At 40.3% G+C, this 72089-nt stretch overlaps 1 long non-coding RNA gene across 3 annotated transcripts; it reads left to right on the forward strand.

The window, feature by feature from the left end:
* Positions 1-3776: 3776 nt before the first annotated feature.
* LOC104691976 lies at positions 3777-28319 on the forward strand. 3 transcript variants are annotated; one of them, XR_005603951.1, is made up of 5 exons: positions 3777-4484; positions 9109-20120; positions 25606-25766; positions 26041-26219; positions 27347-28319. It is a non-coding gene; the product is annotated as an uncharacterized LOC104691976 (long non-coding RNA). The 3 variants fall into 3 exon arrangements; XR_005603949.1 differs by lacking the exon at positions 25606-25766; XR_005603950.1 differs by lacking the exon at positions 25606-25766 and having other exon boundaries at positions 10580-20120.
* Positions 28320-72089: the final 43770 nt, after the last annotated feature.

Here is a 72089-nt window from a genome sequence, read left to right on the forward strand (position 1 = left end):
TACCTGGTTATTTTCTGGTCTGTGGTTCTCAGAGTATTTTCAAAAATGCACATCCCAATATTTAGAAGGCTGTAAGTGTGATAAAATAAGCACTGTGAGCTTTGTCCCATTATCTGATGCACACGAGGCAGTATTGGCTAAGTCCACACATTAATTGCATAAAGTCACGTTTGAATTCGTACTTTTAGACAAAGGAAGCAGAAACAGTGCTGCCTTTTCTTGGATCATTTCTAGTAGTGAAGTTTCTCCTGCTGTGAAAGAGAAAGTTTTATCATTTTGCTCACAAAAGATCTCTGCAGCATTTTTGAATTATCTGTTTAATTTATTCTGCTATTCTTAGTTTCCTCACACTGCAGCCTGTTTATATTCCCTATATGCAATTTTCTCTCTGTTTTCGTGGTAAGGAAGCCCACCTCTCACTTTTTTGTGGCATGAAACATGACTGGTTTTAGTCAAAGTCTCAGTCCTTTGCTAGTTTAAATCAGTGTTGTTTTATTAACATAATTGGAAACAGCAATTCATGTGGGCTGACAAGGTAGCTCCATGTTTTAATGATTTTATTTCATTGAAAGACAGCAGGTCATGAGAGATTTTTTCCAGGTTCTGTAAAACTATCTTATTACCAAATCATTGCTCCCATACTCTTAACTGAATAGGGGAAAAAAGTGTTTTCTTCACAGTTTGTTTTGACTTTTGAGTTATGAGAACTGAGAGTTCAAATGCTGCCCAGAATTTCCCCAGAAATAAATCTGTCTGCTCATTGGCTGTGATCAAACCCACCCTTCTGCTTGGTGCCGGCTGGACTCATCTGGCATTAGAAAGAAGAGCTGAATAAACACCATTCTGTGAGAGCAGATCCTTCCAGTCAGTGTTGACACATGTTTTCAGGGTGGACTTCAGCAGAATGTCCTGCCTCTGCTGTATCCTTCCAAATGTAGCATTGCCTAATTACCTTTAAATTTAGTTTTTTAATGAAAGACGTGTTGTTGCTGAGGGCTTTTTTTTCTAGTGAGAAAATTGCTGCTTGTAGGGGAAAATTCCAGCACATTTTAATAATCTGATGTGAATAAACCGGATAAAGTAATACAGTTTCAGTACATATCTTAAGTTTGTATAGTGAGAGAGAAATGTTTCTTGCTAAAGGATGTAACTCTTCTACACATCTTCCCTCTGTGCTTGCATGTAGCACTAATCATAATCAGCTTTAGTGCTGTAATTCCACATTATTTTATGGGTTGCATAGGCCATGCACTGGGCTGTAAGTATTTTGGCGTTTTACATGCTGGATGCATAATCCTTTGCATCTTTTCTTCTGTGTTCGTCTCTGAAAGGGAGGTGAGCTACCCTGAAAGCCACCTTGTAACTACCCACTTGAGGGATACCAAGGCCAAAAAAAAAAGGGAAATCACAAGAGGTGCCAGACTCCTGTGTGAGGGGTTGCAGATAGAGCAGCTGAATGTATGTGGTGCGTCTCTCTCTGCTGAGCACAAACACCTGCATAAATCTGTCGTGTCCTGCTTCAGCTGAAGCCAAGGGCAGTTCTTTTGCTGTTGCACAAGCACAGCTGTTGAAAATTTTAAAATAAAAAAAACACAAGGCATGTGATAAATGTAGATAGATAGTAGGTGAACATAGCCTAGGTGGCTTAAAATTTTCTTGTACTGGGGGTGGTGGCTCCACCACTTCCCCAGAAAGCCTGTTCCAATGCCTCACAACACTTTCAGGGAAGAAATTTTCCCAAATATCCAACCTGAGCCTCCCCTGGCCCAGCCTGAGGCCGTTCCCTCTTCTCCTGTCCCTGTTCCCTGGGAGCAGAGCCCGACACCCCCTGGCTCTCCCCTCCAGTCAGGGAGTTGTGCAGAGCCACAGGGTCCCCCCTGAGCCTCCTTTGCTCCAGGCTGAGCCCCTTTCCCAGCTCCCTCAGCTGCTCCTGGTGCTCCAGACCCTTCCCCAGCTCCATTCCCTTCTCTGGACTCACTCCAGACCCTCAATTTCTTGCTGTGAGGGGCCCAGAAGTGGGCACAGAACTCGAGGTGTGGCCTCAGCAGTGCCCAGCACAGGGACAGTCACTGCCCTGGTCCTGCTGCCACACCACAGCTGGGACAGCCCAGGGGCCATTGGCCTTCTTGGCCACCTGGGCACCCCGGGCTCATGTCCAGCTGCCATCACCAGCACCCTCAGGGTCTTTTCCAGCTTTCCAGCCACTTTTCCCCAGCCTGGAGTTGCAGGGGACTGAAGGGACCCAAGGGCAGGACCCAGCACTTCACACTGTTGAACCTCACCCCACTGTCCTGGGCTTTCCCAGATCCTTCTTTTGGGCATTGTGGAGGTGTGTCACATTTGCCAACTTCCAGTCGCCTGGGACCTTTGTGGTTTGCCAGGACTGCTGGTGAAGGGATGGAAGTGGCTCAGTGAGGCCTTCCACCAGCTCCTTCAGTATCCTGGGGTGGATCCCATCTGGCCCCACAGACTTGTGGGTGTCACAAGTTAAACCCAAGTCACACAGCACATTACTGACCCCTTCTCCTTGGATTATGGGGGTTTCGTCCTTTATTCCATTTCATGAGGGTGGGTACCCCACCTCAGCCTCTTCCTGCTTCTGTGTCACTGTGTTTCCCCCTGAATCTATTCAAGAGTCTCCTTATCACTCCTTTGGATGCTGAGGTATTTGTAAAAATATTTTTGTTGTCTGCTACAGCAGTAGCCAGATTAATTTCTGGCTTAGGCCTTGGCCCCTCTGCATCATAAGGCAGAGCACAGAGTGTGCTATGGGTTAAATACACTGCAGGCCTCTTCCTCACTTCTGCTTGTTTACTAATTTAAGTGCTGCCTAAGACTAGTTTACTGATGCTTCTTTAACAAAGAATCTTCCTGGTTTATTCACCATGGGCACAATCCTGAGGACTTCGTAATTACTGCCCTGGTTTAATCTGGCCCGCCAAAAGAAGTGGATACAAAAGCTTGGGCAAAACAGGGCAGAAACTGTGCTCTCATTGAGAAGCCTGGCTGTTTCTATTATCTTGATCACACACATATATGTATATGATCATATTTATAAATATTAATTTTTGTTATAGCCTTTCTATGGTATGAAAAAAAGTGTATGTATAAAGAAGGCAAATCAGCCTCCTTATATGAATGCTTTGCCTTTTTTTCCTCCTAAACTAAGAGAGCCGTGTAGAAGGGATTGTATTAAAGCAGAGTTCTAAGATGTAACAACAACCATTCATTGTGCCTTGGGCTTCAAGAAGAAGAAAAGCTTCTGCAAAAGTGAAGTAGAGCTGGCTTTGCTGTGGTTTTTTTCTGCTAATCCAGATTAGCACAAAAAACCCCCACTGTTTTGCCATCAGCAAGTCCTTAACAGTGTCACAGTGGTTTGATTAGGACTTTGCTATATGGGGTGATAACCTGTTTGCTTCAGACATGAGAAATGTTGTCAGGGCTTCCATATCTGAGACAGAGTAAAACAAATGTAGAATTACTGCTTCTCTGCTTGTTTCTGTGCACGTTTTGCATAGTGGTTGTATGCTGGGGTCCCTCCCCTGCCGTGTAGCCCTGGGAGAGGGGCCCTGAGGGCACAGACACGGGGTTTCCCTGTCCCTGCTCAGCCTCGTTCCCACTGGTTGGTTTGTGTTCCCTGCGCGGGCAGAAGGACCCTCGGTCCCGTGACTGGAACAGTTCCTGGGCAGAGCTCCGGCCATGTGGCTGGAGAAATAAACATCTCTGAAACAGCTATCAAGAATCTGTCTGTCCGTATATGTTTCCTTTCCACGGGACGCCGGGTTTGATATATGCGTGTTACAGTAATCCCCACTGCAACAGTTGTATGCATTTGAGGGAGCATTTCAGAATTTCATTTCAGATTTCATTTCTCCCAACATGCAGATGTGATCGTAACTCATTGCCTGTTTAATTAATAGAGCTCCTGCCAAAGTCGCATGGCAAATTGTGGTTACTTCCTGGGCTCTTAACTCTTGGTGAAACATGACCACTTGCTTTGTTTTGTTTGTATCTCGAAACTGGATGTTCAGGCCATAGCAGTGAGACAGACCACAGGGTATCATTTTAAATAAAGTTAATGAGTGGATTCTGATAAGCCTCGTGGACCTGCTTTAAAGACCACTGACACCCTGCTTGTTTGAAGGTCATTTTGACCTCCCTAGAAAACTTGCTGTGCCAAAGCCAAGTGTGTTTGTTCTCCGGCAGGAAGCACATGGGGCAAAAGGAGTCAGTGCATTGCAGCACCTGACATTTGCTAACAGGACACTCGCTGTCACCTGTATTTTCTGTCCAGACGTAGAACTTGGGACAATTTGGAAGTGAGCACAAACTGTTTTATTCTTTTTTTTTCTGCTTCTTCGCATGGATTTGCCTCCAGGGCACCATTCAGTCTGGAACCTTCCAGGGTGGAGCTCCTGTCTCAGGAAGGTCAAAGTGCTGGTGACCACAAGAAGACCATCATCTCCCCCAGATTCTGTCTCAAGGTTAAACATTTTTATGTGTGTTTGTGTATGTGTGCATATGAATGTTTGTGTGTGTATATTTGTATATGAATGAAACATAAAACTGATTTTTTTTTCTTCTTGAGGAACAAATCTGTAGCTTTGTCCTTGAGGAAAGACACTGAAAATTTTATTACCGAATAAACTCCAGTGGGTGATGCTTTCACACCATTTTAGAAGATTAGAGCAAAAGAAGTTCTGTGTTTTAGAAAAGGTTCTTTTATTTTAACACAGGAAGAAGTCTTGGCAGCTAGCAGTACAGATCTGAGGCTTTTTAAGGAGGTGCTTAACAGCCAAGGAAATTTTAACTGCCAAGAAACTTATTAATGTGATTTTGCCCCGAAATAATTGGTTTCATTATTGCAAATACAAGATTTTAAGTGAATGGAGTGCTTTGTCCCTAGAAAAACCTCCTCTCAGGCATCCAGAGAGTAACAATTCGTGTCTCCACATGATGGCACTGGATGTCAGGGGACTACAGAGTTCAGCCCTGCGAGGAAAAAATGACTTTCATTAGCCAGCAGTAGGGAGATAATCTGCCTACCTAATGTGACACCTAAAAGCTAGGCATGGTTTAAAAACCTGAGCTCTCCTGGTCAGTCATGAATCTGAACAGAACAGCTCAGTAATGGTAATGAAAAAGTTCATTTAGCTCAACATTACCAGTGCAGTAATTTCTGTCTAGAAGGTTTTGGTGTGTTCCAAAAATTGTTTCCCACTGGAAGAGTTGCCCTTGAGACAATACCTCAGAGGTAACTCAGGTGTCTGTTTCCTGTGGCTTGGTCGACTCTTTATAAAAAGCACTCTTGCAGTTTGATGGGAATATAATAAAATATTATTGAATGTTTCTCTGAAATTAATAGGAAATGTTCAAAAAGTTAAGTTTTGGACAAAATAGACATGAAAATACAGAAAGTATTTGGGCAGATAATCTGGCTATGGAGCCATCATAAGTGAAATTGGCTTCTTAGTCAGTTTTGCTTTATAGCGAAACAAACTAAAAAACTAATAAAAAATCAAAATAATCATTACCCAGAGGTGATGCACCTTCCCATCTGCAGGAAGTCTCTCAATCTCTTATCCTTCCCCCTGTTTCTGAAGATATTTCTTTAATTGAAACATTTCTTTCTTTTCAAGGTGTCAGAAATGTCTTTGCTTCTTTTTTATTTTTTCTTCTTGGATTTTTTAATCTTGGGTGGATTTTTTAGCATGTAGTTCCAAAGAAAGGAAAACTCACTGGCTCAACAGTGGAAGACAGGTATTTTTAAGTTGAAGAAATTAATTAAAACCAGCTGTTTTTAACAGTCCTCTGTGTTTCACTTTTAAACCACTCCTTGGAGATCCTTAAATAGCTTAAATGCATATAAAAATTAGGGAAGCATAGTTAATTCCAGCAGTATTTAGCCAATTGTTTCAGGCTTGTGGAGAAACTGCTGGAAATAATGTTTTTTTGATGAAAGGCCTTCAATAAAAGCTGTGGCAGATAAAATTCATGCCCATGACTTCCACTAGCCTGGTGGAAGTTTATCAGTATTGGTATGAATTCTCTCTCTTCCAACTGTGACTCCAAACGATGTCGGTGTCAGCCTTGCTGTATTGATAGTTCTTCTTCTTTTGTAAATTAATTAATTTGCAGAACTCTTGCTCTTATACAGTAGAGAACTCCTTTTCTTGGATTTTCAGCTAGATGGAAAATACCAACTTTCAGTTTTGTTTTGTTTTTTTTTTTTTTTTTTAACATGCATAGGAAAAGGCAAGCCTGTTCAGTATCTCAATGTTGTGGCTCTTTGCAAAGGCATTTATATAATAGTGTGCATTTGGCCTGAATATTTCACTTGATTGGATATAGGTGGTGATGTTTATTCAGAGCTCAGCCATCAGCCTTGGCTAGTTACTCCTCTGCTAATGAAAAAGCAAATATCAGGTTTCTTTCTGTTCCTATTAACCCCATGCCTCTTCCCGTTCAGGAGTGGATACAAAACCACCACTTCCTCCAGAGTGGGCCGGAACCCTTGGGAAACAACACAAAACAAAACAAAACCAAAAAAAAAAGAGCATTTCAGGCACTCTCTGTGCCATTTACTCCCATCCTGTCACTGCTGTGGAAATACAAGTTATGGTTCACAAACAGCCACAATGCAGCCATTGAAACAAGAGGAAACACCTGGGGCCCAGCACAGCCGGCAAGGAAACGTGTACCTCATGTCCACTTCAGTGAATGCTGAGAGACTGCCTGGCCTCAGAGTGAGGAAACCCTGTTTCTACCACCATCCTTACAGGAAAAATGCCAGTGATCACCCATTTGGGAATGAATTTCCCCAGAGAGAGCACCCTATGCCCATCAATCCAGCATGTTCACAGTGCAAATTTTTGATCTCTCCTTCATTGACTGCTGTAAGCAGTTATAAAATTAGAAAAATCTACTATCCTGCATCCTAAATTTTATGTTGTCTTACTGTTAACACATTACTATAAAACAATGTGAATTTCAACCAATTTTGTACGTAAAAGCTGAGAAAATCAGACTAAGTAGTTTATTAACCAGAGGTACCTAGGATAGACTATGGGAACTAGAGAGGATGGTTCTCCTCTAATGCTAAAGTTGTGCTTGCGCTTCCTTATTAAGTTAGAGCCGTGTAGAGCCATGTTTACACCCAGTCATCCTTATGTTTTCCCAGGGTTGCATGGACATTCTGAGGAAGTAGCAAGTAATGAAAAGTCAGTGTAGCATCTGACAAGACTTAGCAGTGCACAGCTTTTTCTGGTTGCTTGCTTAACATCTTTTTCCCCACAGAAATGAGTAAGGATTTAATTGGTTAATTTTGTTATTCACATAAATATCTGAACTATCTTTTGTTGCTGGGCCTACCCATGACCAACCAGGGCTTAAGAGACTTAGAATTTCCTCTGTGGTGTCTAGAGATGGATAGCCATGTGAAGGGACATCTAATTAATCTAATTTAAGTGTTCCAAGTCATTATCTGGAGTACTTGTACTCATCTCATGGTCAGATGCATACTTTCCGGTCTTTCCATTCACTTTTTAGACAATTCTCAGCTTGAAACAGAAGTTTTCCATTTGACCCTGTGTGCGTGGCAGGGGTCTTTATTGTAAAATTAAATCAAGTTTCAGTTACTCGTGTCCTCAAGTTTGCTCACTTTGTATGAGAAAAGTTGTTCTCTCTTCACAAATATCTTTGTGCTCTATCTCTCCTATTTTACTTTGTAAAGTGTATTTCAGACTTTTGTGTCTTCACTGTTTCTCTTCTTTATATGGACTGGAGAAAAAAGTAGCAGCATGCTCAAGTCATTCCTAGGGCTAATGTCCAGATTTATTCTTTACCAAACACTGTGACGGCAAAAGGCCACTGTACTTCCACTTGTCTTTAGTAAGGGCATAAGCTGAAAAGAGAAAATCACTTTAGATTTTTTTCTGGGTTCTTCTTCCAGATCTTTCAGATAAGTTTAAGAGACTGAAGGACTCTGGTAGAGTCTGTCCATTGAGAAGATAAAGCTTACCACCAACTATATCTCATTCTGTTGTGCTACTTCTGCTCTTTTTCCTCCAGGGAGAAGATTCCTTCCCTTGGAGGTAATCGCCTTTGTCAGTTCTCCACAACAGACTTATGCTTGGCCATATTCTTCTGTAGCACCGGGGCTTTAAAGTCCTTTTGTGTCAAAAGGCCATTTCGTGTTGTGGTTTCTCTTAAGCCTTTGCCTGCTCAGTTCCTCTTTTCTTGAGTCCTAATCTCTGTTTTGTCAAAATCATAGAATCATAGAGTTAAAGGATCATGGAATGGTTTGGGTTGGGAGGGACCTTAAAGCCCATCCAGTGCCACCTCCTGCCATGGGCAGGGGCACCTTCCACTATCCCGGGTTGCTCCAAGCTCCAGTGTCCAACCTGGCCTTGGACACTGCCAGGGATGCAGTGACAGCTGCAGTTTCTCTGGGCACCTTGTGCCAGGGCATCACCATCCTCACAGGGAACAATTCCTTCCCATATCTCCTCTAACCCTGCCCTCTGGCAGTGGGAAGCCATTCCCTCGTGAGCTGTTACTACATCCTCTTACAAAAAGTCCCTCTCCAGCTCTCCTGGAGCCCCTCTAGGCCCTGGAAGGGGCTCTGAGGTCTCCCTGGAGCCTTCTCCTCTCCAGGTGAACACCCCCATCTCTTCCAGCCTGGCTCCAGCCCTCAGAGCACCTTTGTGTCCTCCTCTGGAAGTGCTCCAGCAGCTCCTCTTCTTCCTTGCTCTGACAACCCAAGACCTGGATGCAGTTGAGTTCCATCATGCTCTCCATCACATCTTCAAGCCCATATCTTGTTTGCTGCTGTTTCCAGCTGTATTTGTGATCACATGTGAGCCTCTGATAGTATTTTAGCTTATTCAATATGCTGAGGTGGAAAATCAGTTTTATCAGGTACCTGATGAAGGTTGACATATGTCCTGCAGGATCTGCATCCTCTGCAACCTCTTTGTCCCATGCTGCCCAGTCCTTACTGGGTTTTTTTTGCCCTAATTCTCAAGGTCCTAAGGCATTTTCTTTAAGGATGATACATTTTCAAAATTGTAATTTTTTTCTTTTATAATTTTTACTGTTGTTCATAAGGACACTGGGAAGACAGAGAACCTATCCACAGATGTCTGGTGGATATTTTAGAAGGAAAAAACCACAGCCTTTTTCATCACAGCGTTACAACTCCACCTTAAAGTCAATCAGCTAGTCACAGATTTTGTGATTTGTGGTTAAGTTGTACACAGTTCTTGTTCAAACATTTCTGTGAAGTTTATTTGTACTATGAGGGGCATTTGATGTGGAGTTCAAAGCATTTCCAAACAAACCTGTGTCAGAAGAAGGGGTGTAAGGCAGTCCCACAACTGGTGGGGACTGTTTTTCTTGGTGGCTGAGGACAGAAATGACAGTGATTTATGACACTGCTCTTCTGAAAACCAGTTGGGCCCCAGGACTGCCAAATTAGAATAATGTGCACAGAGAAGCTCTCAAAACAATGCTGTGTGTTTTCCCTCTGTGTGAGTCAGAGCGCCACTTGAGAGCCTCCAGCTACTCAAAAACTCGCCTGCTTTTCTCTCTCAGCGAGTTAAGGTGGTGCTGCCAGCTCCAGAAATTCAATTATGGGTGTTTGATGTTTTACTTAAAACCCAGTTCCTACTGGCTTGTGACCACGTGAGAACTTCAGCTTCCACTTAGAGAAAAATGAAGATTCTGGCCATCAAAAGGCAGGATTTAAGGGCAAGTGGGACCTAAATGCACACAACCAGCTCACAAAATGAAGGAGGACGAGAAGGAGAAACATTCTTTGTTGGATGTCAGACAAACATCTACCAGAGTAATTCTGCTGTAATTGGTTTTGCCCTGGGAAAATCTCATGTTGGCTTCAAGTAATGCACTGAAAAAAACATTGATTTCAAGTTTTGTTTGCAATGACAGGAATAGGCTGTGAATGGGACATGATTTTCATCCCTATTTTTATATTTTAAAGAAGACGTCATTTTTGGTATTTTTAGTCATTTAATGTGAAACTTTTTCAAGAATTTCCAGAGAAATGCCTTTCATTGGAAAATGCAGTATGTGCAGGATCGAAATCCTCTGCAGAGGACCACATTTTTCTGAAATGAAAGTAAACCCAGAGAATTTTTTACACAATTAAGAGCTTATTATAAATATCTGTCAAAAGAGAGTGTCTTTTCTTTCTTGGTGAAGAAGCTATCTATGCTTAACATTTTCGTAAGATGTTGTACAGAAAAATGACGTAGCTCAAGTCTACCAGCACAGCAGGGTCTTCTGAACTGGAACTGGAAAAAATCAAAGACAGTGTGATAATATGCCCCCTCAATTGTCACAAAGAATCAGGTGGACCCTGAAGACACTAAATTTAAGGTGAAATATTCATGTGAGCATTTAGAATTCTCTGAAACGGACGACACTTAGGCAAGAAGCATAGGGGGAAATAGCTGATTTTGCAGCTCTTCCTAATATTATTGCAGAAGTGTCAAAGCAAGGCTGTGTCTTGTGGTGTAAGGGCATTGCCTTGCTAAAGACCAACACCTTTGCATTCCAGGCAGTCTCAGTGCCTCACAGATGTGGATGCAGCGCTGACGAGCACAGGACTGATCAATTGTTTATAGGTTGGCTGCTCTCTATTAACTTGAAGAAAGTAACTCAAGTGCAGCTCTTTGGCCCAGGTCTGCTAGATGCACAGGTAAGAGGATGCTGAGATTTCTCTGCTGACAGCAGGTGCAATTGCAAGTGGCAAAAGCCTGCAGAAGGTGACAGCTTCTGACAGGACCTGTGCCAGGCGGGGCTTCTGAGGCAGCAGGAGAAGTGGGACAGCAGGGTGAGACTGAGAGGGCTCTGCATCCAGATTTTCAGAATGTCTGGGCATGGAGAGAAAGTGGGTAGCAAGGTTAATAGGTGTGTTGTTTTGAATGAGTAATTGCCAAACCCTTGGAGGGCTGAAAGCAGAGCAGGTAGACTGAGGAGAGGGGAAGCGCTGCCCCTTCATGTGCTGAGAGCCCAGGACAAGAGGCTGTGACACACCACCAGGCACTGTTAGGCTGCGGGTTTTTATTGCTCACCCCTTCAAAAGGAAGTATTTAAAATAATGTCTGTCAGTAGGAAAAAGCTGAACTGGATTTGTTAAATAAACTCTCTGACCAGCACTAACAGCAGTATTGGCTTGCTGTGTATTGCTCTGCAGAATATATCCCAGTGAACATTTTATTTTACATAAAGAACCTGAGGTCTCTATTTGAAGTCAAATGAGGATTTTGAACAATATCTCTTTTGTCTCACAGTTGGCTGGCAATAAAGGAGTTGAATTAATGAACCAGTATTAGCTCCCACCAGAGCAGAGTTACCTAGGTAGGCAACAGGGAAAAGATCTCTCATACCACTGAAAAGCCTGAGAAACAAAATGAGGAGTCTCCAATTCTGATAAGCCATCTTCTCTGTTCAATTTCAAAATTATTTTATAATAAAAATACAATTTTATATTTTAGTTCTACATGCAATTTGTGTGAAATGTGGTTTCATAATGTGGAAGGCCTTAAGGGCTGCAAAGATCTAACGCCATCAGAAAGATTTATTGATAAATGCTTGTGCTCATGAGAGCAATGACACTCTCATTGGTAGTATTTTCAGTGTTCAGTGCTGCAACTTGCAGTTAGAAATCACCCTGTGCCTGTCTTCAACAAGGCTGAACATCAAGATACTGGAAGCAGGTTTTGAAAACCAGTGGTTGAGATTAATCAGGACAATTTACGAGTATTGAAAACATATTTTCATCTTTATAATGTTTAACAAGATCTCCCAGAACAAGGCTTATTGTTCCTCTCTTTTTTCCCTCTTTTTAAATTTTGACAGATCAGATGTATCGAATGAGTGATAGAATCACAGGATAGCTCAGATTGGGAGATCCTTTTGTGGGAAAGCAGCATCAAGGAGATTATCCAGCACCTTGTGCAATCTCATCTGGAAAATCTCCAGAGATGGAGAGTCCACCATGTCTGCTGGGAGCTTGTTCCAGTGTTTGATTGTTCTCACCAGAAAAAATGCATGTCTTATTTCAAAATGAAATGGTTACCATTTCTTATTAAAATAATTTAAGAAGGATAGAGAACATGAGGAAGAGTTTTAGATATTCCTTTCCTTTTCCTTAAGTGGTTAAAGTAACCATTTAAATCTTTAGCTTTATCACATTAAATTTAAAAACACCACAATCCCACTTTCCAACCTGCAAGTAGGTGATAGATAAACAACCCCCCAAAACTCTGGCTCTGGAGTTTCCCCCTTGTTTTGTCTTACGGTCTCACAGTGAGAAGATGAGATAGGCAACTGCTGGTGGTGTCAGGGGGTGTACAAATAGTCTAGAGAAGTGTGGGTATGGATGGCTGAGACTCTTGCAGTTTGCCATAATAATTCTGCTCCTTTACCAGATATTTGTTGGGTTTATGACATTTTTACAATCTGAATACCTTAATATGCATCTTCAAGTATGCACATAACCTCTGAGCTGGTGTTTTCTTGTGGCTTCTTCCCAGGTGTTTTGATATGCAGAAGATTTCTGCCCCTTCCTTTCTTTTCTTGCTCTCATGTCCACTTAAACAAAACCATGTTTTTGCAATTCTCTGTCTCTCAAACCTTCTCTGCCTTCAACCTTCTCTCCTGCAGCTTCTCCCTATCCCCACCCACAGTCGTTTTTCCCCTCTCTCCATGCTCACAGCCTGACTGTGACTGCTGAAATCACTGCGTCCGTCTGCTCCCTTTTACCCTGGGTCTGCTCCCATCCTGCTGCAGGTCTGGGACCCACAGCTCTGTCACACCCATGGGTCCTCCCCTCTGTTCTAACCTCTTTGTTTCTAAGAAGAGGTGACTGCACAGTCATTTTCCTCCCCAGCTCTGCACCAAGGCTTAGGATGCACTTTCAGTCTGCAGCCTAAACCAATTTAATAATCAGCTGCTCCTCCTCTGTCTTCAGTTTCCCCCCTCTGTGCCCATCTCTCGAGGTGCTAACTGCTCTGATGATAACGTCTTTGTTTTGCTTCATTTTTGATTCCTCAGGTGGATTTTTCACTCCTGATTTATGCTGCAGTTGCACAGCAGCTGTGTCTGATGCAAAGGGAGTGGTGGAAGCCTTTGGGGCTGGAAGGTTGGAGTGGGGGTGAGTTTACCCCTTTTTGTCACACATTGACTTTGTTGGACTGCGAAAAGCCACTCTCAAAGCACAAAGAGGGAAGATAAATGGCTAGCTGCAGATTTTTCTGGGAGAAAAGGTCCTCAGTTCCTTGGTGGCTGTAGTGGTAGTACCAAGATATGGACAACCTGAAGGACATTGGAAGAGGGAGTGGAAAGGGAGTGGAACATCTCACTGCTGCCTGTCCAAAAGCATTCTACAGTAGCTTAGGTTCTGTTTATTGGTTTGGTGGGTTTTCATTAAGGCTTCAAAGCAAAGGAGAAAGGCAGAAAAAATAGTATAATTTGAGATCATTGCTGATTTTTGAAATACCAGCCTGAACAACGTGAGGGCTGTATAACCAACTGCTTTTCCTAATAGGAATGTAGATGGGCTTTATTGACCTATTAGCAGTAATAATATGATTCAAGTTAATAGTTATGCATTTTTAGTGTATTTCTGTTAGTAAATAAAATATATTTTGACATGGAAAAATGTCAAAGTGAAGTAAGACTCGAGACTCCTCATATCAAAATGTACACAGTGAAGATTTGCTGCTTTGGAAATATCTTTTTCGATGTACCGTACTTTTCCCTTGTTTGTCACAGTTCAAGAGTTTGCTCCCTTTAGTACAGAAACCTTCAGATTAATTTTAATTAATGTGTTGTGGGCCTTTCAGAGAAAACCCATTACATTTTAAAATAGAACTAAGTCAGTTGCCCCAGTCATGGAAAATGTGAGTTTATTGTGAATGTAAATTAACTGCAGTGGTAAATATCTCTGTCTGTGTGTGTTTCCTTATGGGGGCTCACATGCTTTCAGCTTTAATTAACGACACTAATTTTACTTTTGGAGAATTATAAATGCCATGAGACAGGAGATTAAGTGGTAACATTAAGATATGCTGGGTACTATTCTATTTGGAAAAGAGAATGGCATAACTGATCTTTTGTCACGTGAAATCTTCATGCTCACACTTAAAATGTTTGCAGCCTTTCTTCAGGTAATATTCTTTACACTGAATAACTGTTTTTATGACCATTTTCCTAAACTACCTTGTATTATATTCAGTTATTTCTTGCTCCAAATGCAGTGTATGACATTTGATCAGTGACAACAGCTAACTGGGGGGGGGGAAAGTCCCAGTTTGGCTGTGTCAGTGTGAGCTGCTGCATTGCTGGGTGTGTAAAACATTCATCATGGAGTTTCCATGCATTTTACTGAGAAAGCACTGCCACCTTTGGCATTTCTGGGCTAGCCAGCAGGATGACTTTCATTCCTTTAAGGCCCTAATTTAACCAAAACAGTGGATAAGAATCACTTGGGCGTTACTCGCTTCCTCGTCTGGGATTCTGCAGCACATTGTACAGAAATTTTGGCTGTATGGGTTTATTTAAGAGAGCTACCTCTTCCTTTCATGACACACTCTCAGAGGATGACATCATTGTGAGAAGGGGCACTCTTTTGTAAGGGAAGCAGGATTCTTGAAAGGGAAAAACACACTCATCATTACAAATGGCTCCAACGGTCAGCGATTGTAGTGCTGCAACAGTCAACCTTTCTGCTGAGACAATCCTGTCTCCCTTCTCAGCAGAGGCTCTCAGCTCTGCAAAGGCACTGAAAATCAGGGCAAAGTCAAACTGCAGGAAAGCCAGCAGCCTGCTCATTAAGCTTTCACATGTCTCTTTATCCTCATTATTCCAAAGGCCTTAATGTTACTCTGAGATGACTTTTAAGGCAACCTAACTAATATGGGTTAGGTAGTGGTTATAATTTCTTGCTAAAATCTGCTCAGTGATGTTATTCTGGGATTATTTTAATGAGAGTTGGACATAAAATATGTCTTGGCTGACATTATGCCTCACACCAAATCACAATTCCCATATAATGCCTTTTGGAAGGCATCCTACTTCAGTCTTTAGCATTGTAGCAATGAAATTGTACCTTGCTTGTTTAATTACCATTAAGCCTATGATTAAAGATAGATCTATCTGTACACTCTTATTCTGCTGCATCCATGAAAAGTGTAAGTTTAAATCAGTGTTTTTCTGGAGCTGCCAGCCACCAGATACCTAGTAATCTCTTAGTTGCATAGGCCCCCCAAATTTTACCCAGCTGCCTAAATAAACCAGCTAAAGGAGGAGAAGTAGAATCTTTTACAAACCTTTAAATTTTTGGCAGCAGAATTGCTGGCATGTTATGCTAGGTTTCACATCTAGGCTGCATTAAGACAAAATTGGGAAACAGAGAAAAACATGGAGAAAGTAAATTTGAAATCTTGGCTTTGATGATGAGTTATATAAATGATGTTAGGGATGGTTTTGGTATCACCGCAGCGCACACTAAAGAATACAAATGAAGGAAAAATAAGTCAGTATTGGTGCAAGATAATTTGCAAACACTACTTCTACATCCAATGCCACTTCTGGGTTAAGATGATTTAAATCTGCTTGTATCATACTGATCGTTTAGATCCCTCCAGAGAAGATGTTGTCACCCCACAAGTTACCTTTTTCTCTCTTCCATCTGCAGACAGACACAACAGCCCTCCCTACCCCAACATTTGCTGTTTTCACCTTGTTCTTAGCCAGTTTTTAGCAGTCTTCTTAGGTTGGGATCATATAAACGCACGTCAGCGTTGACCATCAGATTATGAATTATATTTACACTGAGTGCAAAACAAAATCTCTCGTGTCTGTCTCTGGCCAAGCCAGGATTCCAGGCTCTCTGCTTTGTGCACAGGCTGAGGCAAAGTTACAGCAGTGGATGCAAAAGTGAGATAACCACTTTTGTTAGGACAGAAGAGAAGGGAAGCTACAGCCTCCAAAGTTAATCATGTTTATGATGTGACTTTTCCTTCAGATTTCTGAACATTTGAACCTCCCCAGTATGTTATCCAGATAGCTCTACAAATGAGAAGTTAGGAGTCCTATTGCTTGTTTACTACCCTCAGATAATGTCTAAATTACATTTTGAATGGTTTATGTTAAGGGAGATATTCATGTACCTTCACACACCTGCCAAAAGAAACATTCCCAAAACAGGAAAAGCAGTGGTTACCCTGAAAACACAGTGCAGTTGACTCAGAGGCCACACAGAACCTGGAAAGTGGTTTTATTTTTCAAAATGTGTTCTGTTGTGGAGGTGAGGCGAGTGCCAGTGGTACTGCGTGGCCTGGGAGGAAGAGAAGGGATGGGAATATCCGTGTTCCCTGGGAGATATCTGTGGCCAGGACGTACGCAGCACCTACCAGAACCTGCTCATGCTTCCAGCCCAACACATGTCCCAGGGGAAGGATGCCTCCAGATGCTGGAGGGAATTGAAGCCATCTGCAAGGAAAGAGAAAGATGCAGCGTGGTAAGCCACTGAAACAGTGACCTCTGGCCTAAAAGCAGCCATCCCACCCCTCTTTTCCCAGGGCAGAAGAGGAAAGCTGTGCTGGGATGGGAATGCTGGCAAATCGGCTCTGTGCCTCGCATTATCTCTACCAGCCTGACACAGAAAATCCAGCCTTGGCATGGGCTCTGAGTGCGGGGGGAGCTCAGTAAAAACATCAGTGAGAGGACCCTCAGCAGGAAAAGACAGGTTTGCATGGTCCTTTGCCTGCTTGAGTGAGTGGGGTGGCAGAGGACCTGCAAGTAAGGCAGAATGCTGCATGTTCTGCTTGTGGGCAGCAGAAATTCAGGGCTCCCACCTGCAGCACCCAAATGTAAGTAGCAGATTCTGTGGGCAGACAAAAATAGCAGCACACTAACAAGCTGGCAGGAGCATCTCTTGAGTCGCAGTGAGTGCCTCAGTATTGCTGTTACAGCTTTTGATCAAAATTGGTTGTTTCTTTTTTTTTCCTTTCCTGAAAGGCTGCCTTTATATGCACTATTTGAAATGGATGTGAAGTTTGGAACTGAAGAACTTCTAAATATTAAATATAATTATCTTCAAGACTCCATTTTCAAAACAGGTAAGACAGCTTTATAGCAAAGCAAGTCAAGGCTATGGAAAATATTTCAATGACATTGGCTCAAGAAAAAGCTTTCTTTGAAGGGCACTAAAGGAACTTTTCTGTTAAATACCTGGAGATACAAATTCACCCCATAACCAGTGCTGTAGGAAATGACCTGAAATACCAATGTTTTATGGTATTGATTGAGGAGTTTTACATTCTTTTCATTCAAAGGCATCTGTGAAGTACACTATTTTCAAATCAAATAAGAACATTGGAGTTTGCCATCTCTGGGGGTGGAAGCCAGGATGTGATGCACTCACTGCAAACCCTACTGGAACTGACCCTGCAGCATCTGTGAAATGCAAAAGCCACACCCAGAAAACTTTAGATGCCCTAAGCAACATTAAGGGGACTATATGACCCTAAATCTGAAATCCCAAACCCTGCCTGTTTAATAACTCCTGGAACTTACTGGACTGTTTTCCTGACTCCCCTCTCTGACCAGCTTGGTTGGAGGCACCTCAGGGTTTTTCCTTCTTATTTCCTGGCTCCTGCTTTAACCTTACTGGGACGAGGTCCTAGCAGGTCCACTGTCTCCTCTGAGGTCCAGCTCATGCTGTGGCAGCAGCATCCAGCTTTTACATGCTCACAAGATGGCTCCTGGGATTATTTATCTTGTTTGTTTTTGTTCAATCCAATAGTTATTTAATATAAAAATCATATAAAGTGATAGGAGCAAATCTCCCCTTCCTTGGGAGTTCCTTCATTTATAGAATTTATGGATTTAGAGATTCTCATTGTTATGATAGTTTTTTCTCTAAGAAATTAATAATTCCTTCTTTTTTTTGCAGACTTGCTGAGTCTCTTAGAGCTGAGTGGGTGACAATTTTTTCACAATGAGGGTTGTTTAAAGGGAAGTATGTGATGGCAAGTTTCTTCCTGACAAAAAGGTACTCCCAGGAAGAACACCAGCTTGCCTGGATCGCAGAGCAGCAGCACTGCAGAAATTTGTTACTGAGTCTGTAACACCCTGTGTGATTTGAGAGTACCTAAAGGAAAATATAAAGCTTCTGTCCAATATTATGAAACCTCTATGCCAGAAATCTTCTGGGAATGCAGCACAGCATCTCTTGTCAAGTCTTGTCATGAATCTTCCAGACAAGAAGGGGTTTCTAAACCTTGTGAATTATCCTTCCATAAGTTGCTTCCTGTAGCAAAGGGGCCCTGGGACACCCTTTTTGAAGCTCATCTAGAGAAGAAGATCCTGAGGAGCGAGAACAAGGAGCTGAAAAATCCCTCCTGAAGCATTTTCCTGCAGAGGCAGAGGCATGCCACCATGTGAGATTAATAGATTCATATGGCAGACAGCCTTGTGTTTTTTCTGAGGTGTGTTCTCGTGTAAGTGCTCTCCAAAGAGACATGCTGGCAGCTGAAATAATGGTCACGTTCACTCAAAGAGTGTGCCAGGCCCAGGTCCCTGGATAGCTCTGGTTACCTGCAAAGGACAGGGTTCTGAGGGAGCCCTGCATGGAGGTTTTTATGTGACAGCAGGAGGAGGTGCTTTCTTCCTTGTTTACGTTAGTGTAAAGCATGAGAAGCCAGACAGTGAATGATCTCCAGCCAGACCACCCAGAGGGTGCACATGGGTGTCCACAGAATGACCATCTCTGCACTGTGGTGATGGGGGTGGCAGCTCTGCATCATCTCTGCATGCATATTTTGTCCTATTACGTGCACAAAACCACAGTCCCACGCTCCTCAAGGCTGACCCTGACAACCACAATGCAGCTGACAGAGTTAATGTTTAAAAATAAAAGATGCCTCCATGGGAATATCCTCATGGGGCAGAAAAAGGGAGATACTGCTGGTGAGGTTCAAATCTATTGTTTGTAAGAGAGGTCTGAAAGAAGTATGAGAGAAGAATAATATCCCATATTCTTTCTTTGGCCCATGAAAATATGGAGTATCTGAAAACTGAACTTCCCTGTAAGAGGACAAAAAAAAATGACCAGCCTCAAATGGTTTGGGGGTCTCTGCATGAGAATATATCTATTTGTCTGCTTTTAGGTAGAAACTCTCAGCAAAAAAAAAACCCTTACATTTTGTAATCAGCCTATCTGACTGACATTCTAAAACTGACTTCATTTTTCTCATGGGAAAGGAAAACAGGGAGATTTTTGCTTTAGTTACATATTTCCCCTCAAAATAAAAAGCAGCTAGATCAAGAGCAGCTTTAGGACACGGAAACAAGTAAAATTCCCAGGGCAAAAATACCTAGAGAGAAGTTCAGAAGTTAAGCAGCAAATTTCACTGACTATACCTCTCCCATTGCATGGTCAGATTATTTTCTAAAGTACGCCACTGGCATCCATATCATCCACTGTATCTTAAGGTGTGTAAGGGAATGGGGAATTTGTCTGAAGACCATAAATTGTTATCAGTATTCAGAATGACTCACACAAGCCATGTTAATTGCAGTTAAACAGACAGATTACTGGCAACAAGCAATAGAGTAGAAGCGAGAAGCAGATTTTTGGTCTGATTTTGAGACAATATGAGAATACCCTGCGGGTTTTTTCATCCTATTTTTTTTTGTTGGTGTTTTTTTTTTGTACACCTTTTGAATGTTAATATTGTGCTGAAGAAGATTTCAGACCCTCTTCAGAGTGGCTGCTGTACTCAGCCAGGCAGGATCCACTGCAGAGCTGCTGAGGCAGGGCTGAAACTATAGCCTCACGTTAAGAAAACGACAGCATTGTGAGCTGATTGCTTCTTACACACGAATAGGGTTTTCAGTTGAATTTGTGGGGCTTTTTTGTGTAAAATTCTAAGCCTTAAAACCACAGCTTTTTAACTTGTGTATTCACCATTCCTTTGACAGTCCCTGATCATTTACGTTTAGAAATATAAGTGCAGAAGAATGGAAGCTAACTACCTCTTAACTGCTGTGGGAAATGGTTCAAGTTCCCTCTCAACTAGATGAAGGTATCTGTTTCACACAAGTTGTCTAATTTTCTTCATTTATTTAATAAATTTATTCAATTAATTTAATTTAAATTTATTTAATTCATTTATTTAATAAAGCAGCTGTAACTGTCTATTATGTCCTATGTAGCAAGGAAAATACTGACAGCAGGCTTAAAAGTAGCAACAATTAAATTAATGTGTACTGATTATATTATTGTGTATTCCTTGTTTATCTTATGGAAAGTGTATTACAGTTTTTCTTTCACTGATACCAAAAAGGGTAGTATAATATCCATTTCTTGACGTTTAGAGCTACAGGTATTGTTTTGGTGTGGATTTATGGCTGGTAAGATAACAACTTGCTGATTCATCTGGCTGCCAGCCATCTTGCCTTCAAAAGCTTTAGCATTTTTGTTTATTACTAGTACATATTTAAGGTATTTGCTGTGGAGAAGGGTTGCAGTACTGACGTCTGTGTATCTGCACACCCTGTTTTGGAAAGAAGAGTGTACAAAGAGGAAGAAAAGCAGCCGGTGGGGTGCACATTTCAAACTATTGCACAGACTCCTCATTGGTGCAAATACATTGAATTTTCACAGACTCTCATGTCCAGATCCTCACAGGAGGTGTCTCATAAAGCTGGCAACCTCTTTAGCAAATGCAGTGAGTAATTCAAGCATTTAGGATAACTTTGACTCTTTTTATGTATAAATCATCCTCACATGGCTTATGTAAATGAATTCAAAATATTATGTGTGCACATTTAAAGGGGAGTCTGCATTTTAAACATTCCACGGTGCATTAAGTAAAATGGTATTGGGGAGGGTCTACAGAAAAAAAGAACAGATCCATTTCTAGCACTGTTTTATTGTTGAAATCAAACCCATCAACCTCCTTTAACAACGCCAACAGCTGAATGGTGCACCAAAAGTTTCTTTTTGCACACAGAGATCTGTCTTTAAAAGCTGTTTGAAGAATGGGAATGTGTGCCTACAGGAGGAGGGCAATGTCAGCCTGATACCGAATTTTCAAGAAAAAAGGATGAAGCATAGGTGAAAAGGGCAGTGCTGGTGTATCCATTTAGATTGTGCAGCAAATTACAGTACAGGGTACATTATATAAATTTAATTTGTTGGCCTGCTGTTTTTTGTAATCAAGTTTTGTTTGGTTAAGGTAGGTTTAAACTGTCAGTCACAGCAACTGAGGTGTGAGTGAATGGAAACATCTTTGCCCAAATAGTTTGGGTACAGATGTTTGAGCATGAAGAAACTTGCCATGTGTTTTTGTAGCTAAGGAAGTGAGTAATCAGTGAAACTAGTATGGGTGGTATAGGAAAATCCTGCACATGGTCTTGGCACAGCTGTGTGCTTGCTAGATTCCATGAGATATTTCACAATGGAAAACGGCTTGCTCCACTAATGTAGGATACCTGCATATCAGGGTTGTGTTGTGGAGCACCCGGTGTAGTCACGGACCGCACAGATCCAGCCAGTCCATCTCAGGTGAACGAGAAGGGCAAAAGAAGTCCCTGGGTGTTGACTCAAAAGAGAGAATAATATCCTCTTGGATGTGTTTATTGCTTAATTGTAATTTTTATCCACTAAATTTTGAAAGGTCAGAAGTGTAAGTGGTTGTTAATCCAGCAGAACTACGTAACCACCTGCAGTAGCAGGATATGAGTCCATGAGTCTAGTCAGCAGGACTGCAGGCCCCTGTGCCTCAAATGGTTTTCTGCTGGTCACATTCCTCCTTTGAACTTGCTTGTTTCACAGTCTTTTCTATTTGTTGCACATAATTTACACAGAACATTGTGCAGTGAATGCCCTGTAAAGAAATAGCAATAAATGGGTGCTGCCACTCTGTATGGTTGCTCCATTGTTAATGTTTCTAGTTAAAATATTTGCTTTGAATTCATGCACACATACACTGTGTGTGCCACAGTTCAGCCTGGATGCCTTCAACAGTTTCTTGAGTTACCAGTACCTCACCATTGCTAACCTGTGTGTACCTCTGATTATATTGGGGCACTTTATGTCAGCTGAAGGTCAGCTCCAGAGCTTCTGTATCTTAGAGTATGTGTGGCGGGTTGCAGCAACATGGGTGGAGTGATACACAAGTATGAATAGGTATTATCCCCCTCCGGTGTTTAGTCTGATCCCAAAAGGAAAATAACGGACTGCACGTGCTTATCACTAAGTTATTAACTACATTTATATTTTCAAAATCAAGCTTCTTCAAAACTGGAAAAATATTGTGTACAGCATCCTTTGTCTGTTCTAAGTTTTGCCATTTAAAACCAGCTATCAAAAACTGATCTTTCCTGGCACTCGGAGATTTTCCATGTGCTGCAATTTTCTCCCATGGTTGTTAAATGCATTCAGATAATGCCTAGAAAAAAATGACAGGAAAACCTTTTTCTGAAACAGTTTGATCTATGAAAGCAAGCAGAGTTACTGTCTTGTGTGATTGCAGTTTTAGGAAAGACTTTTAACTGCGTATGATGTGTGTATAATGCTTAAATGACATTAAAGGCTGTGACATAATGTGTGTGCTGAAAAGCTTCCTGTAGCCCGAATGCCAGAGGTCTTTCAGAATGGGGCACCACCACCTCTGGCTGCAGTGGTACACTGCCTCAGTTTATATCTTCCTTCTCTTTTAATAACAATGTTATTTATCACCAGAATTCTGTATTTCCTTCACCAGGTGACCGCCCCCTCAGAAAAAAATAAAAAAAAGAGGCAGCTTCATGAAACTGGTTACTCCTAAAGTTTTAGCTCTATTATCCAGTCCTTTGCATTTTTAATCAGTTGGTAGCTGAGTTATTGCTGTTACTGAGGCTAATAAATCTTTACTGACCCCAGTCCAGACAGAGTGGTTGTAATCCTGGGGACGTTTCACCTGTCCATGCTTTATGCTGTTTCGCGTTCTATTTCTTTTCCTTCCTCCTACTACTAAAACGACGTTCAGTTGACACAGCGCTGTTCTTCAACCAGTTTTGAGGCATTCCTTTTCCTGGGAACACTTTTCAGGTGAATTCAGTGGTCCAATGACCAGGCCTAGATTGTCTGTGGCATCCAGCAGCGCCTCCTTCCCACTGGAGGGAAGATCCAGTGTGCAAGGGAGGAGAAAGCAGAAGTGAGCAAACACCCAGACAGACATTTTAGGGAGCAGGCATGCCAGGCAGGCAGTAGCACAGCATATGCTCTGCTGTCTAGAAACAGCCAAATTGAATCCCAAATCCTGGCAATTCTCTTGATGCGGCAGATCTGGTGATTCAAAAAATATTTTCTTGCTAACTGTGTCTGTAAGCCTGACTCTGGTTTTAAGCAAGAAGAGGAAACGTTTGACCTTGAACTAAACTGCTACTTGACTTGCTTCAGGCTGCCTTCCAAACTCCTTCCTCATTTCAAACACAAGTTATTTATGCCTCTCCTTCATAAATGCTGCAGTGGATGCTGCCTTCCGTCGTGGGGGACACATGAATTTTGTCAGCCTGCAGCAGATCCTGGTCCATCCCACATCCAAACATTTTTGGTCATTGTGTATAAAACCACAGCTACGTTTGCTTTCAAGCCTCTCCCCACCAGCTTAGAGTAGGATCAGCTGTAGTTCATCCATCCTGCAGCAATGTTCTTGCTTAAAGACCAGAATTATGGAGTTTATTTAGCACCCTGATAAAGAAATATCCCAGGATTTCTCCTTACTTTGTTTCTGTTTCATATTTTTCCAAATATTGCAGGAGTTGCAACGTACAAATATGCACAAAATTATTTTAATTAAATACAAAACCAAATTAAGTTCTTGAAAGCAGATTAATGAATCTCCTCACTGTGAAAAGCGTAAAAGTTTGCATTAGCAGAACTTTTCTCCAGAATACACTGGAACAATATGTACTGTATGTGATCTCTTATAAAAAGCTAAGAACAATAAACAGTACAGTCATCTCTACATCATCTCTTGCACAGCCTTTTTACACTAACAAGAGTCTGGAGAGAAAGGTATAATTTAGCTTTTCAAGCTCTCCAGGGCTCTTCTTACTCTATATCCCACACTCCAAATACAAGTAAGGAAGTTTCCCGTTCTGTAAGGTAAGACTGAAAGATCTAGAAGACTTCCAGAGGAAAAAAAAAAAAAATCCTCCCTGTTTTCCCACATATTCAATAAGATGCTCTTTCTTAGCATTAACCAGTACTTAGTATCAGAAAGGTGCTGTAACCTTTGAGGCAAATATGATATACAATTATTTTGGCCTATCTTTGTCTTTTTCTGCCCAAACTGATTTCTGCTAAGATAGATTTTTGCTTTGTTCCTGCAGCAGCATATGCAAATGAATTTCAATCTTGCATGTGTTTCAAACCCTGTGTTTCCAGCATTCCCTCAGTCTTTTTATTTGGTTTATATGACTGAAACATTGGTGCTAAGAATCCACAAATAACCGCCGCACGCCTTTATTTATAAATGTCTTTGAATGCATTTGTACAAGGAAGGCCCATTCCTGGAAGTCAATGTAAACAAAAACCTGTCTGCAGGACTGATCAGGGAAAGAACGGTTTTAAAGATTGCTTAAAATTTAGTGGATCTACTTGTAGTCCAGGTGGATATCTGCAAGCATTGTTGAGCAGCATTGGAATATTACAGTGGTAACAGCATCTGGTGTCCTGCCAGGAGGGAAAAGACTACACTCCTGCACAGAGATGAGTCTTGAAAAAGTTCCCAGTGCTACCAGCCTTCTTAAACATCATGGAGTGGGGAGGGAAGGTACATGCCTCTTTTCAGGCAAAGCTTTGGATGTGGCTGTTTCACTTCTGCTCTAATAACGACAAGCAGTTGGGAGGTTTTCCTTTGTGCTTTGGCTGGCAGTCTGCAAGCAGAGAAACAAAGCTAGCGCTGTAGCTGGTGCAGCTGGGGATGTGCTGACTCATCCAAGCCAAGGCTCTGGCTCTAGCTGTGGCACTTGGAGTTATTTATTTCGCTTTGCTGCATGTTCTGTCCATCGGGTAAAGGTTGCTGGCATTTGTAGCAGAGGCGGTGGAAGGAGGGGTGGTTCTGAAGTCTGTCTATCACAGTTCACAACAGGGCAACCAGAGCCCCGAACACAGCTCCCTGATGAGCTCACATAAAGGAGCTGGGCTGTGACTTGTCACCACTGAAATACGAGCACAGCTCGCTGCAGGGGTCATAACCTTTGGCAGAAGGTAACCTGGGCAGGAGGGGACAAGAACACAGCCACCTTCTCCAGAAGCCGTGAGGCACTGGCACTAGCTGCACATCTATCAGCAGGCAGACCGTAGCAAACTGAAGCTTTCAGGTAATTTCCCAAAGGTAGTGACAGCGTGGTGTATAAGACATGCTCCTATTGCTGCACTAAATGCCGCCTAAAGCCATGTGTTGACAATATCTATGAAGGAGCAGTAACAGCATTTCTCCCACTCGCCTGGGATTTCTCTCCTGTGTCAGGTTCTGTTTATTTGAAGGCTCCATAAATTTTATTTTCTTTTAAAAGAGAAAGACATTTCCTCATAATTGCACCCCGAAGTGGGAGGTGATGACTCTGATCAAGGGAATGTGGAACAATGTTCAAGTGAGGCAATTTGATTCCTGTGTGGAGTTTGGAAGCTGCTAACTGAGGACTATTTTGGAGAACTTGGCTGGCCAGCATCTCTGGTATGTTTGGAAGCATCCTAAGGAGATATTTTCGTAAACCACTGGGATAAGGCAGTCTATTAAGGGTGATTTAACACTGCTGGGCAGTCACTTCAAGTCAGCGTATCTGTGGATATTGCTAAATTGACTGTAGCAAAGATAAGAAATTCACACCAGTTCCCCCACTGCAGCAGAGAATTTTTCCATCACACTCCCAAAGTCTAGCAGAAGCTTTCAGAAAACATGATGGTAATTCAGTCTTGTGACATCTCACTTTCTCTTTTCTCCTCTTGAGATACCAGACCAGACTTTGAATGAAAAGATAGTTATTCCAGCCCTCAAAGGAGTCTCTGGCACATCGCTATGCCTCACAAGGATATGTATTTGCTCTGGAAAGGCTGAAATATTAATGAGATTGCAAAGGGAGGGTCTGTGTGCTAATGCAGCTGTGCTCTGCAGCTCTGCATCACTCTGGTAGGTATGGCCTTTTTTTTATTCTGTCAGTTTCTGTAGAAAATCCTGTTCAACCTTTAAAAATGCTTTTTGGAATGAATATTTCTTGACTTAATTAAAGCAAATGGACTATACATGCTGCAGAATTAGAGGGAATATGTGCCATTTTTTTAATGTAATTTTTTTTAAAAATACCATGTTTATGTTAGTTTCTTCAGTGTCAGTACAAGGAGTTTAAGTGAAAGGGTTACTGTGAAGAGTTAAGGCCAAATAAGGACAGGCTAAAACTCTTCATTGGAAGACACCAGGGAACAAAGCTGTTTTACTCCAGTGAGGATTTCAAGAGTTTTATATCTCAGCCATGACCTTTAAATGAAAGTGCTGGACTGACAGCAGGGAGCTGAGATGGGATTCTGTTGTTTGGGGGGTGTGTGTGAGAACAGCCCTGATGCTGCTTATCTACTGCAGTCAGTGTTGTCCCAATTATGGGCTGTACCCAGAGTACAAGAAAGATAGATAGATAGATAGATAGATAGATAGATAGATAGATAGATAGATAGATAGATGAAGAGGAGATATTTGTTTACTCCCTGTCTGAGCAGAGATGGGTGCTGGGGTAAATCCACAGAGCCAGCACCCTCCCTGCATGACAGCTACCCATTTTTACACCCTTCAAACAGCGACAGATCAATGTCTCCCCTGCAGGAAACAGTATTAAACTACATTCATTGGCTAAACATTTTATCAGTTTCATTTAAATACCACTAATTTTACATGCTCTGTGGGGAAGGGGGTTATGTGAGTAAGGAGCATTTACAGCTGATGGGTGTGAACTTTGCTGTGCCAATGACTACAGGTTAGCACAAAAGTTCAACCCAAATCCTTGCTTGGCCTTATCGACTGCTTGTTCTGCTTTATCTCCTTGTTTGGTGGATTTATGGTGCTGTCCTCCTCTGCTTCTCACTTGTTTGGGAGATTTACGGCATTGTGCTCTCAGGGCAAACTTCTTCTTCAGAAACCAGAGATGGGGTTTGTAGGGCTAAATGGACTTTAAGTTAACATTTCCAAAAAGAGGATTTTGTGTGATTGAAAGGAAATATGAATAAAAAACTTGTCTTATTTGTATTTTTTTTTTGTTCTATCTGCAGTGAACTCTGAGCAAATGTGTAATGCTTAATTTTGAAAAAGTGGTCCATGAAGCATAAATTCATAATCTTTTACCACACACACCCCCTGAAGAAGGCCTGGAGGCACCTGATGTGTGGCTACCTGGCCTGTGAGCCTGTTGGGATGCGTCCACAAGGATTTTGCAGGTTCAGAGCCCTACAGAGGTTTTACACCCACCCACATGAGTTGTTCAACAAGTTCAAGGAGTCGAAAGGAATTGTAACTTCTTTTCTGATCTGGAGACTGTTTGGTAGGAACTTATATTAAATTTGGCTCAAAAATCAACAAACTTGCACGTGTCCATGACCACAGAGAAGCAGCTCACAGACCCCCACCAACTGTATGGAAGATGAAAACCTTTGATCTACAGCAAGCCTTGGATTGTGGCAGTGACCTGAATTTTCTTCTACACAGACTCTAATTTTTTTTTTTTCCATCCTGGTTTATTTAAATACGCTTAGTCATATGTCTGTGCTTATGGCAAATGTTCTATTCACACTGATGTCGTCTGCATGAAAATAAAGATATTGGTTTCCCACCTTGCACATCCTATTTTCAGTACTTCTGGAGTTCTGCTGCAGAGTTCTTTACCCTTTTAATAGATAGATTTGGTGAAATTTCTGCAGCATTAATATGTGAAGCTGCCATGGCTCCTCTTCTTTTGTCAGCCTCACTCTAAAAGCAGCTGACACGACAGCAATTTCTCTATTTTCCCCTCTTGGCACACCAGTGGACAATCCCCATCATGCCCTTAAATGTCTGTATTACCATCTTCATGGTCCAGAAGAAGCATGAAGGAGCAAAAGGTCTTTTTCAAGGCACCAGAGACAAAGAAGACTTATTATCCGTGCTAAAGCAGGATGTGTGAAGTGTTTTCCATGTTGAAGTGACCTTGTGCTAGTTTAAAGTAGAAAACTCATCCTTCACTTCTAATAAAATGGTGAAACACAGTGAGTCCTATCACACCTCTTTCTGTTTTGTATGAATTCTGGCTTTTACTGTGGGATAAATAGTGCTGCAGCAGCTCCATGTCCAGCCTCTCATCCACCAGCACCCTCAAGCCCTTCTCCTCAGGGCTGCTTTCCATCCCTTCTCCACCCAGCCCATTATTTGTGCCTGGGATTGCCCCAACCCATGTGCAGGACCCAGCACTTGGCCTTTTGGAACTTCATGAGGTTTGAATGGTCCCACTGATGCTTAATATATGTCCAGTCAATTACATATATATATTTACATATATATATATGTATATATATATATATATATGTATTTTTTTTTTTTAGGAGCAACGTCACTGGTTGTTAAGCTCTAACAGTTCCTATAAATGCCCCAGTGTTGCCGTGGTGACAGTATGCTTTCACAGGCTTTCTGATAACGGCAGAACTTATCTTTATTCATGATGTTTGGCTGCTACTTTAGTCCCATAAAGCAGGCATTAAATTTACCATTGCTAGCACCACTTCTGTATTCTATCACTATTTTTAGTTAGGCGTTGCAACAGAATGAGATGTTTGGTTTTTTTGCTTTGCTTTTTTATTTATTCTTGCTTTGGACAGTTTTTTTTACAACTTGAAAATTGTCCCTTTTTCTATAAAATCTCGATTTGAGGTTTTCAGAGCATTTTAAATAATGCCTTCTAATCAATTTGGATAGATAAAAAAAAAATCCCGCTTGTGCAAAGTTTAACCACCTGTTAAAAAAAAAAATCTTCCTGGTATTTTCTGTATTTTGTCTTTTATGGTGAACAGTGAAGTTGGATAAGCAGAAAGGAGGGACCATAAAACATTATCGTGCGTGGAGCAGTTGTGTAAAAAAGAGATGCCTCTTCTGTTTACCATCTGGATTTCTCAGTGCCAGAAGGCTGCACTGCAAATTGCTGCTTTTCTTTCTTAAACACTATTGGCATAAGACAATTTTTTTCTCCTCCTACCTTGTCATTTCAGAGTGCTATGCCTTCGGTAGAGTTTTATGCCTTAGAGCTTTTTTTTTTCTCCTGTAGTTTTTTCTTCTGTTTAGGATTCCAAGCTCTATTTGCCTGTTGCCAAAACTTTCCTTCTCCCAGGAAGGGTCATTGTCAGGTGTAACCAAGCAAGAAGGCATGCTGCAGTGGCCCAGGTAACAAAATATAAAACCAGAGCTTTAAATCTGTTGAGGAGTTGTGATTTTTATTTCATCTTTCCTTTCCCCATGACTAGTTTACAGGCTACTTGGTCAAGAATATTCTTTTCAGTCATTGTGGTTCTTACTGTGAACATGGACCAATCGCTTCCTTTAATGTGAAATCACATCCATTAACCCACCCTGAGTGGGCTATGCACAAAAACGCGGCTTATTTCCCTGAGGTACTCTGGTATGTTGGCCCTAGATATCTCACTAGCAATTATTTTAACACAGTGTAAATTTACCATATGATGCAATGCTCTCAGCTTTTCTGAGCTTCTCTCTGGACCATATAGAAAATGGGTGTTATTAAAGCAGCATAATGCTTGTGTACACAGTAATTAAAATGAAAGGTTTGAGTTGAACACAATATAAAGTTCTGTGGGATTTCATTGATCAGTCCATGCATTGCTGGTTACATGGCAGCAGGCACACAAATAATAAACAAAACCACGATTTGCTAAAAATAGCCTCAAGAATGAGACAGACAGAGAAACATCTTGCCTGAAAGAAATGGATAATGCAGAAATACCATATAAGCAGTATATCAAGATTAGGAAGTCTCCAATGTGTTTAGAAAAGATTTATTTACAACTAAAATCGGGAGTAACAAGATTTCTAGTAGCCCAGGTACAGAATGTTTTGTCTCAGCACTGAACACTGTTTCAGCAGTCCTTGCTGAGCTCCTTGTCAGCACTTGGTACTGATATCCAAGATAAGAGTTCACAGTTAAATGGTATAAACTGCACAAAAATCCCCACATAGCACTTGCCATGGCCCATGTAACTCTCAGAGTAAAAAGTCCTTGTCTTAATTCTCTTGGGAACTGTCTGGGAGGTGTGGGTTATGCTAACATTAAAAGGTTGCATCAACATTAGAGGTGAAGAAAGGATTTTTTTTGTCGGCACATTAGTATCAGCATTAGCAGAAGCTGTCGATAAACACATAGAGTCACAGATTCAGTTCACCAGATGTGCCCTCCCCAGTGCATGGCAGAGAATTACCAGTGCCCTGGACCTGCTGGCTGCAACAGAGCCCAGGATGTGCTTGGCTGCCTTCACCACAAGGGCACACTGCTGGCTTTATGTTGTTTTATTCACAGCAACGCTGTTCAGTCATTCCAAGTGCACTTTCTTGCAGTCACACTGGAAGAAGGTCGGCTGCCTGAAGTCTGCTCTCATGGAGGTTAATTTCTGGGGGAGTTTCTTTCACACAGACCAAATTAAATAGTAAGGGAGTTTTCTCTCTGAAATTTTCATCTGCAAGTTTTCAAATTAAAAATCCAGAGAACTGACTGCAGGTAATCTAATTTAATTCTTTTTGTGGAGAAGAATAAGAAAAATAACTTGATGATTCAGTAATAGAAAATAGGAAAATAATCTATTTCCTTTTATTTAAAGCCCCTTTCAAATCCTTCTTGCAATTCTTACCTGTTCCAAGCCCCATCCCCCACCAAAAAAAAAAAAAAAAAAAAAAAAAAAAAAAAAAAAAAATCAGAGAGAAATATGAGAACAGAATACAAAGCCCTTTTCTGCAATCAATTTCAATGGTTCCTTGGGCATGCAAGAATAGTTCCTTTTTTAGTATTGGTAGCTGAAAAAGAGGAGTACTGATCTGCAGTTCACTTCATAAAGCCATTTGGTAAATCCTTTCAAATTACTTGAATGCCTAACTATATTCCTTACTCTAGTGTAGCTCATTGCCTCTCCCTGTACTCTGCTTGATGGGTTTAGACCATTTTGTCACCAACAACATTAAAGCTATCCAATGCCAAGGTATTATGCAGCAACTCATAGCAGAACTGACTTTTTCCACAGCAGAATAGGAGATTCTCCCATGTCGTGGTTTGATGAGCTTTGCCGACACACCTTTTCATTTCTGGAGCCAGCTTTTGAAAGCAAGGATTAATGACAAATCATTATGGCTGCTGAAATGCAAACCCACCCAGAAATAATCATGAAGCTGTTTTCCTCACCCTGTCAGACATCTATTTCTGAGTATACTAGAGACTTTTGGACAGGTTTCCTGATTTTATTTATCTGGGTATAGGTTTCCAGCACTTCCACTCTGTTTGTACTGTTTAGATTGTATGGATGCAGGGAAAGTGCCTTTCTGCTGTATGTGAAGAATTACAGCTACCATCGATAATTTGAATAACAGCTTTTCTAAAAGGAAAGATCTGTATTGGGTGAGTCTAGGTCCACACACCTCAGTATTAAGAGAACCAATGTTTTTATTTTTCCTCTACAGATCCTCTCTATTCTTTTCTTCCCTTTTTTTTTTATTTTCCCAGACAAAACAAGAACATACAGAAATATTTTTTTGAAAAGCTGTCATTTCCTGCTATTTTTCTTTCAGAAGTTTGGAATAGGAGGGGAAGAGAAAGAGGTGCCTATTTCTCAAATCCTTCCCAAATTTGAGAATAGGGTCAATAGAAGGTGTCTCAGTTAGGACTTACCTTTTGCCTCATTACTTGTGAAAATTCATTATTTCTCTGGGAAAGTCATTTTGAAATCTATAAGCCCTCCACAGAAAAGAAGATCTCATCTCAGTAGAATCATGATACAGGAAGATCAACAGCCAAACAAATACACTGTGAAGCAGAAGTTACTAAGAGAGGGTGGTCTGTTCTGTGGGCTGCTGATGTAATTCAATTAAGTTTATTTTATTAATTGCTTTTTATTAATCTAGAACACTTTCACAGCTTTCAAGCTCCAAAATCAAGACAAGCATGTAGGATCTGTATTTCGACTTTGCTTCTTCCAGTACTACATATGATTTTCACTGATACACTATGGGTAAAGGAAGTTCACCTAAGGTCAGTTCTGTGCGGCTGAGTCTGAGTGTCCTCAGCTTCAGGCTCTATCACACTGAATGCAAAATATATTTTTAGAGATCGAAAGCCCACCAGGGGCAAGGGGTGTGGAGGTGAGAGCACATAAGGGACTTTCCACAGAGTGGTTAGAAGACAAAATGCACCTCCTGCCAGCTGAAACCCTGCTTGCTGTAGATTCAGGAGCAGAGCTGGACGTGCTGGGCATTACAAACCCAAAAGTCATAGCATGTACAAAGCCTAACAGGGAACCTATGAAAGCACCCCATTTCTTTCAGAAAAGATTGCCTGCCTTCTAAAAAAATGGTCAGGAGCTGCTGTTTGTAGTGACAAAATGTTTACCATGGAGGGCTTTTGTATGGTAGCGCTGGCAGTGTGTTTTCTGTCAGGGTTATCGTAGAGGTGCGGGCACTGGCACTCTGCTCTTTTAGTCCATACATCTGGTCCTTTGAATTGTGCACAATAAAACAAAATTGGACTCTGTGCCTGATGATAGAATCGAGGACAGTACAAACTGATGGCTTACAACAATGGGTACTTGATAATTAAAACTATGGGTTTGTGTAACCTGAAAGCAGTTGAGCAGTTGAGTTAGGACAAAAAAATCCTTTCTTCCAACTTTCAATACCAGATCAAGCAATTTCTTTTGCACCTTGATAAATGTAAAGAAACAATTACTTGATTGTTTATTTTTACTAGCTGTATATAAATAAACTGCAGACTTGTTCATAGATCTACCACAGTGTGACACAGTACGAACTGCCAGCTTATGGCAGAATATATCAGAAGCAGCATGAGTCAGGAAGAAAAGTACTTTGGGAAAGAAGCAAAAATCCTCATTTCACATGTCCATGTGAGAACGAAGAAACCGAGGCAGAGGTAAATATTGAGTCCTGTGCTCTGCACACAGTGGGCATTACGTGTGAAGGGGCAGGGAGCAATTGCAGACAGTGGATGGGAGACCCTGACCTGGAAAAAGTGAACCATTTTGCTCTTAGCTGACTAAAGGCTACAGGAACATAGAGCTGCTTTTGATGCTTCATTGCAATGCTAAATTTGATGGAACATGAAAAAATATCATTTTAGAAAGAAGCTATTTCTATTTTATCTTTAATTAGTTGTCTTATTCCATGCGAAGCAGAGTCCATTTCAGGCTATTCATCTGCATCTCCAGATGCAGATAGCATTTCAGGCTATTCATCTCTGCATCATTCATCTCCACATCAGGTGGAGACTGAGCTGATCAAATTAAGTTCAACAAGGGAAAGTGCTGCATATTTTGGCCAGTAAAAATCATGCAGGGAAAAAAGCCCATCATTTTTGGAAATTGTTCCTGTTCTAGTCTAACAGAGCAAGAGCTATTCTGTTCAGAGTACAGCTTGTTTTTCCTCTGACCCTCTTCTGAAGCATCACCCTTATTTATGATATCTGGTTCAGCAGATATCATAAATAAGCACAGTATAAAATTAACTCCAAGCTAAACAATTTCTGCTGTAATAATTCTGCCTGGGAAGTGTGTGGGGCAGATGAAAAGCATTCTGTGGAATCAGCCATAATGAGGCGCTTCAGGCGGCTCAGATGGCGTAGTCATGGCTTGAACATGAAGTGTTCATTTATCCTGGGGTTTGTGCAGATGGACCAACCTGGCAGCAGGAGAGTCTCAGCTCCTCCACCATTAGATGAGTCTGTTTGATGACACAGTCTTTAGAAGATTTTATAGAACATTTTTCATAAAAATAAAGCCAAGTCGGTCAATTTCAATTTGGGAGAGAAGGGTGTCCCAGAGGGATGGTGGAAAAAATTGACTTTTTTTCACACTGTATCGATAACCTTTAATAATGTTCCAAGAGCTGGCACCTCCACAATGCAAGCAAGAGAATAACTGTGATATTTTATGAGTACTTGTATGAATATTGATTCAATTTCTGCATCTGAGGTTTTAAAAACTGAAATAAAATAGTGGCTAGTAAATTGTTTCTTCTCCTTCCCTCCACCTAAAAATAATACTAAATTTGTGTATTACAAGTAATCTGCAGACATACTGCAGTACTTGAAGTGCTTAGTATAATTTCCCTGTGAGTATTAAACTTCTGATAACCTCATTATTAATAATATTTAGGTAGCTACTTTGAGTTATTTTGTATACCCAGTAATTTGCTTTTTCCTGCTTTTAAAAAGTTATAAATAAAACAGATCTTTTGACATTCATGATAACTTGGAAAACAAGATGTAAGAAATTTCAAGTGGATATGATCCATTTATCTGCTTCATCTGTTGCTGTCATTTAATTCATGTGTTTCTTCTCCACATTATAATGATAATAATTCACATCTGCAACATATGAGTGTGCTAGATATGCCCACAATAATCAGATAATGTAAAATTTGAAATGAAAAAATATGTCCAGTAAGGGGTTTTTTGTGTAATTAATGTCTATCTTTAGAATATTGTGTAAGGATTGAAAAATATAAGCACAAGCCTATAAATTTGGTAAGTTACCCAACTTTCAGTCGTCACAGTGCTGGATTTAAAAATTGGGTGTTGCTTACAAATTATTCTGACTTTGGGGCTATATTTAAGATTGGGGCAGGCTTTGATAAAACTAAGTACACCATCCTAACATATGTGAGGCTGCTTCAACTATTTCCTAGCTGATTCCTGTGGAACTGCTCCCCTCAACTTCCTGTAAATGTCAAAGGTTTTTTGTGACCTTGTTATGACATGGCTGACTCCCATTCTTCTTTACTAGGAGATTTTAACAACTCAAGATTTATCCTTTAGAACCAGAAGTATTTTAAGACATGTAATTGGATCAGTGCTGGCATCTCTTTGCTTTTCTACCACAATATCTGGCTAAGGAGCCCCTGAGCCTGCTGTTTAGCACTTACAACAGTTTGAGGTGAACCTGAGGTGGAAAACACGACTTAATTAAGATTTTTTTTTGCATCTTCCTAATAGTGTGACCCACTGGTGTCTCCTTTGGTGCACAGAAGTGCAGCTAGACTGGCTCAATTTCTCCACAGCTCTCTACAGCCCCGAGGAACAATTTTGTCTGTCAGTATCTGACACAGCCTATGCAATACTGCGTCAGCTCTGCCTCACTGCCAAGCACACACCTTCCTCTTGAGGCTATGAGGAAAGTGGTGAGAGCCTGTACTCCTACTTAATCCTGCTGAGACGAGGAAATGCCATGAATCAAATGTGTCAGGCCTGGACCAGGCCCAGGAAGCTCACAGTTGTTATTAGAGTCGTGCTCCTCAGTGCCCACTGCTAGTGAAAGGATGAGCTCGAAAACGCGGCCCAGAGAGTGGGAGGGAAGACCTGCAGGGACAGGTCAGGATTACTCAGGTGGAGACTGAGCTGACCAAATGAAGTTCAGCAAGGGAAAGTGCTGGATTCTGCCCCTGGGGTAGGGCAACCCTGGATGTACGGACAGACTGGGGAATGGAAAACAGTGCCAGGGAAAGGAACCTGGTGGTCCTGGTCAGTGGCTGTGCCAGCTGGGCCAGGGAGGGATTGTGCTGCTGTGCTCTGGGCTGGGGTGGCCTCACCTGGAATATTGTGTGCAGTTCTGGGCCTCACAATGTAAAAAAGACATTAAACTGTTAGAGACTGTGCAAAGCAGGGTCATGGGGCGGTGAAGGGCCTTGGAGAAGCTGTATCAGGAGTGGCTGAGGGCACTTGGTCTGTTCAGCTGGAGGAGACTGAGGGCAGAGCTCACAGCAGCTCTGCAGCTTCCTCGTGAGGGGAAGAGGAGGGGCAGCTCTGATCTCTGCTCTGTGGTGACCAGGGACAGGACCCAGGGAATGGCCTGAAGTTGTGTCAGGGGAGGTTTAGGTTGGGTATCCGGAAAAGGTTCTTCCCCCACAGGGCGGCTGGGCACTGCATCAGGCTCCCCAGCAGGGAATGGCCACAGCACCAGCTGGACAGAGTTCAAGAAGGATTTGGACAATGCCCGTGGGCACATGGTGTGATTCTTAGGGATGCAGGGACAGGAGCTGGACTCCTTGTGGGGCTCCTCCAACCCAGCATATTCTGTGATTCTGTGACAGGAGACCAGAGCAGCCAGAAGAACAAAGCAGGCATGTTACTCCTGCCAGTGACCTCCGGAGGAAGGAGAACTGTGCCATGGAAAATAGCTTTGGTGCATTTATTTCAGCAGTTTCTCTGAACATTCATTTCTTGTAATCTCAGTTCATGCTGGGCTTTCTATTGTCTTTTTAAGCTTTACTGAGGATGAGATTAAACAAAATTCTTAGAGGGAAACCTTGGCCTCGGGGACAAAGGCAGCAGACATCTGCTGTCACAGTTGAGTACATTGTCCAGGGTGGTAGCATTGTGTATGTGCTACTACTGGGAGATTTCTCCTCATGCTCTCCTTGGTTTTCAGCTTCTCCGTACAAAGTGTAAAACAAATCATGGCACATCTGGACTGCAAGTATGGGCTATTTAATGTTCCCATTTAGACAGAATTTTTTTGCCAGCTTTTGACATTTACAAGACTAACTAAACATCAGTCTTTCCTGAGCAGAAAGTTCCATATTCAAGCCCAAATGATTACATCAGAAATGCAGTGATTTCAGTAAACCCACTACATCTGGCTTTATTTACCATTCAGTTAAAGGTTTCGATAATGAATTAGACCCAAAAATAAAGAAAAAAATTAGATACACTAGTAAACTGGTGCACCAGTTGCTTACTGGTGTAACTATGACCTAAATTACTCTTGGCAGTAGGCTGAACATGAAAGGGATGTAGAAAAAAGTCTTGGCTCATGCAGATTGGTTTGACCACCCTTTCTGACAGTCCTACTCATGTACTGATGATAAAAGTGGCTTCATTCATCATTAATGAATGAATTAAATATGATGATAATCATGTCAGTAGCACTTCAGAAACATGCATTTCTGCTAAAGAATGAAAAGCTGGCCACTTAGGCTATGGAACAGTTGCATGACAGTGTGCAAAACAAATGTGTGTGTGTTGGCAGCAGGATGGTTGATTTGAAACAATATATTTCACTGGGTGTAAAAGTTAAGGAGCAGTACATGATTGCCACAGGTTGCCCTGACTGGGTGGAGTGTACTGGATCTCCCTGGAGGGGCTCAGAGATGCTTTTAAGAAAAGGGTTAATTCTCTGTTGTGAGAAAAAAAAATGCAACAGAAAGAGGAGCACAAGCAGAATGAAAGAAAAGAGAAAGAATCCATTTTACACATGCTAACAGAAGTATGCAACAGTACCAAACCTGACATGTACACACACACAAGAAAAGAGTGTGGAGTAACAGAGCAATCTCAACACAAAGAAACCACAGGAAACACGTGGTTACACTGAGAGATCCCCTCCATCATTGCAAACCATTTACTTTTCATTACCAGAGTCCTGCCAGTGCCTAAGCACCTTTTTAAGCTCCACCTGCTCTTGTAAAATGGAAGCTCAGCATCTGTAGAGGTGCTGGTTATTTATGATTTGTTTGCCAAAAAACTGCAGGCTGCTGAAGTGACAGAGGTCCTGCTCTATGTAGAACTGGCTGTTTTAGAAAGAATAAGGGCTGCTTCCTACGTCTTTGGGTGTATCCTTTCAGTGGAGGAGAGATTGTTTCCTGTTCTTTTTGTTACAGAAGAGTTTAAGCAAACCAAGCACGCTTTAGAGTGTATACCGTCTTTAAAAACGCAAGCCTGTGAAGTTGTGAGATGTTTCTCAAACCACAAATGGTTATTTGAATTGGGAGTTGTGAGGGTTATCTCTGTGGTAGCTGCTTCTGGCACACCCTGTCTGCAGTGGTGATGGTTGAGAATGCACAAGGTGCACAGCACTGCCTGTGCTCTGATAGCTGTTAAGCAGTTTAGTAAGAAAGGATGTCTTGCATTAAAGGTTTAACTTAAGGAAAAGTTCCTGCTTGAAGTTCTCCATAAATGCCACCCAACAACTTTATGACATCTGTAAGGGTGTTTCCTTCCCTGTGAACCTTTTATTTGAAGTGGCACATCTTGGAATTATGGACTCATGGAATTGTCAAGATTGGAAAAGATCTCTGAGATTATTAAGCCCAACCATTAACCCTGCCACTACCATTTTCACCACTAAACTCTGTCCCCAAGTGCCACATCTATGTGTTTTGAAGACTTCCAGGAATGGTGATTCCACCACTACCCAAGGCAGCCCCTTCCAATGCCTCACAACACTTTCAGGGAAGAAAATTTTCCTAAAATCCAATCTAAACCTTACGGGCGCAACTTTCCTCTCCTCCTGTCCCTGTTCCCTGGGAGCAGAGCCCAACACTCCCCCCCGGCTGCCCCCTCCAGTCAGGGAGTTGTGCAGAGCCACAAGGTCCCCCCTGAGCCTCCTTTGCTCCAGGCTGAGCCCCTTTCCCAGCTCCCTCAGCCGCTCCTGGGGCTCCAGCCCCTCCCCAGTTCCGTTCCCTTCTCTGGACACACTCCAGCACCTCAATTTCTTGTTGTGAGGAGCCCAAAACTGATCCTGGAATTTGAGGTGTGGCCTCAGCACTGCCCTGGTCCTGCTGCCATGCCACAGCTGGGACAGCCCAGGGGCCATTGGACTTCTTGGCCACCTGGGCACCCCTGGGCTCATGTCCAGCTGCTGTTACCAGCACCCCCAGGGCCTTTTCCAGCTCTCCAGCCACTTTTCCCCCAGTCTGGAGCTGCAGGGGGTTGTTGTGACCCAAGGGCAGGATCCAGCAGTTCCCCTGGTTGTACCTCACCCCACTGGCCTCATCCCATGGATGCAGCCTGTCCAGATCCCTCTGCAGAGCCCTCCTGCCCCACAGCACATCCACACTCCCGCCCAGCTCGGTGCTGTCAGACACTGACTGAGGGGCCCTCGATCCCCTCCTCCAGGTCCTCAATGAAGAAATTAAACAGGACTGGCCCCAGTACAAAACCCTGGGGAGCCCCAGTGATGCCCAGCCCCAGATGGATGTCACTCCACTCCCTACCACTCTCTGGCTTGGCTATCCAGACATTTCTTTACCCAGAGAAGACTTGACCTGTCCAGGTCATGAGCAGCCAAGTGTCTCCATAAGAATCCTGTGGGAAACGGTGTCAAAGACTTTCATAAAGGCTCCATAGACAACATCCAGAGCCTTTCCCTCATCCCCTAGGTGGGTCACCTTGTCACAGAAGATCAGGCTGATCAAGCAGGACCCGCCTTTCCTAAATCCAAGCTGTCTGGGCCTCATCTCCTGGTTGTCCTTCCCATGTTGGCACTCAAGCTGATTTTAGCAGCTGCTAGAAAGAAGTGTTAAAACACATGCCCAGCTGACACAAAGGGTTTCTAATAAAAAACCCATGTTCAACTGCAGGCTAAGATACACCATTAGCCAGCTGGGAGGAAGGGAGTGAAGAGAGATGTGTGGGTGGCAGGGATATACTCACTGATTGACCCCACAGGAGGTTCCCTAGAGCTTGGAGAGTTGCTCTGCGATGGTGAGGGTTTGTTAGGAAATGGGAGAGAAGGGTGTAAGAAGGAAGTTTGTAAACTAGAGGATATGAGAACTCACCACCACTGCAGCAGTGGGCTCTGGCTGACCAAAGTCTCTGACTCACAGCCTTGCTGTTTTTAAGCTGGAGTAACTGCAGATGTGCCTGATTCTTAACAAAACATGTTTAGTCCTGAAAGGATAGAGGGAAAAATGGGTGGCATGGGCAGATATCTGCATGTAAACTGAAATTTCTGGTGTTCTGGTTCTTTGTTCATGGGACTGCCCACTCAAAATAGGCAGTTGAGGACAGAAAAAGTCGTTTTGGGATGCTGCCTGCTTCTAGGAGGGAATCTTCCTGAGAAATTCAGAAGTAGTTCAGAGTTGCTTGATTTTTCTTTTTTTTTTCATAGCATCAACAGAAGAGGCAGACTCCAGGAGAAGTTACAGTCCCAAATTTGCTAGAGCTTAAGGGTGATGAAGGTCCCAGACAATGGTGCCTTGTGGTAGAGACCAGTCAAGGTCCAGCTCTTGGAAGAAAAAGACTGTGGGATCTTGAGATCTGGTCAGGTTTGCATGATGCTAGGCCACTGTGGACACTGAACATGTGAAGGAAGAGAGCAAACCAAATACAGAGATCCAGTGGGTTATGTTCCACTAAACAGAACCAGGCTTTGCCCAGCTGGAGATGAAAAATAGTGCCCTATACCTTAAAAACTTTTCCAAAAGGTCTGCTGGCCTCTACCTACAGCTGGAGCTGATAGAGCTCTTCTGCTGACTGCCTCACTGGGACCTGTGCTTGGCTGTTCTTTTTGCCTAATCATTTCAGGTTTGTGTGCCTCCTACTTCTGTGTGCTTCACACTTAATTTACAAGTGGCTAAAAGCCAGTTCCTGTGAGAACTTAGTCCCTCTGCAGACGTTCTCAATTATTTATGCCTTTCTTCAACACTGAGTCTATTGTTCTTCTGCCCTGTCTGCAATGAATCCTTGTCTCCTCTGTGTGAGGAGTATTCTCTGTTATACAAGGATGCTCCTTTTTTTTTTTTTTTTTTTTTTGCAATTGCTGGTCTCAAATTACCAAAAAGCTAGACAGTTTTTGTAGGTGATGATTTAAAGAGATCTTACTTGGAGCACATAACTATGATGCAGTGGGCAGAGTAATAACCTTTACAGGAAAGAACATACGTGGGGGAAAGGAGTGACTGATGCCCCACTAAGCTGCAAACATTTGCTAAGCTGGTTTTTCATAGAAAATTAATATAGTGCTCCAAATCCCAGTTGTTTTAAGGGTAGAAATGATGGTTCTATTTTCTTCTGCTTTCATCTGTATGCAGTATCTGTTTTCACTTATCCTCATAATATTCTCCACTAGTGACTAGGTCTCTGCCTTTCTTAATTGTTTTAATTAATATTTTTTTCATCTCTTGTCTTGAAAATGTTGGGTTTCATTCAGCACCAGGCCATTCTGCCCATGCCTACTAGCAGGCAAGATTGTTATTGATCACACATGGTGCTTCTGCTGTGACTCTTTGTCAGAATTTTCTGTTGAGGTTTTGGTTGATCCTGTTCAACATTGATTTCTGCAATGTGCTCTGGTTAAATGTAGAGCATTTCTCTTAGCTGTTGTATTACAACTTCTCCCATTTCATTCTTCTCTTTAAATAATTCTTTTAGTCTTACCCCTCTTATTCAATCTGGTCTCGTTGCTTGTCTTCAGATAACTTCCTCCAGCTGCTTGTTAGCTTTTATTACAATTTCTATAAAATGTCTTCTTTGTGTTTAAAACATTTATGGAAATTTTCTACTCTATTCACATTGAGTCCTTATCTAACAAAACCATCCTTCCTTCTCCTTTCTTTCTCAGATTGAAAACTGAGGGAGAAAAAACTTGACAGGACATCCGTTTTTTCACAAAGGATTTTTAAAAAAGGAAAAAAAAAAATCATATGCATGTTCTACTGGACAATGCTGAAAGTCATCTTAGGAGAACTTTAGACAAGGAATAGTGATACAGATGGCAGAAGGTACAACAGGATAGTAAATGTACACAAATAGTATTGTAGGTTAAAGGTTATCTTTCCCTCTATGTTCTTAATTTTATTTAGTGAACTATTAGTGTTTGTCTAATCATTTCTAGCAGGGAGCCTCCTATTTGAGGAATTCTGCATGTTGGTCAAAGGAATATGCTATATATGGGTCTGCTTCTGGGTATTCCTTCTGTCTTTAAATCTCTAAAAAAAATTATGAGATCATCCTTTTTCTGCAGCTATTACTAAGATAAGTGAGTCTTACATAGATAAAGCAGAAGGGGAAAATTATTATTTTGTCCAAAGTCATCAAAACCAGGCAGAATTCTTGGCACATATGTATGCACATATGCTTAATAATAGGGTTTTGAGGGTAATTCTTGCAGCTTTTGAAACCAGTAAAGTTGTCCGATAGACAAAACTGGTTAAATCTTAGTGTGGCTAAGACTGAAATTCTCCATCACAACATTTCTAGTTTGCTTATTTTGCCATGTAGAAGGGTGAAACTGGTGAATTTGAGTGAGGGTGTATGTTTCTTAAGTAACTCTTGGCCTTACTCTGTGCCAAAGCACAATATTAAAATGAAGAATCAGAGCACCTTGGAGTAAGAAACCAATCATAAATCATGTTAGGATGCTCCTCTAAGAGTTTGACTGCTTATTTCTCAAGGTTAGGATATGGGTGGACAAACAATCTCTGCTCTGTTTGCAAACAACAGGTGACAGTTTTTAATTATAGTGTTCCTACATATACAAGCTGGTCTAATAGGACACAATAACTTTTTAAGCCTTTCAATTTTTTTTTTACTTTCTAAAAGCAGTCATGCTTGACTGCAATATAATTCCTTCTGGGCTCTTTGCCTGTTGAAATTAGCAACAATTTCAGGTGATTTCTTTTAACCTTCATGGAGTGTAGTTCTCTCACTTTCCACCTATAGGTCTGTAATATGTTGGTGCTTTGCAAAGGTGTGTTTACAGCTTTCATAAATACACTTGTTAGTGAAACGGAAGAGCAATGACTGCCTGGAGCTGTGTCTGAATAGAACTCTGTTCACAGGAAAAACCTTGCCTGTTGTTAAAATTACTGTGTCAAAAGTGTTTTCAAAGGTGGAAAAGGCACTAATATCAATGCTGTTAAATGTATGGTACTTTCTTGCCCGCAGCAAATGTATTGTGAACTTGCTGTTGTAGGCTTGGTCTGTTTTGAGGCTGTAAACTGTTGTTTTTTAACTACTGAAATCCTCGTGGTGAAAAGTTCATAACGTGATGACATAAAAAAAGAGGAAGGAGGTGAGTGTTGCTTTGTCCTCAGTGAATCTGAAAGTTTCTTCTGCACCACTAAATTTCAGTAGTTTTATTGCCTTATTTCTTTCTAATCATTTAGGAAAATTGGTTATGAAAGCAAGGAATTAAAAAGCTGTGATTTTTCCACCATAATCTGGATAAAAGCACTGATCTTTTCTAACTCAGACTGTAGATTTACTTCAACTGCAGTAAAAAGAAGCCTGCATGCAAGGAACCTTGAGATCCCTGTTTTAGGAGGTCAGGGAGGCAAGCTCACCAAAGGATGTTCTGATTCAGACACTAGCTCTTCAGAAAATTACATTAATTGCCTGGGTTTCATGCATTTCCTTTTATATAAATCTGTTTTGAAAATGAACTTCAGCCTGGTTGCCTTGAAGCTGGGGGGAGAAACCATTAATTAGCAAGAACAATGGAGTAGAGTTTAACAACGTAGAAGTCGATGAGGTATTAATTCATTGAAATGCAAACAAAACCCCTGAAAAGTCAACCCAAAACGGGGTGAGAAAGGGTGGGAAACAAGACAATGTTTTATTCTTATAATTTGCTATGAAGACATGGAAAAATACCATGCCCAGCACACGCACTCAGCAGAAATCTCTCTTTAGACAGAGACACAGGGGAAAAAATGTTGTCAGTTGAGCTAACACATTGCTTAATCAAAATTTCATAAGCAGAATTCCTCCTTGCCACTTGGAGAGTGATTAAATTTTGGCTGAACATGTCTGACTATTGTAGAAACCTAAGCTAAGAAACTAAGCTTCTGCAATTATGTGACCTGTCTCCCTCGATTACTAAGACTTTTTAAAGACTTTTTAAACTTTCAATGGATTTCAAAATGGGGCCAAGAATCATGTAGGTAAGTTTCCACAGAAACAGAAGGTAGAAGAGAGAGAGGGTGCTAATTAGGGTATCCCATTTAACATCACATCAATATGAGTCCTTTTCTATGTAGGCATCAGCAAGACTTAATCATATGTATGTAGATCAGAGAGAGATGTCAATCATTTAGATCAACCCTTCCTTACTGTCTTTTCATCTGTGGCAGGGAACTCTCTGAAGAAAAAAATTAAAAAATCAGAAAATGCTGGTGGGCAATAGAAGAGTTATGAGTTGGAATTCCTGAGGTGCAAGTAAAAAGGAGAAGTAATGAAGGTCCATTTAGTTTTGCTGTCTCAAAGACACATCTATTGAAGTCAGTCGTCTGTGTGTAACAACAAATTATAGATGGCTTTTCAGGTTTTAAACTGCTAAAAGAACTTTAAACCTGACTTTGGAGTCACTTTTAGCCTATTTGATCTCAGTAAATTGTGAACTACAGCCCATGTGTTCTCAGCTGGAGCCTCCAAACTCCACAGTGAAAACAGAGGCGGTGCTAGGAGGAGCAGTCTTAGAAATTAGTGAGTTCTGCTCATAACAGTAATCCTAGCAATTGTCCTTTATTTTGTACGTCCACAGAGAAAACTTGCACCCTCTCTCTGAATCATGTGGGATAAAAAGCACTTTGAAAGCACTCAGTTTCTCATTGCTAATATCATAAGTAGCAACTAAAATGAGTTAGAAAGTTCTTCAGTCCTTGTTCATGTCTCACCTGTAATAGCACAATCTGAGTTTAAGTCAATACCTGGATTAATTAATTACAGAAATAAAATCCATTTATCAGAAAAAAACCCCTAAGGGTGTACAGCCCTGAGGAGCACATGACAAGCAACATTTGGCATACACAAAATGGGTGAGAATAGCCATAATTTTTGAGAAAAAAGAGTCTGAGAAGTAATTATTTCTTTAATGTTCTGGACTTAAAACTGCCGAAATTCAGAATGGATTCCATGGCAGGTCAGCTGTTTTTGTAATATTTAAACTTCCAGAGAAGTCTTTATTTACTTCAGCCATATCTATACTCATCAAGCAGTTTTTGAATTTTCCGGTGTCATTTTAGATTTGGAAGGTAGAGATAAATTTTGCATGTATCTTGATTTATATTGTCAAATATAATTTAGATGTGTAAGCAGAATCTGAAAGTTTCCATTCTCTCTCAGCCATCCTTGAAATACTCTGTGTTTAGTCAGAGCAAGCTAAATAATCCAGATCTTAAAGTGTTGCTGTACCTTTTAGCAATTTTCAGTGTGCTGATTCAAACACTGCTGGATTTGAAATAAATATGTTTGTAGGCTAATATGTTTGTAAGTAAATATGTTTGTGATATAATAGGGCTAACAGAAACTACAGAGATGCTAGAGAGACTTGATGGATGACGCTTCTAGGCTCTAAATGCCATTTAGAATGCCAGTCTTGAGCTTATAGCTGACCTGCTTGTCTTGTGTGACCCACAGAGGGTGCCAGCATGTCACAGATAACCATCTTCTGTCAGACCTGGGATCATTACTGGCTCTTGTCAGGTGGCTTTCATCCTGTGTCCCTGGTAAGTGAAAGGGCTTATCAGTGTGATGTTCTGATAGCGTTCTCTTGACAGAAATTGATCAAAGCACTGTGAAGAGTGGATGCTACTTTGGGCATTTGGTATCTATTTTGGAGCAGCATGATGGTCAGCTTGGTGGCAGACCACCAAAATGTTTGTGAGAGGACATTCCTGAAGCAAAATTTCACTTCCTTTTTGTGGAAGTAGAGCTATACTGTACCTGAAGATTCTTTGGTATGACAGTAAAGATACACCAGAAACCCACAAACGAGCTTGGAATAAGAGTGTGCAGCACAAAAGGTGCCAGAGGAAAGCAGGGGTAATAAATATTGAAAGCTCTGACATCTGCAGCTCATTGTGTCCCTTGAAAACAAGGCTAATCTCCTCACCAGAGAAGCCACAAAAACTGGACTCCAGCATGTTGAATTGATGGGAGATTTCATCACTGCATTCAGTGGGAAGAACAAGTAATATTGCTGAGGGCTTGCAGTCTGTTAGAATCCCTCTGTTTCTGTCCATATGTGCTCAGTGGAGCTCAGGTGATATAGGCAGAAATAAGGAATATTCTGAGAGGCGAGTGGGCTTGCAGCCTGAAGTGGAAAAGTTAAGGCTTGATGGTCTCTGCCAGGGTTTTGGTAAGTGACTCACCCCAGGAGAGCCTGAGGGTACGGTGAGGTCCTCTGTTGCAAGTTTATAGTTACATCTTGCTGAACACCAAAAATATTAGACACCAGTTTTGCCTTATCTCTGGATTTTTAGTGACGTTACTGAAATCATAATAAATTAATAAACCCACGTGAATTCTCTGTTGGTTTTGAATACATTTTGCTGGATTCAGGGAATGCTTTTATAGAACAGAGGCTCTATGCCCTCATACTGCTGTATGTTGTTTGACTTCAAGGCCATGAGTTTGTCAGCCTATTTGTTTATTAAATGTCAAAAAGTGCCTCGTCAAATAGCTTTTTAATATGCTGTCACTTCAGATTCCTGACAGAAAAGATGAGAGTGTGGGTGGGAAGTCTACTATCTCACAATTCACCTTTGTTTAGCAATTTCAGTGTTGATCCACCACAGAATATTTATTTTGAAACCCTGAGGTTTTAGAAAAGTATAATCAATTTCAAAATGTTGTGTACTCAGCAGTTTTCTAGGTTGTGATATCTTACTTGATTTTTCAACAAGCTGTGCTACTACTTGTGACTTATGAAATACGAAAATCAGTTTGATTTTCTGGGATTTGGGAAGACTGGGATACCCTTATGTAGAATTTTAAACCAAGTGGATCCAGAATTATAGATATCCACACCCCTTTGCAAGTGCAAGATTTGAATTTGCAGCCTGTGATCAAATCCAATTGTACAGAAAGACGTCCCTTTCCAAATTTGGTTTCCATATAGTTATTTTTCTGTTGAAAGTGGGCTATGAATCTCCAGGCTCTCACAGCAAACTCTGGCACTCTGCCCTAGTCCTCCATTGCCACACTAATTTTGAGTTCCTCCTTTTAGCATTCATTTGTGTCACATTTAATGTAGGTGTGGCATCTAGGTCAGCGGAACTGCTTCGCCTTAGCAGTTTACCCCTTTCCTAAGCTCCTAATGTAGCAGACAGTAATATATTTTTTCCTCAAAACCAACTAATTTTCTTTTTTTGTTGTTTTTGGTTTGTGTAAACTGCTTGCTTAAAATTTGTCTCAAAAATGGTGGAATAAGCAACTTAGCAGTAAGGTGAGATTTTGAGTACGGTTTCCTTAGCATGTAGCCAAACAATTTTTTAAAACGTGTTAGGGAACAGAGGTTTTAATTACTTATGAATGTTAAGAAATATTTTTTCAAAGCAGAAAATACTAAAAAACAATACCACTCCCCTCCCCAGTCCTGCACTAAGTTAACACAGATCTATATTATTAGTTTGGAGGAGTTAATACAACAGGGTTGAGATGAAAAATTTTGTGTTTGGGTAGACATATATTGCCTTTTCATTCTGATCTGCTTCGAGAATTCTTAGGCTGCAGACCAGTGACTGAATCAAATGGAAAGACACATGCCTCTGATCAGCCAAAAGGAGGCTGCACTCAATAAATAATCAATTCCAAGCAGGCTCTCCCCAAAAGCAAAATAATGTAATACTGGAGCTGAATGTGTTCACCAGCTTTGCCAGCTATGAGTGAGTGTGGGTTGAATCATGACAGTTCTCCTCATTGTTATGAGAGCTCAAAACATTTCTAAAGAGCTGTCTTCCATCATGATAATTGATGTTCCCTCTGTGTCTTCTGTTGGCAATCCATCACTTCTGGTGTATTTTTCCCATGGGTTAAATTTTAAATAAATTATGACAATTTGTCAGTTGGCATCAGCCTTGCTTTCAGGGTGCCTGTTTGGAGCTGTGTTTCTGACTCCTCATACCTCTTCTCCCGTGTTTTTTCCTGCAGGATGTGCTCCACAGAGATGTGATGCCTCTTGTTTCTGCTCATCTTTGTGATTCAGTTCCACCACATGGAACAGAACTTGTTTTTTATTACCTAGCAAGAACAAAAATTATCTCTTCAACTGGCCTAGCTGTTGTGATCTTGTCCTTAGCAATGCATGGGAGATGGAAAGGAGCTGAGACATCTGTGAGGTTGAAAGCCACAGCCTGAACTGGTTCCCTCCTGCTTGTGAACAAATGGGAGGTGGTTTCTGTGCAGGTTCACGGAGCAAAGATTCACACAAATTGCCTAATATTAGAGAGCTTCTTTTAAAAATCACGGTTCTTTTTAAATCATAATTTTCATAAAATCATTACTCTGTTAAAATCATAGCTCTTTTAAAATCATAATTACATCTTCTTTTAAAATCACAATGACAACATAATTTTCCACAATCCCATTGTAGACAATTTGCAGTGAGTGTGAAAATTACACTTTTTTTTTGAGAAAAATAAAACAGACTGTTCACCTTCAGGAGCCACTTTGATTAGGAGAACAAGCAGTAGACATGGAAATAATATTTTAATTTCTTTTTGTGTAGGAAATACTGAGTCTACCAGAGCTGTAAAGGACAGTTTTCTTGCTAAATGTTTAATTATTAAGAGGCAGAGCCTTGTTTTGGCTGCATAACAGTTGCTGGCTCTTCTTAGGTGCTGTCAAGAGATCAGAAACTGCCAAAAGACTTTAAAATTATGTTGGCAGCAAAGGTAGGTTGTTTACCAGACAGATCTTCATGTGACAGCCATGGGAGCTGCTGTTCCAGTGTGGACAGGCTGTAGGTCACTGTGCCACCGACATCAAAAGGAAAGGAATTATAAAAGGGTTGTAAAAAAGGGTTATAAAACAGTTAAAGGGTGCAATAATGATGCATCTACTCCAGTCACTTGGAGAATGTGGCACCCCTGGCAAGGCGCTGTGCATGAAGATGTTGCTGACCATATAGTTAGATATAGTTATTAAATATAAATTTATATTTATATTTATATTTATATTTATATTTATATTATGTTTATATTATATTTATATTATATTTATATTTATAATAATGTATTGTTATATATAAAGACACATGTTCATATATATAGAGAGAGTTATAATATATAAAGGGCATAATTTTAATGTGCTACAGAAGACCCAAGAGAGAAAGGATTATCCTAGACACCTCTAATGTGCTGTGCATAAGATCAGTCTGGACTAAACAGTTGGGCTTTAATTCCATTGGGTATTGCCATTCCGTGAAGGTCTGAGCACTAAAAAAATTATTGTTCAAAGCATCCAACTGTTTCACATAATCTAAAATATCTTTCTAGTAAAATAGACATTTTCAATGATTTTTCACTCGTGGATGTGACAATGCAAAAGACCACTGATTTTATGAAATATCTTGAGTTTTTTTGAAATAGCCGTGAGATTGTCCAGCTGATTGAGTGCTTTACCCAAACCCATCAAACAAGGTATAATATTTCTCATTTACCTCACTGGTAGAAGGCTTCTTTGGCTATAACTGTACTATTCTAGGAGATAAAACTTTTATTTTTAAAATGTGTATGAAAAAAGTAAAACGCTCTTTATAATTATCCCTTCAAAACCTGAAATTACATCTGTGCCAGCTTTCATTTTTCTTTAACAAAAACACAAAAACAATCATTAAAACAATTTTCATGAGAAGATTACAATTCCTGGACTTGGTAAGTGAATTTCATGTGAGAAAGGAAATTACTTTCATGGTGATAGCAAAATGTAGAAATAAAACAAAAAAATCAAAGTACCTAAAATTTGGGTCATCAGAAGCAGAATTATACCAGCCTCACAATCCTTAGTTTAATAGATGGGAGCATTTTATTTTAATTATTTTCTTGAGCTGGTTGCAGCAGTATAAAATCAAGAAACGAGAACTCATTAGGAAAATAACTTTTGGATCAAGGCTATTCATTTACATTTCAGGTTTTATGACAAATGTGAGTGTAACCATTTCATACACAATTTTATTTCTATTACTTCTCCTTTTTTTTTTTTTTTGTTATAACGTCCCCAGAACTGACATTCAGCAGATTTTTTTTTTGGGGGGGGAGGAGGAGGATTAGTTATAAATTAATTGCACAGTAAGTATACAGCATGTCTTGCTCAGAATCATATTTGAAGAGGTAAATTCTTAGTATCTCTAAGGTATAATTGCAGTTCATATGAACTTGTTCATTCAGAGATGAGAAAAAAAACATGGTGAGGAAGTTTAGAATGCCTTTATGTATTTCAACTTGTGAAGAGAAATTAAATAAATAAATTTAAATTAAGTTTTCCCAGACACCTCAGTCAAGCTTACACTGGGCACCACCAAGTGCAATATATATCTGAGTTCCTGTAGTATTATTTTAAGGGACAGTGTGGTTTTGGATTAATAAAATGTGTTTGGATACAAAACCAGTGGAATGTGGCTGTGTGTTTGTGGATAAATATATATATGTATTCACACACATAAATTACACTTTCAAATATGTAGCTCAGATTTAGGCATAAATCTTTTGCCCTCACTGAACGCAATGGAGATTTTTTTATTGATTTCAAGAGAAGCAGAACCAAGTCCATTTAAACTAATACATCTCTTTACAGTAGAATATGTGGGAGTCTGCAGGGGTTTAGCAACACAAAAAGGTTAACCAATTTATAATGGTAAACAAGTATGATTTTAATTATCTGTTTGTTGAGGCTGTGGGTGGATATTTTGGTCTTGCATTCCGCCTTTTCTCTTCAGGCATTAGCCACATTTCAAAGAAGCTATTGTTTAAGTTTATTCGTGATGCAGTTGCTGACAAAAGGAACACTGTATTTCACTATTCTGTGCTTATTTACACTCTGTATGAGCATATCTTCGTCCTAACTGTGGCATGTCAGGTCAGTTAAACAGGAATTTCAGGGTCTGCCTGGAGGTGGAAAGCATAATGACCAGTCATCATCCCATGTGCCTTCCACTTGCTCTGGCAGCTCAACTGCACACTTAGTGCTGTGCTGTCATTGGCAGCTGCAAAGACAAAACCTCCGCCTCTCCCAGGCAATTCCACCCCGCAAAGTGGTTTAATTGTTTATTGCAATTAAAACCTTTGTCTGGGACTTCCAGAAAGCTCCAGGTTTTGCCTAGTTTCCTTACACACCCTAATGTGGTGGCCAAATGCCAGATACCTCTCTCTCTCTTGAAAAATCTCTTATTCCAGAATGCTAACAGAAGGGTAAATCTGTGCAAAAATTTAGTTCCACATTTGTGACTGTTCTTTCAGGAGTTTTAGTTGATGGGATTTATAGATATCCATATTTCAGGTGATTTTCTTTAACCTTGGTCTGAGCTGTAGAGCAAGATTCTCTAAGGTTCTGTAGTTCAATCCCAGGTTTACCTGAAGTGCAGTTCAGGCAGTACAATTAAGCACAATTTAAGTACATCTTTGTAGATTCTTGCAGGTTTTTAATGCATTGTATTTAGCACAATGGAACATTGTATAATTTCATCTCTTTAACCTGAGGGCTGCTTGAAGGGAAGAGAATTATTTTCACTGCAACATATATTTCTATTTCCAAGTCTATTTGAGGAAGAGAACAGAGATCTGTGTGATGGCTCTAAATAGCCCTCGGTGTTTACAAGCAAAGAGAATCCTGTTCCTGTGTGCCCACCACCTCCCTGTGTGGAGTGAAACCCAGGTAAAGGAGCACAACTCACCTTCTAGTTTCATAGCACTTCTGCAGTATTTAAAGTAGCTTGCAAGTAATTTCCTTAGTACCTTCTTTTATAGGATGTTTGCCATGATATATGGAGCATGTTTGTGAGAGAGAAAAACATTTACCCTGCTAATTAAATTAAACAGGAACTAAATGTCTGCCAGGTGTTGCCAAGATGCCACTGCTATTCTTCATTTCAAAAGAGAAAACTGGGGCTAAACATGATCTGCTGTCTTCCTGCAAGATATGGATCAATCCAGTATGGGTAATTTATGTTTTGATTAACACTAAGGACATTTTGGTTATTGTAGAAGAGATTTTGAGTATTAGGTTTTTAAATGGACACATTTAACTTCTTTGTTTACTATTGTCTTCATTTTTTAAATGAAAATATTATTTCATTTGAACTTTTGTTGATTCTCCATGTATAAAGCAAATGGATTAATAACTTTGAAATGGTGCACACCAGACAACTGTACACAATATCATAAGGATGTGGGTTTTAAGAAACAAAACCAAAACCAAACAAATGCAGATTTAGGAGGGAGGGAGGGATATTCTCCATTGATCACATGCAAAAAGTAGAACTGTTAGCTTAAAATAATAAACTCATGTCAAGTATCTGAAAGGAAACTGTGGCTTGTGCCTTAATGTAGAAGTGGGACATGAGGGAAAATCAATTTCTAGTGTAGAATATTTGCAAACTACCTGGTTACCAACTAACTGCACCAATTCTACCTGAGAAAGAGCTTGTTTCCTTTTAGCATTGCTTTGATCAGGCTGTTAGTTTAGACAAAGGCCTGAAATCAAGCAAATTGCCATGTCATGTCCAGTTCCCTTGACTCAGACCAGCACAAATATTCCTAAACTGCTAGGGACTTATTCAGAGAGCTCAGAGAAGTGTGGCAGCTTGAAAGGTACTTTTTACAAAGCATGCCTCCTGCAAAAATGTCCCACTAATTTCAATTTTTATTGAAGTTAAGAATAGTTTAGGTATAATCCTGCCTAGGGGCAGGGATGAATAAAAAGGTCATCGCTCAAGCCCCTATTTTTACCTGTGATTCTATTATTAAAATGTCCAGATTTTCCTGGAATTCAATATGCATATTAAGATGCAAACAACCCAAAGCCTAAAAGATCATTTTACAGCTGCTCAGACTTTGAGGTGTTACTCAGTCAAGTCTCAGAGGAAAATGACATGATGTGCTAGAGCAGTTCAAGTACACGTTGTGCAGATGCAGGCTTAATAGAGAAGTACATTGATTTATTTTAAGAAAATAAGGAAGAAAAATGTGTTTAGGCTTTCCTATGAGAGCATAAGAGACATTCAACAAAGCTGTTTTTCCAGCTAAGGCATCATTCTTCCAGTAACTCTGTTGGGGGAAGTAAGTGGAAGGGGTAATATGTCAGAGGGAAAATTCTGAGAAGGGTTGTGAAGTGTTCAACAAATTTGTTAACGTCTTGTTTAAATTAGCAACGCTGTAGACCCACTACTAAAATAACACAGATCCAAAAAGCTGCATCCCAGGACCCTGCTGACTTTCTGAGAGCCGTGTCGTGTTTTTGCTCCCTTCCAAACTGATGCAGCATTTAATTTTCTGCCACCAAACAAAACAAACCAAACAAACAAACAAAAAAAACAAAAAAACAAAAAAAAAAAAAAAAAAAAAAAAACAAAACAAAAAAACAAAAAAAAAACCACCTCCACAAGTTACGTAAGCCACAGGCAATCTGCAGCAGAGCTCTTGCAAGATTACAGTCTTCAAAAACTCTCAGTCAGAGAGTGCTTCATTAACACAGCCAGTATTTATGTAATGATTAGATTACGGATTGGTAATACTTGTGCTTGAAAGAGGAAGCAAGTCACAGCATGCAAGTGGCTGCTGGAGAAGTAAATTTTTAGCAAACAGCCATGAGCTGCAGCAATGTTCTGCTAAAGCCTTATGGTCCCTGAAGCCCCAGAAGACCATGGGAAACAATATCTCACTGGCAGTCATGCCAGTGCCATTCTATTGTCTTCAGATCGCCCCACAGACCATGAGCAAAGCAGAAATCCTTAAAAGTTCCAAGATTTTTTCTTTTTCTTCCTCCCACTACCCCACTAGAGCGGTAAAAAAATGTCCAAGGAAGGCCTCTGAACCCAAGGGAGGAAAAATCTTGAGAATAATTTTGAAATAACTCTCCGAGTGCTTGGTCACTCTGAAAGCTTCTGCTTTTCTGGTTGACTGGAAGCTGAACAGCTGTACTCTGAGGGATAATTAGGCCATGGAAACAAACTGTGGAGGCCTCTGTGCTCTCTGGCCCTTTGATTCATTTGGGACATCTCAGGTCTTTATCTGAGCCTGAAATTTTAGATCTGAGAGTTTCATTTATTTAGTCCTTTCAGAGTGGTTACTGCTTTATGCATAGGCAAGAGAAGTTTAGCTCATGTTCATGAATATGAAATATCACCTCATCATGCTGTCACTCACCATCTTTTAATTTGGCATATGACCTTTCTAATAATTTATAATTAGGAAATAGTATCCTAGATACCCAAGGCTATCAGGCTACTGAACAATGGGAAAAAATTTGCTTAGACTCTTTCTTTGGACCGCAAATGCCGCTTATCACATGACCACAAATGCCTATACCTCTCATTTGATCTAAACTGAGGCAGGGTTATTAGCTTGGACAATCATTTTGGAGAAGTGATGGAGTTGTGCCGTGGAAAGATTCATCCTAATCCACTGCTTGTAACAATTGGGTTTTTCAGGGCTGAGCAGAGGCTGGTAAGATTGCTTCAGATTTTGAAAGTGCATATCGCATAAAGGTGAAATATTTTCATCCATTTCAAAAGGGCCTAACCTGAATTTTCCTGTTGAATAGTCAGTGGGCTATTGCATGTGGGTATGAAGGGTAGTGTTACATTTTTATGCTGGAAGCTCACTTGCTAAATCGAGGTTGGCAGTTACTGTATATTGACAGAGGTAATATCTTAAATTTTATGAAGCCACTGCAATTTCAGAAAACAACATGAATAAATTTTGATAGCCGCTACAAATTGTGCATATGTCAGCCAAAATTCATTCAAAAACACCTAGTTGGGCTGACACGTGGAACTGACTTAGCTTTAAAAAACAGGGAACTCATGGTATGGAGATTTGCTGCATTTTGGAGTTTCCTGCCCTGTTTGCTAAGCTAAGAATGGAATTGGAGTTCAGCTGCTAAAGAAAAGTTCCCTCACTTACAGCCAAGTGGTACTGGCAGGGCACCTTTGTCCTGAAGAGTCATACTGCCCTTCTCCAACAGGGATAACAAGTCCAGGCCAGTGATCCTGCTGCAGTAGTCGGTGTGAGGGAGACAAAAATAATGGGACATATGTTCAGTGTATGATATTTGAGACTTTGAAAAGTCACTTGTCTTACTTCACACTTCACAGCCTGTAACTTATTTAGGAACTGCCTTCTGGCACCTCATCTCTGCTTTCTCATCATTTGAAAATGAGCACTCCCTTCTGAGGGCAGTCACTGCTCACATCCTCTGTTTGCCTGGCTGAAATGCTGTCCTGCCTGGTAAACAAGCTGCAAAAACGAATTGTTCTCATGGGAAAAAGTCAAACTGGACAGCTCTGTGACAGACTTCTGGAGGTTATGGGAAATCTAGCTTTTAATATGTTACTAAACTCTTCAGCTTGCCCCTTCACTGCTGCAGAGCTGACATAGTGCTATTGACTCCTGGGGAACAGAACTGATTGACATAGCTAAAATTCCTACCTCTAATTTTCCTTACACTGTAATCCCCTGCTTTAATCAGCTTTAAACCTGCCATGTGTTTTTTAGACCAGTGAAAGAACTTCTTTTTTGCCGTTTGCAGTGCACAGGATCTGTGTGTTTTGAAGTCCAGCATTTTTCTGTTTCTACTCGTTATAACCCCTGTTGCTCCTTGAGTGAAATTTGTTCCTTACAAGGAGAGAAAAGAAATGTGGGAGCATAAAATAACCTGACTTTCATCAAGGCAGCTCTTTCCCTCCTGCATTTAAACAACAAATACAGTCAATTGTCAGGCCCAGCATGTCTGCTATGGGTGCCTTACATAACCTAGACTGGGTTGCTGTAGAAATTTTGGTTGCATTTTATTGTCTTGTGGAGTGGCTGATTTTCAAGGGTTTTGTTTGTTTTACCAGTACAGATTCTAGCAATCAGTTGTGCAACACCACTTGCACAGCTTTTTCTTTATTCTGTTTTCTGTTGAATTTTAAATTTCTCTTCACTCACTGTTTTCACTGTAATACTTGGGTTTGCTGTTGGGACCATAAAATTTACTTTGAAGCCTAAAAAACCAAGAAAATTGAGAAAGATTAAATTCCTGGAGAAAAATAACCTTCAGAGAAATTATCCAGAAAGTTCAGATATCAATGAAAACACAGTGAAAGTTGTATTTATTCACTTCAGGGTGGCAGTTTGAAAGTGTGCAAAAAGTGAAGATATATGAAAAAGAACAGAGAGGAATTTAAATCCTTTTGCAGGGAGAGTTATTTGTTTAAAAGTGGTAACAAAAATACAACAGAGTGCCAGTTCATTGCCCTACTTTTCTGGAACCTGAAGATACAAGCCTCAATCACTTTCCAGGATTGAAGTAGGCTGAGCTTTCTCTCAGGTCAAATGTCTGTCATCAGGGAAGCAAGAAGGGCAGAAACTGGGAAAAAAAAATTACAGTATCTGATTGTAGGCTTCAATTGCTTTGATCCTCCCCCCCCCCCCTTTTTTTTCCTTTCATTGTCTTTTTTTCCCTTTCATTGTCTTTTTTTCTCTTATATAACCTTCTGTGGAAATTGCATTTTCACTGTGCTCTGTTGTCTTCAAGTTTTTTCTAAAAAGTTATGTTTTAAATTATGCCTTATTTCACACTTACCTGAGGAACATTTTTACAGCTATGAAGTTCAAATGTAGTGGAATCTAACATACAAAAAGAAGATGCCAACAAATAATCTAACACTGCAAGTCAGGCTTTTTTTACCCTGGGTATATCAATATGATATAAACACTTTTTCCATAAATGACATCAGAGTTGTAGAATGAATAAGTTAAATACTCTTTTCACCATAAAATCTATCTTAGAGGAGATCTCATCTTTGCTATAATTAATTATGAAGCTTTGCTATGAATAAGTATAAAAAAAGGCATTAATTGTATTATTTCTGGCAACAGTGGTAAGTGTGCTTTAGCAATGAAAGTCTACAGTAATTCACATGAATACAATGGAAATCAAGATAAATCTAGGTTATCTAAGTAAAATAGTTTAGCTTCTGTCTTAAAAAGGAATTATGATACCAGTAGGAAAAAGCCATCTTTAGTTTCAGATGCTAACCACAGCAAAGCAGCAGAGAAAGAAAAAAACACTTAATTAGTCTGGGGGACCAACAGATTTCATTCAAAACCTGTGGAAGATAAATAAACTTCACTGAAGTTTATTGGTTTTGGACAATGTCTGTTGGAAATTAATCCTCTTTGTCACTCAATCTCAGTACCGACTTTTTTCTATATAGTACTTGAGAGCACAAATTTTTTTTTTGGTTGTTGTAAATTCTCTGAAAAAAATTACTGAGGAACTCCTTGTTGGCACAGCGTGATGGATGCTGTAAAGTGAATACTTTTGTCCTTAATATTATTCAAGGCAATGTGCTTAAGACACGCAGATTTCCAGAATTAAATTACTGTTCTGTCATGCTCAAATACATCAAAGCAGACCCTTGAGGCTGCAGTCTCTCTGTGGGTGCATCCTCCTGTTTGTTCTAGGTGGTAGTAAAGTAATTTCTTGTGTAGATCTGCCGTAGAGCAGCCCATTCCTTAGTCACTGGCTCAGCTTGAATTTTGGTGAATTGAACTGGTGGGGCTACAGTAGGAGAGTGCCAAACCAGGAAAACATGGGAAATTAGTCCATCCCTAACTCAACGGCTTTCAGCTGCTATATTTGTTCTGTGTACAGGAGTGTGCAGGCAGATTTTTGACTTTTGAAAGACATTTTATTTCTTGGCATATGCAGACAAAATGGGTTCTAAAGGAATATCAGTTGTGTCTCTTTGCACTTGACACAGCTAACTACTACAGATAAAGCTTGGAATCTACTTAATTATGCTCTTCTTGTACTTCCAGATCAGGTTAAAATTCCTCCTTCACAGTTCATACCACTTATCAAAAAATAATCCTGTCATATGATTTCAAAAAGTTACAAAGAGTCATTAGTTTCCACAAAGCAGTGCTAACGTTCAAAGTACTGGGTTCTGTGAGGTGTGTCATATATAACTGACACACAGCTATGGAAAAAATGTGCAAGTGGAACAATAAGTAAGTATAGATATTCAATAGCTCAAATTACATTAGCTGTTCATTTGCAGTTTGGTTTACTGGGAACATTTTCTCAGAAAGTAAAGTCTTGATTTTTCAGTTCCAGCCAAACTCTTAATCATTTAAGTATATAATAAAAAGGGGAGGAAAGGGATTTAACAAAGATGTTTGCATCAGCTAAACATACAAAACTTTATTTTTTCTCCTGCTTTGGACACTTTTCCCTTACGTGCTTGAAAGAGGTGGATCTGCTCAAGAAATTAGATCCCTGTACCCTTTGCTAGACCAAAAAGCAAACACATAACAAAACATGTCCTTGTCCTATGCTCTTGGAAAAGATTCCAGGTGCAGTTGTGTGTGCTGGCTGTGCCAGGAGTTGCCTGCATTTTGGTTATACAATGAGAGGAATGGGAGAACAACGGGACAGGGAAAGAGAGCAGCAGGGATTAGTATGTCAGAAATGTTTCTGTGTCCTGATTCTGGCTGGCTGTGAGCATCTCAGTGACCTTTACAAAAGAAAAACGACGAGTAAGAAGACAGGGAACAGGTTCTGCCTGTGTGGAGGTAGGACAGTAGTTGGCCACTATTCATCTGTAACTTTTTTTTTTTTTTTTACATTCTGTTTTTAAACATTTGTCAGTACTATAACATTTAGGATAACATATCTGGCCTACTATTTCATGCAGTCTAATATATCATTGGTGTTTGTCTAAATCTAATTTATCTGATAAAAACATAACAATTTATGATGTGTCTTTAAAAGAGGAGATTAAAAAAGAAAAGCTGGATGTTTGTGTGATTTTGCATGGAGATAGAGTAAAAATAGGCAAGTTGAGGTAAAAGCAAAAGGAAAACATTACATAAAATACATGTCAGGAAATGTAAATAGCTAGATGAGACAGTCCAGACTGTTACAGGAGAGTTGGGAAAGTCAGGGAGAGAGCACAGTGAACTGAAGAAGTACATTGTGTGAAGACAGGAATTATCTTGGGAATTACAAGCCAACGAGCTTAGTTATCCAGAAATACACTGGGAAGATATGAATCAGTGTACAAGGGTCTAGGGAATAATAAAAACATTAAAAATGGTCACCATACATGTATGAAAGTAAAAAATTGTATCCAGTGCTTTTCTTTGGCAGCAAATCTGTTAAAGAAGACAGCAGAAAAATTGTCTGGATTTCAGTAAGACTTTTAACAGTTCTCTGTGAAATTTTCCTGATAAATTAGGGAAATAATTATTGAAATTACAATAAGGCAGAACTACATCTGATTGTAAAGCAGCATTTAAGCCTATTTTCAATCATTTTTTTGTCAGATTAGGCTACATCTCAGGTTTATGGAAATATATAGAATATTTGGGGACAGTCTGATCAGTTGGAAGACAACCTGGTCTTTTCCAGGTGTTGCTCACATTGTTGCTATATGCTGTTATGACAAAGGAATTCATTTATGATGTATGAGCAGTTATGTGGAAAGTCAGAAGTCGACAACAAATTGCTGTAAAATCTGGCAAATGAAACTCACATAACATAAGTTGCATATACATAATGATATTATAATAAGGAAGCAAAATGCAAATAACTGCCCAGAAGTTCTGGAGGCTGTAGTGAATTAGGAAAAAAAAAAAAAGTGTCAAAAGTGTTGGCTGAAGGCAGAAGACCTTTCCCATATGTTGCTACATGGAAGTCACATGGAAGTCATGAAGGGTTGCAACACTTTGGTCTGGCAATGCCTTGGGTAGGTGCAGTGTCCAGCTTAAAGCATTAAATGAAGACCTTGACATGGAGGAGATTTGGGCTTGGTTGTGTCAGAAGTGATTTGGAACATGCATTTTTGAAAGAACTGAGTTTTCCTGGCCCAGAGAAGAGAAAGCAGATTAAAAGCATAAGTTTCTCTGATGACTGGGGAACTGAGAAATGCACTCAATAATCAGCTGTCCATTATCCAGGATAGGCAAGGACACAGGTAACCGGCAGAGCAGAAGGATGTGGATAACTATGTGATAGGCACAGAACACCCACACTCGATTGTGCAAGCCCTGCTTTGTCACTTCAATGCAACTCCCAGACCTTATTTTATCAGACTTGTAAATTAGAGCAGTGGGAAGCACAGAGGAGAGGTTCTCAAATTTTCCAGCCTTCTGGTCCTGGGTGTTTCTTAATTAATTTGTATTATAATAATTATAATTATTATGATAGGAGAAGTTCTTTGTCTGAATTTCTTATTATCAGAGGACCTTTCTTAAAAATAAACAGTACCCATATAAGCATGTTTGTCCCACACTGCTCTTCTGCTGAGGCCATAATGGATTCAGGATGATATAAAGCAGTTTATGTCCCTTGTCTCCAAATATAGAAATTTTCTATTTTACTGGATGAGAAGAACGGCTACATGACAGACAGAGTTTGTCAACAAAAAATCTGGTTTAGCAGCAGTCGCAAGACAATTTATGTCTAAATCCTAACAGAAACATTGTCAATAGTAAATTTTCATTAACAATTAAGTTATATTAATGTGGGATGTTCCATCTCTATATTATACAGGACTTGTTATATTATTAGACTACTTTGCAATATTAGGTTGAACAGCTTCTGAAATTTAAAGTATCAGCATCAAGAGGTTGAAGCATCTGCTGTCAGCATTTTTATCAGCCAAACAGTAAATTTGTCAAAAAAAACTTGGATTTTGTCCTCCTTTTTCTCTTGTGTCAGGGAAAACAGACTCTAAATGCACTGTTGATAATATTTAGTAAGGTAGACAAGACAGCAATGTGTGGAAGCTTTGTTGGAGGGGAAAAAGAGTGAGAGGGACAAAGAGAACTCCAGAGAGGAAGAATAATGAGGAATGATACAAAAGACTTCCAGCTTGTTTGCTGAAGGAAGTTACAGAGGTTATGAAGGACATTTGAGGATCCCCACTTTTTGCTTGAAATGAGGCTTCTCACTCACAGTGAAAGCCTTTTTTGTCACAGTACAGACAAGATAATTCTGCTTCTTCATTTCTGTTTCATTTCTGGATCTTTCTCCTCTTCCCAGGTCATCATTTTTCCAAATATGTTGAACCTTACAAGTGCATTCCTTTTAATTTTTCCTCTTATTTTTTTCTTGTCTTCATTTTCTCTAACCCCAATCTCCTTCACCATGTCCTACTAAGCATGAGGAATCTCAGACTTTACAATTTTAGGCACATATGAAAATGAATATTTGCTCTTCGACAACATTAGGGTGTATTTCTCCATACAGAGTTATCCTAGCTCTGTGTAAAACATGACTAACAGGACAAAAATGTTGGGACAATATTATATCCAACAACTCAGTTTGAATCACTTGGATCCTTTGATTTTGTCCATAATCTTGCAAAGACACTAAATTTAACCCCCTCTGAACATGATTTCTTGACAGAAACAGAGTTACCCACTGCGACCTTCAAATGCAACCAAATTCTTTCCACCTCAGTTGATTCCCAGATCACCAGAATTTATTTGCTGGGAAAGTATCTCTTCTTGCCTCCTTTGCCTAAATTACTGATATCAGTAGCATTCCTATTTCTACTGGATGTAAAAGCTTCGAAGAACAAGACTGAAAATCTGAAATTTTCCTTAAAAAGAGACTACAAGCAGAGATGTGCACAAAAGTACAAAACAGAACTGGACTCATTTCTTAAACTACAATTTGGTTGCCTGGTGGATTTTTCCACTTGAAAGATTCTATTCAGCACCAAAATTGGAAGATAGATGACAAGGTCTCAACAGCAGGCCTGCAATGTGTGAGGTCAATCAGCATTTCTGTGTGGTTTTGGCATGAAATAAAAACTTATTCTCACACCCAAACTGAAATGTCAGATTCCATGCTGAGAAATAATTTTCTCCAAATTGCTCTACCTGGGGCCACTGAATAATCTCTAATTTGAGCACTTAGCTTTTCTTCTCGTTATACTTCTTCTCATTATGACTTTATTTTTTCCCCCACACGGACAGGTTTTCAAAACAGAAACTGAAAATGAAGTTCTGGTGCTTACGAGTTACTTGGCAATTGCCCAAAATAAGGTGGCATGTTGTCCACAGGCTGCATTTTCTTGCCGGTATTTCAGGCTCTGCTCCGCTCAGTGTGCTATGAAACAGTGTCAAGGAACATGAACTGCATAAAGCAGAACTAGGAAAAACTTAAATAAGGATGGATTTAAAATTTAATCAAACTCTCCTAGTAATCACCCATTGCTGACAGATCTACAGCCAGTGAAAGCTCTGTTTTATCTTCCTGCTAATGCAGATTAGTCCTTTTTGAGCTCATTCAAGCATTTTCATCAGTACCAAGCCCTGGGGCTTTCAGCCCGTGCCTTATTTTGCCACAACAGATTAAAACTTTGCTGAATGTGACTTTGCACCAGATTCATATATTCAGGAAGCTTCCACATTTAATTAAATTTATTCTTTCTTTCAACAATATGAATCATTGCCATTAAATTGTAAGTACCATATTACTGACCTAAGTCTAGTGTGATTGACCTTGAGGATCATAGAGGCTCTCTCTTTTTGGGATAAATACTAAACTAAAATTATTAAAAAGATGATTTCACTTTTTCAAGTTTTCAGCTGGCCACTCTGCTCAGCACTGAACTTAGTAGAGTGATGTAAGGTCTACTACTTCAGCCAGCACTTGGTTGGGTTTGTTCATGTATTTTCAAATACAGATTTGTTGATTTGCCAGCTCTGGAACATTAGTTCCGTCCAGAACTGATGGAGAAATATTTCCTATATTTGCTGAATCTACTTTAAGAATGAGAGATCTGGACAACTCAGGGCCTGGCCTGAACATCTCAGACATTGGATGCTTCTAACTGAGGGTCAGTGTGCACATATTTCTAGGTAGTTGGTGACTTTAAACTTTGAAAAGTTTATTCTCACATTTTATCAATATATATGCTTCAAAACTGAGGGAATTTATTAATATAAACTCAAAATCTTAGCTGTGAAAAAAACAATCTTTTAATTATCTTAGTTAAAAAAAAAATAAAGGTAATGGATAGCATATACTGCTATTGAACACCACTCCTGTGAAAAAAAGGGTGAGAGAATTGCACTAATTCAGCCTGAAAAACAGAAGGCTCTCAGAAGACCTTATTGCTGCCTTTTTATATATAAAGAGGGTTAAAGAGGAAGGTGGAAAGAGACTTTTTACCAGGATCTGAGGTGACAGGACAAAGGAATTGAAATTGAAAGAGGACACATTTAGATCGGACATAAGGAAGACATTTTTCATTATGAAACACTGGAACAGGTTTTCCAGAGGAGTTGTGGATGACCCATGCCTGGAAATGTTCAAGATCAGGTTGGATGAGGCTTTGAGTGATCTGACCTGGAGAAAAATGCAGGGAGGGGTGGGGGGTTGATACAAATGATCTCTGAATGTCCTTTCCAACAAAAAACCTTCTATAACTTTATGATTCTGTGATCCTATCCCTAGTGGCCTGTGAAATTTGCATTTCAAGTGTCTATTCTAAATTATTCAGTTATTTTTAAAGCATAACCCTTCATTTTTCCAGATTTAAGAAAGTCAACACTTACACAATGAAGTTAGTTATAAAGCAGGAAAGAATTGAACATTATTGTATGTGATCCCAGAAGACCATTCTCTAATATTTAATGTTGTAACTATTTCAAAAACTCACATGTTTTTTATATTTCTTCAGAAATATGAGTATCGTATTATAATTATTTCTAGGAAAAACTGTGAGCTCATAGATTTATATCCAGGAGGCATTTTGAAGGTTTACAAAAAACCCCAATATGTAAATCTTTAGTCCAGTTGAGGAAAGAAATTTCAGACACAGGCATTTGGAGAACTGGCAGGGTTCTATGGATATGATGCTTTTGGCCACGCAAATCTCTCTGTCCATGAAAAATTTGCTGGGTTGGACATGAATGCTTTACAGCAGCCTCATACTGATAATGCTGGCATTAGTTAGGTAGAACCTAGATCTACTAATTTGCTACTGGTCTGCTCATTCAGTGAAGACTTATTCATGAGGGCCTGAAAAATTTCAGTGAAGGGTTTCTAACAAACAGCTGGGCCACCATTTGTGAAAACTCTTCAGAACTGAAAGACTGTCTTGGTTGTCAATCAGCTACAAAAATAATCAGTCAAAAATAATCAGTCAAATATTTTAGAATACTGGATTTATGTGAAAAAAAAAAAAAGTAAAATATGCAAGAGTGTACTATCCCTTTTGCTAAAGGGAGTCCACCCTCTAAATTCTTGATGGTGCAACTACTCTGGCAGCTGCCTGCTCCCCTCCTCTTCTAGTAAGGCTCCAGTTACACAATGTGGGTATCAAATCCCAGGGCTGCATTATCTATCTTGCTGAATGGCAGAGGATCAAAGAAGCTGCGTCTGACCCGGTGCTAGGGGCTGTCATGTGTCCAGCTCAGGCAGCTGCTTCTCTCCTTCCAGGGTTTCAGCCCTACAGGATGAATTCCGGGGCTGCTCTCTGCAGGTGTGCATTATTACTGGCAATATTTTTTGCCCTGGTAGAGTGGATATTTTCCCCAAATGATTACCCACAATTTCAACAATATAATTTTCTACATGTTAACAGCCACGTCTGCAACCATGACAGAAAATAAAATTAAAATTAAACATTTTCTACATTTGTTTCCAGTCCTTTAGGTTGCAGCGCTTAATCAAAGGCCAAACAGTTTTTCCTGGATTTTGATCAGTCTGAAGCTTTTAGCTCCAGGGTTTCTCATTTGTTTCAGACCTCAGGCCCATACTTATCCTGCAGCCCTGAGAAGCATGCTCAAGCATGACAGGACCACCTTAGGTTTCAGAAATCTCAAGGCCTTTACAGCATTTTTATAGGATATCTATATGTTAAAAACAAAGCAAAGTCTGTGAATGTGATGTGGCATTAGCTTTGAACTGCCCACCCAGATAAATTGCTTTAATTACCTCTGGTAACTTCGGCCTGAGAGACTTAAGTCTTTTTAATGATTCCTGTTGGAGATTCAGGAATTAGCACAGGCTGTGGATCATTCCAAAGGAGGGCTTTGCTTGCAGTCCCTGTGTTTTGGAGGCTAAAGGCTTGAACAGGATGTGGAAACCTTCCCTTGTCAACTTGTCTTGGCATGAGATAACAACCCTGGACACATACAAGCTACTTGTAGAGATGCTACACTAACGTGATGGCCAAGTAGCCAAAAACGTAAACAAGAAGTACTTCTTGCAGTAAGAAACAGCAATAAAAAAAATTAGGTAACATTCAAGAGAAATCTGGCTTGGGTACAGCAACTGAGACCAAAGAACAATCTGCTGCATTTTCTAAGTGACTAAAAAATACATGTAATTTGGTTTGAATAATTAATAACCTGGAATATGAATTGGTGCCAAAGAGGATTTTTATGAAATAAGAGTCACACTGTTACAAGAAGCTGCACCCTTTTTTTTCAAACAGCTCTTTGTGAGATTGCAAAGTTTGAGGGGGGAAAAAGAAAGCAGAAATGGAAGCTGCCATTCTTCTAGAATAAGTGAGAGCATGTTCACCATTTATTTGTTTATTTCAATAGGGCAAAAGACAAGACCTCTCTCTGCACTTTAACATTCATCTTACAATAATTTTTAACATTTCATTAGGACACAGAAATGGCATGACCATTAATCAAGCAGGGTCACCTGAAGCACTTTACATGAAGTGATTTGGTTTTTCTAAAGTGAAATTAATTTGCTTTTGTATTTCCTGTTAAATCAACACTAAAATTACATTTTAATTACAAGGGCCGCAGTTTCTTTTATGAATTACAGCATGTGGGTGTACATATACTATTTTATAATAGGTGTATAATGTCTGTATATCCTTTGTGTAAACTAGACTGTATATTACATAGGGTCATCCACTCAAAAAGTTAAGGAAAAAGTCTTTCAGGAGAACTCATTTTGCAAAGAAAAAGCAAATCACCACTGGGTGCCACTGTTCTTCCTTCTAGCTGTCTCATCTATCACTGCAGAATGATTTTAGCAGTGAAGGCCGTGATCCAAAGCCCATTCAGACAGTGATAATGCTCGCAAAGGCTTCAGCAGGACACGTTGAGAATCTAAAAGAACGCTGTCCTTCAACAGAAGTGCGCCTGTTGCATAACAATTATAAAATATGGTGGCTGCTTGTGCAAAAAAAACTCTCTGGGGTTTTATTCCACTGTTGTGCCTGGTTTTTGACAGCAGCAGCTTCCAGGAGATGAGTTAGTAAGCTGCTCCTGAATTCCTGAGGAGGGAGTGATAAACCTCCTGCTCACTTCAGCAGAATCATGGACAGACTCCACTCTGCAGACTTCCAGTTCTTCACATCCAGAGAGGTGTACACTTCGGAGCACCCCTGAGGAGCTGCAATTCTGTTTTCCAACCCTTCTAAGCTGCATAATTTGCTGTGCAATAGCACTAACACCCCCTTCAAGGAGGACACACGGTGGCTGCAATTTAGGGATGCTGGCATTACTCTTCTCTTGGCTTCACTCTCCAATGGTAATATTGTTGATTTATGAAAGACTCAGAGTACTTAGATAAGCTGTTTCCTGGCTCTGTGCCTTCCCTTTCTCTGTCTCTATAGAGCCCCAAGTTATGAAAGAGAAAGGGAGAGCACTGTCCTAAGTTTTTAAAGTCAGGTTAATGCTCAATGCCTTTGGCATTTGAGAGATCTTTTCTGAATCCATCCAATATTATCTAAATAGCACAACAAAGCTAGAAAGACAATTCTCAGAAGCACCTTAGGTAACTAAGGAATGTCAGGCCAGACTTGTAAAGATTTCTAAATGTTTGACAATCGAACAGAAGGAATTTTAAATGCTCTAAGGTCAGTGGGATGTAGATACACCCAGGGCATTGGCAGGTTCAGCACTGGGAGCTCCTGTGTTTAAAGGCATTACTTATCACAAGCTAGATACATAAACATCTGTGACAAACACAGGAAGGAGTCTTCACTTTAGAATGGTATTCAGCAAAGCCAGTAAACTGAGTGGAAGTTTGCTTAAATTCATCTTTGGGAAATACTGATAAAAGCTCTCAACCCCTAAAATTGCATGCCTCAACCCACTGAAGCATAACTGTTTACATAAAGCAAGGTATTCTTAAAGAACAAGGGATTTTATTGCTGGGCTGTATTTCAGCACCTAACTGTATTTGCTCTAATTGGTATAAAAGGAATATCAAGTGAAAGAGATGTTTTCTGTATTCTCTGTCCTGTCTCCTTGAATGGTAGAATTTTTAAGGTAGGAAAAGACCTCTAAAAATATCAAGAGCAACCATTAACACAGCACTGCCACCTTCACCACTAACCCATGTCCTTAAGTGCCACATCCACGGTTTTTGAACAATTCACAGATGGTGATTCCACCACCTCCCCAGGCAGCCCCTTCCAACGTGTCACCACCTTTCATCTGAAGCCATTTTTCCTGATATCCAGCTAAACCTCCCCTGGCCCAGCCTGAGGCCGTTCCCTCTCCTCCTGTCCCTGTTCCCTGGGAGCAGAGCCCGACCCCCCCAGCTGCCCCCTCCAGTCAGGGAGCTGTGCAGAGCCACAAGGTCCCCCCTGAGCCTCCTTTGCTCCAGGCTGAGCCCCTTTCCCAGCTCCCTCAGCCTCTTCTGATGCTCCAGACCCTTCCCCAGCTCCATTCCTTTCTCTGGACTCACTCCAGCTCCTCAATGTCCCCCTTATCACAAGGGGCCCTCTTGCTTACTGAGGTTTAGAACAACAGTCTAGTGGCATTGGGTTTTTGGGAAGTTTTGTACATTCTGGCCAGAGACACAAGGACACAAGATTTAAAATGCAAGCATAAGGGATTTCATAGTTTTCAGTGGCATTGAACTGTAGGACACAGATATTCCATTCCATTCCATTCCATTCCATTCCATTCCATTCCATTCCATTCCATTTTTTAAAATATAAGATAGTTTTGAACCGAGCCTTTAGTATACAAAATATGGTTTCGACTTTCAAGGATTAGACACAAAAAAAATATTTTTGTGTATGTCTCCTATTAAAATGTGTCTCTGGGGAGCTATTGGGGTCTATGTGTCAGACAAATTTCCACAGATGGGAATGGACTTTGGCTTCCCTGAAAATATCTTCCATGTACTTGTTTCTGTGTTTTCCATAATAGGGTATCTCCTCAGTACTGTCCAGGTCAAACACAATTCAGACGTATTTCAATGCCTTCTTTTTCTTATTCTTGATTTGTCCCACCATGAAGTGTATGGGAACCAGGTTACTCCTTGCACTATAGCAGGAGATGAAAGCTTAGCTGTATTTATTTCAAGCCTGATGTAATTAGCCTGATATAATTCATAAGAATCCTAATCTCTTCCCTTGAACACAACAGTAGATGCAGTTATGGAGAACTGATTCACATAAAATGTGGGGAGAAAGCAGCAATTGTAAGGCAAAAAAAATGGAAGTATTGTTCTAGGTTGATAGAGGAGAAAAAGGATGAAACTCTACACAGTAAGGCTGATGTACATAAGGTTAAATATTGTATAGGCTATTTATTTTGTAAGACTAAATTATACTAGTGAGAAGGGGACAAAAAGATGTCTTTCAAACAGCAGAAGAAAACTCCATAAAGAAATTATAACTCTGTACTTAAAATTTCCAAGTGTCACAAGAATGAAGTGGATTTTTTTTTTTAATTTTATCATAAAAATAAGCTTCAACCTGTATTTCAGATACTCAGATCATTTACTCAATTTTATTTTAATGTATTGTGCCTGGATTTTCCTTGCTCTGTTTAGGTGGGCGAACTTTTAGCTAAGCAGAGTTGTTTGACTGGTTTTCATAAAAACAAACAAACAAACGAACAAACAAAAAAAAAAGCAAAAAACCCCAAAAAACCAAAACCAAACTTGTGAGTTATTTAGGGATATTTGTTGAGTAGTAATGTATTCAAATATACATTTGCAGTTGGAGTTGGATAGAACCGCCTGTCTTCGCCTTGCAATCCTTGGTGTCACTTGAACTGCTCATGTGACAACACTCTGATATGAGTGGAGACAATAGGCATTGTTGGCCTCACATATTAACAAATAAGAGCCACAGTGTGTGCAAACAAAGGCTGCTTCCTGGAACACTGTGTCACATGATTCCCAGGGTCAATCCTGATGGCTTTGCTCTGGCGAGATCAATGGGCTCCATTCTCCTGGCACTAATTTTACACCGCTGCAGAGACATTGCTAGAGCACGGTCCCAAACTCTGACCTCAGTTCTGTCGCTGTCACTCGGATCAGAAGTGACCTGCTGATCTGGGATCTGTATCCAGCGTTAGCCCTGGGCTCCCTGAGCAGCCTCGTGTGGGCAGGGAAAGCAGACCCACTGGGCATCTTGGCAGAGCTGTAATTAGACAGTAAAATCTGTGTGAATCACAACAGAAGTGGTGAGAGAAGAGCTCTGCAGGATTTTAAGCAAGTGTCCCATTTTTCTACTGAGCAGGGAATTAATGAAAAGAATAAATACTACATGATTCTGTCTGTGGGGATTATCACCCCCATGCTTTTTCTCTAAATTTAGATTTGAGTTACACTGAAGATGAGTGTTTTGCTTTCTTGCGTGTGTGCTTTTGAGTGCCCTTATTGCCAAAAGGGCTCCCTGGCTTTTTGGATTGCTAAGTAATAGAAGGTAGAAGGTTCTCATATAAAAGAACACTAGAAGTAGCACAAATTTCTTCAAAACAACAGGCAATCTGAGGTTTGCACACTTAACTGCATATATGCAGTTTATATATGCAGATACTTGCCACTTTCTAAATGTTTCTAATATTTGTTTTCTAGACTGCTAATAAACACGCATGAGCAATACTCCTCAAAAAAAGAAAAAGAAAGTTAAAAGGAAGGTCTTTGATAGCATGCCTATTACCTAGGAAAACCTGCTATAAACTGGTGCACCAGTTTTTGTTCTTGTTGGGGAGGTTGGAATGATGATCTTTGAAGGTGCCTTCCAACCTAAATCATTCTGAAAATGGGTGTGTGTTTTGAGGAGGAGGGTGAGTGTGTGTGTGATTCTACATCAAAACCAGGTTTTTAAACCTTCAGTACTATTCTCTTCTCCGTTACTCATCCACGTATCCTGCTTTAGCACTACCCCACAACTTCCTCACATCATCTGCATATGAATCTAATACAGAGTGCAGCACTGCCCAGGACACATTCCCCACTTAAAATCAGTTTGATGAGAAAAAGTCCTCCTAATCTTGATGGACATCCTGAGGAGAAAAACAAAGGGAATATCTCCTTGGGAGATTTTACCAGGAAGGAGGAAGTCTGGAATAAACCAAATCCTAGTCCTGAAATCCCCCTGGGGTTCTACATTCATAAAAATCTGCCAAACTATATTGTACAGGTTGCAACTAAAATACATTATGCTTCGTAGATGGCTGGAACTGACTAAGCAGTACTTGTTAATTAATTGATCTGCAGTCTGCTCAATATTAATTAACATTAACATTTATGAGAATGTCCAGACAATCTAGTTAAAAGTGGTGGGTTTTATTTTATTTTGTTTTGTTTAGTTTTTTAAATACGTCACTAATAATTCAGCAGCAGTTAGGGCAAGAAAATAAAAACAGTAAGAGGAATGAGTTCTTACCAAGATTCTTATCTTTCTTCAGAATACTAAATAACATGGGTTTCCATCGTCTGCTTTGTCTCCAGCCTCTGTCTCTAATGGGTCTGAGCAGACTGTTCAAGTTCCAAGGAATTCTGTTGCTCTTGAGAGCCTCAGAAAGTAATCCCAGAAGTTTTGTTTCCTTTTGCTCTTTGACCACTGTCAAAAAGACAAGAATAATGCTAGGAAGATTTGCAGTGAAATCTTCCTTATCTCTGATATTATCATGAATTTGGACCTGCCTGTGTCAGGCTCCTGAAGGCTCAAACAAGACCCTGGCACAGAGTAACAGACACAAGTTGTAATATATACATATGCAAATTTATGTAATTCATTAAAGGTTATTAATATGCCCATATACATCTATATTATCAGAATGATATCCACAGTCCATATTTATGCAGTTCTACTTGTCAATTGTGTCTTTTTCAACACAATACCATATTCTTGGAAAACTTTCCATGTACTGCTGATACAAATAAATACAAAAAGGAGAAAACTGCATTTGCACTAGTAACATGAGAACTGACTGATTTATGAGTTGTCCAGTTGATTTTTCCTCCAAGTTATGTTGACTCCTCTCTGTGTTAGTAAAAACAATTATGAAGTTCAAGATCAACTCCACATTAACATTTGAGTCTTCCCTCCGCTCTTGCTCATCTGAATTCCTGGCATAATTTTATTTTTCAAGAAAATAAAGACAACTCTAACAAGTTTACCTCCACATTTCAGCCAGACTGTCCCTCCCAGACCTCAGCAAGTGTAGTAAAGCTTTTCAGGGGATAATGGAATCCACATAAATACAGGCCAACTATATTTTTCATTAAATGCTGAAGGTCTAAGATATTTTGCCACAGTCTCATCCTGCTGTACTGGCCCTGACTAGGAAGATTACTGAGAATACCTTGGATATTTCATCAAATTGTGTAATGGCTCCAGAATACTTGATATAAACAAAGATTAGTACTTGGCTGTGGCATTACCCTATTTAGGCCAGTGCCCATTTAGACTGTTTTCCCTCTATTTCTTTGTGAGTTCAGGTCTACAAAAGCAATACAGTATTTCAGCTGGTGCATTTCTAGGGGATTATTGTTCTTGACGGGTGGTTAAACATCATTCAATGCATGCAATGATTGCCCAAATATGCACTGCCTATTGTGTTTTAGTGTTTAAATAGAGCACTGTGAGAATAAGTTTGTTTGAAGTAAGGTAGTCTTAGCAGCAGTGTTTATATGTGAAAGTGCATAAACACCATTATTTCTGTGGAGCCAGAAGTGGAATTCCTTCTCTAGAGCTGGTTCTGCCTGAACACGCGCTTAAGTTTTGTGTCATACCCAGCTGATCACAGAGTCATGAAATTGTAATTATTAGCGACAGAGAAACCTATTAGGTAAGACCCGTGGGGACCAGCAAC

This window comes from Corvus cornix, chromosome Z, assembly GCF_000738735.6.
Source record: "Corvus cornix cornix isolate S_Up_H32 chromosome Z, ASM73873v5, whole genome shotgun sequence".
NCBI lineage: Eukaryota > Metazoa > Chordata > Aves > Passeriformes > Corvidae > Corvus > Corvus cornix.